The 60,993-nt window shown below is 37.4% G+C and overlaps 1 protein-coding gene across 3 annotated transcripts; it reads left to right on the top strand.

The window, feature by feature from the left end:
* The first annotated feature begins 17,525 nt into the window (after window positions 1-17,525).
* On the top strand, window positions 17,526-36,889 carry LOC121386275. 3 transcript variants are annotated; one of them, XM_041517121.1, is made up of 3 exons: window positions 17,526-18,052; window positions 34,180-34,282; window positions 35,728-36,889. In XM_041517121.1, the coding sequence occupies exons 1-3, from the start codon at window positions 17,870-17,872 to the stop codon at window positions 35,910-35,912; spliced, it is 471 nt and encodes a 156-aa protein (XP_041373055.1). In that variant the 5' UTR covers window positions 17,526-17,869; the 3' UTR covers window positions 35,913-36,889. The 3 variants fall into 3 exon arrangements, 2 of the variants coding, with proteins under 2 accessions (XP_041373055.1, XP_041373056.1); XR_005959621.1 differs by lacking the exon at window positions 17,526-18,052 and adding an exon at window positions 20,918-21,056; XM_041517122.1 differs by lacking the exon at window positions 17,526-18,052 and adding an exon at window positions 23,466-23,754.
* Window positions 36,890-60,993: the final 24,104 nt, after the last annotated feature.

Raw genomic sequence — 60,993 nt, 5'->3', positions numbered from 1 at the left:
GTTTTCTCTTTATGACTGTATCAAAATGACCATATGTTTGACATCCAATAAATCGGTGGGCAGTATAGTAACAACACGAGAATCAACAATCTGTAAATATTTTTGTATCAGAGTTTGTTTTATTTAACGACGCCACTAGAGCACACTGATTTTTTATCTCATCATCGGCTATTGGACGTCAAACATATGGTCATTTTGACACTGTTTTTTTTTAGAGGAAACCCACTGTCGCCACATAGGCTACTCTTTTACGACAGGCAGACACATTTTGTTTACGGTTATATGGCGTCAGACATATGGTTAAGGACCACACAGATTTTGAGAGGAAACCCGCTATCGCCACTTCATGGGCTACTCTTTCCAATTAGCAGCAAGGGATCTTTTATTTGCGCTTCCCATAGGCAGGATAGCACAAACCATGGCCTTTGTTGAACCAGTTATGGATCACTGGTCGGTGCAAGTGGTTTTGCACCTACCCATTGAGCCTTGTGGAGCACTCACTCAGGGTTTGGAGTCGGTATCTGGATTAATATTCCATGTCTCGACTGGGATCCGAACCCAGTACCTACCAGCCTGTAGACCGATGGCCTTACCACGACGTTACCGAGGCCGGTATTTTTGTATCATGTTTTCAAAGATAATCAGTTGATTCTGTCTCAATAAGTTTTCATAATGTCAGTGAAATATTTCTTTTTCTTTTTTCTCTTTAAACTTGACTTACAAAGTTTTGAAACAACACAATGGCTGAATGAACAAATTGAACTCTAAGTATAGTCCATTTGTCTACTATAAAAAAAAAAAAAATCAGACGTGTTTTTTTATTTCTCCGGAGAAGCTGATTAAATGGTATGAATATTTACGTCCTCGTCTTGAGACTTCTAGCTGGACCTTCTCTTCTTGACAATCAACAAAACCTCAATGCAGATGACAAGCAGCAGGATGATATGGCAATATGGCAACGCCAGCCACAATCGGCGTTGTGACGTCATTCACAGAAACAGATTTGTTCTTTGAAGTGTCAGACGTTCCTGTAAAACGATTAAATTATTTTATCCTATAACTTTCCCATGCTAGCCATGCAATAAACCCATGTACAGAAGTTCACACACGTTGTTTTCGCTTCCTATTTACTGCACGAGTTTATTTTGCGCAAGAATATATACTTTAGTCCATGGGCCAGGAATCTAATTACATGTGGATCTAACACCAGCCAGTTGGAGCTCATGTCCACCAATAAAAACCTTACTTGCAGAATCCTGCCAGTGATTTAAAAATAATTTGAAAACATTCCGAATTATCCTGAGGGTATACGATATGTTTCATGTGAATTACGAATGCCTTATTTAGACAAGTAGAACTAATTTTAATCGGATTGCTAACAACACTGCGTAGTCCCCAAAGTCCAGGTAACATTTCGTCTGTAAATAATAATTTAAATATTGAGCAATCACACTTCGCCTTTTATAACGTTATTTGGGAGCATACAAATTCTAAAAATATCGGGCGAGTCTATTTTAGTGGCCGCAGTACAGCGAACCATACCAATACGTACGGGGTGGGTTATCAGTCTTCAATTTTACATTAACAATTATGTATTTATTTATTAAAAAAAAAAAAAAAAACTAAATCAGTCTTCAGTTTTACATTACAAATTATTTATTTTATGAAATAAAACATGTTTTAAGGCATTCATAATTCACACGAAACATGTCGTATACCCTCAGGATAATTCGGAATGTTATCAAATTATTTTAAATCACTGGCAGGATTCTGCAAGTAAGGTTTTGATTGGTGGACATGAGCTCCAACTGGCTGGTGTTAGATCCACATGTAATAGTGGAGCTAATTTTAATTAGATTGATGGGCCAGATACCGAACCCCCCCCCCCCCCCCCCCCCCCCGGAATTTTTGGAGACAATTATTTTTAAATACCTCATTATATATGAATTTAATATCTGCTTGTCTGCAGCAAAAATGTTGGTGGATTAAAAAAAATATCGCCTTTTGAATAGGGGTACCGTTGCACATTTTGTGTCCCAAAAACACTATATGGAAAAATTAAATAGTGATAAAGTTGTCATCCATATATATTTTTAACAGATATAAGCCAAACATTAATGATATTCATCCTGTACTAGATGTTAATATTAACAAACCAAATAACAATGCAATATGTGATATGAAAAATGATATACTCATCGGCAAAAGTTAAGCAATGCCTGAAATGCATTATTTTCTATATTTACACATATGTTGGGCTGCTTGAACCTTTTATTATTAAAAATTGCACTGTATTTAATATATTGAAGCAGCATCATTCAAATATGGTTCAGTATATCTACCTATACTATACTCAACAAAATTAATTAAGGACCAATAGATATTTTAGCATTTTCCTAATAATATGGGGGAAAATACAACTTCGTCCGTTGAAAGTTGTCAGCATTGTGGCATGTTCTTAAACTTAATGACTAAAATATCAATTTAGAGGGAACACAATGACAAAAACATTCTGAACAAATGTGTAACAAATACATGCCTAATGCTCATTTCAATATTTTTCATAAGTGTGTGAAATACCCAGTGTTTGTTGTGTGTATCAGCAGTAAAATGTTACTGAAACAATGTGTAGAAGCCATATATATGACCAAAACATGCTAAAATAATATGACAGTAACAAAGATTTATATTATAATATAAGAAAGTTTACTAGCCCTTAATTAATTGTGTTGAGTATACATGTATGTGCATCAATATTATGAAGATGTCCCTCTTTACTAAACACCAGTGTTAAACATTTAAAACATCAGTTTTGTGTACCTACCATAATTTCTCTTGCATTACATGTACAAGTCATCTATCTCACAGACGTTCATCTTATACTAGTCTGTGTTTGTAATATTTTTAGATTTGCCTTTATATTTACATTGTGCTTAACTTATGCTCAGGTGTATATAATTAGTTTCTACATCAAATATTGTTTAGGAAAGTTTTGACTTCCTTTCATATTCCTTTGTATTTTCATGCAATTAAAATGCGTCTGTCATGTTCACACATTCTGGTATTCTCTTTCTTCAGGCTCTGCCCTGGTTCCTCCATCAGTATGCCCATTAGCTATCATGGTATAATATCACTATTTCATCACTAGTGTTCCTTCTGAAATCTCTCAGCCATATGACCATTTGGTTGGGGAATAGCATGGACTGCCTGGTATGACTAATACCAAATGACAACTTGGTAATTTGTTCTCTTTATGTGCATTCTCAGAGCATTCTCATTGAATACATATATGTAGAGTGGAGAAGGCTGATTCATACTCTACTGTAATTCAATATTATCATCCTTGGTTTGGCAAGAAACATTTCCAGATATTTCTCAAGTCATGATGTTGTTGTTGTTTGTGTGTGTTATTCGCACCTGCACTCCCACAGAGAGGGTATATGAAATGATCTACTTCTTAAATATATGAACATCAATTTTTGCTGAACTTCCATGAGCTAACAACATTTCAAGGACGTCTTGGTGTTACTTGAGAATATTCAAAACCACCAGTTTTTCATTCTGCATAAAAGCACTGTTGGTATCATAACCAGTAATAGCAAGCATAGCTGGAATTGCTAGTTGGTGTCTTCTTTGCATCCTTAATGATGTTGTGCACATCTATAAGATAATTCTTGTTGCCAAGTTGAGTCTATAAAAATGTTCTTATCTATGATGGTAAACTGGCAGCAATGTACAAACATTGAAGTATAATCTTTGTTTCTGCAGCTTATTGTGTACTTTACAACACCCTCAGACATGGTTTGTGTTTGAAACATGTACTTTGTCTCACAAATAGAACCTTCTTCCCAAGAAGCAGAGGGCAGAGATATTCCCTGAAAATATGCTGTACCAATAGAGCAAATTGCAAGAGAGCAAATTTCCATGGTCTCATTTGGTATTAGTCATATCACAAAGTCCAGGTTATTCCTCAACCACATGGACATGGCTGAGGAATGTTCAAGGAAATACTGAAGCTGAAGTGGATGGTTTGTGAACTGATGATACAAGAGCTGTTGACATACTGAGGGAGGAACAAGAGCAAAAATAAGAAATTACAGATATTGTGAACATGATAGACATTATATTTGAGTCAGATGGTAAGACTGAAATAGAAAAGAAAGCCCAAGTGCTAGATATGCCTGATGACTATATCTGGTGTCAATTATATACACCTAAGCATAAATTAAGCACAATTAAAATACAAATATGTTTTTAACAAGCTTCTGTGAGATAGATGAATTCTAAATGTTTTAACACACATGCCGAGGAAAGGTACTTATAATTGGCTGGTACTAAGAACAGAGGGACATCAATCATAAATTTGTGAACATAGTATATAAACTCCATATACTGAATAACATTTGAATAATGAAGCCTCAATATGTTATAGAAAAAACCCAGGTGAATTTGTTTTTTTAATAGCAAAAGCTTCAGGCAGTCCAAAGTATGTGTATATATAGAAATTAATACATCTCTGGCATTGCTTAGCTTAATTTGAGAAATACATGTATATAATTATTTATACCTCATATTATATTGTCTTGTAGTTGTTATTAACATCTACTTTATAGAATAAAAGGAAGGATGTAGAAATAGAAAATTGTAAACGTCACATACATCATACTTGGGTCACATACAATGATTGAGAATTGGGAATGAAAGTAGATTTTTATAGTGCTAGATATTTGCCTGACGACAATATCCTACCTATGTAAATGTCAATTATATACACCAAAACATAAGTTAAGCATAATATAAATAGAACTGCAATTCTAAAATATTACAAAAATCAACAACAAAACTGACTATTGTAAGATGAACTGTTGTGAGATAGGTGAATTGTATATGTAATGCAGACTTGCATAGAATGGTATGTAAATTAACTTTTTACGTTTGTAAGACTTGTGTTTAATATAAAAGTATTCAAAATATCCATGTAAATGGTTTAGACAACATGTACTGCCCCATATGTTAATAATGCTGCCTTCTTGATATTAAATACAATACAATAATAAAAGTTTCAGAATGTTTTAAGTACGGTATGTATATATACACATGTGCATTACATATACCGGGAACTGTGTAACTTTTGCTGGTGAGTATACCCCCAGTACTATATCCATGCCACATATATTGCATTGCTTTGTTGTTATTAGCATGAATAGAATTCATAATTTGGTCTTAAACCTGTTCAAAATAATTCTGAATGTTAACTTCAACATTGCCATGCAGTTTTTTTTTTTTTCATATGATGTGTTTGTAATACTTAGGGCATTTCAAACTCATTGACTCACTATACTTAGTCAGATGCCAAAAATTTATTATTTTTTGGTGGCATACATTCACCAGTAAAAGCAGTGATATAGTCCAGAATTATTTTCAAATATTTTTGAAAATTATGTGGAATATTCACCTTGATTAGAAATATGCCCTGTTAGAAATAAATAGGATGTCTACACTCAAAGATGCCCTACAGGCACACCCACCAACAGCTATCCTGCAGACAAGCTGATTTGAATATCTCTATAGATAGGCTTCAAAGATATACTCGTCTTGAAAACAATTCCTATGTGTGTGTGTATGTGTGTGCGGGGGTGGGGGGGGGGGGGGGGGGGCAGGGGAGGTTATAGTGGGCCCATGGTCTACTTATGTTCTTGTTCAAAATAAACGAGTGCAATAAATAGGAAGTGACTACTACTACTACTACTACTACTACTACTACTACTGCTACTACAACAACTGCTACTACTACTACTACTACTACTACTACTACTACTACTACTGCTACTACTACTAATACTAATACCTATAACACCTAATAGAATAGGATTTTAGTTACATATTCTCGTTCTATAAGGCAATAGTTATATAACGCATGGAAACTGACATTTTCACTACATCAAAGAATATCATTTCAATCATTTCAACTTTATTTTCGTGTTATATCCAATTGAGGTTCAAGCACGCTATCCTAGGCAAACACCACATCAATCTGGGATTTATGTGATGAGTAGTGGTTAATATTAGTGATTAATGAGAATATTAGATTCGAGGGTGTATTGGCTTTAGATCTACCCGCTGAGCCCTTACAACCAGTGGGTGGGAGCTGGTAGAAGGCTTTGAAACGTGTATTACTAGCCTTGAGTCTGATGCCACTGCGTCATCGAGGTCAGTAACAGACATAAGAAGAAGAAGAAGAATATGATGATGATGATGAAAACATTGAAGAAGTATTTTGTTTCTCATTTCTCACTTTATTTACGGTTTTATTGGCGTTATACACATTGTTAAGGACAACAAAGATTTGAAAGAGACTCCCATGGCCACGCCTAGCAATAAAGCAGCAAGGGATGTTTTGCATGCACTTTTCATAGGACAGTATATATCACGGCATTTGATATACCAATTGTGGGGCACTGGTTGGAATGTGAAAACCCAAATGACCCACATAGATTATTCAACCATTTGATGTAACCTCCAACCCCTCCAAGAAGAAGTAATGTTTCATTTGACTATGCACACGACTCGTTTATTTACGGTTTCGTTGGCGTCAACCGTGTGGTTAAGAATCACAAAAAACAATAAGAGATGAAATGGGCCCCTCCTACCGGTAAAGGACCAAGGCGATTAACTAAGTTAAATATGTTGTATGCATTATTCAAGCATGGTAGCATAGTGTAGGCGTTGGTTGAACAAACCTGTTTTTAAAGTACATAAGTAAGCTTATCTCAATCTATCAGTTCCCTCTGGTTTATGGACACTTATAGTTTAGCTATGAACTTTAGAAGTGAGCCAGCCAAAATATCCCTCACACGATCAATTCACTACAGTTAGTGGTATAATATACCATGGGTGTAACTGCATGGACGAGGCGATTAGTTCACTACAGTTAGTGGTATAATAAACCATGGGTGTAACTGCATGGACGAGGCGATCAGTTCACTACAGTTAGTAGTATAATAAACAATGTGTGTAACTGCATGAACGAGGTGATTAATTCACTACAGTTAGTAGTATAATAAACCATGGGTGTAACTGCATGGACGAGGCGATCAGTTCACTACAGTTAGTAGTATAATAAACCATGGGTGTAACTGCATGGACGAGGCGATCAGTTCACTACAGTTAGTAGTATAATAAAACATGGGTGTAACTGCATGGACGAGGCGATCACTTCACTACAGTTAGTAGTATAATAAACCATGGGTGTAACTGCATGGACGAGGCGATCAGTTCACTACAGTTAGTAGTATAATAAACCATGGGTGTAACTGCATGGACGAGGCGTTCAGTTCACTACAGTTAGTAGTATACTAGACCATGGGTGTAACTGCATGGACGAGGCGATCAATTCACTACAGTTAGTAGTATAATAAACCATGGGTGTAACTGCATGGACGAGGCGATCAGTTCACTACAGTTAGTAGTATAATAAACCATGGGTGTAACTGCATGGACGAGGCGATCAGTTCACTACAGTTAGTAGTATAATAAACCATGGGTGTAACTGCATGGACGAGGCGATCAGTTCACTACAGTTAGTAGTATAATAAACCATAGGTGTAACTGCATGGACGAGGCGATCAGTTCACTACAGTTAGTAGTATAATAAACCATGGGTGTAACTGCATGGACGAGGCGATCAGTTCACTAGAGTTAGTAGTATAATAAAGCATGGGTGTAACTGCATGGACGAGGCGACCAGTTCACTAGAGTTAGTAGTATAATAAAACATGGGTGTAACTGCATGGACGAGGCGACCAGTTCACTACAGTTAGTAGTATAACAAAAACATGGGTGTAACTGCATGGACGAGGCGATCAGTCCACTACAGTTAGTAGTATAATAAAATATGGCATTATATAAAACAACAGAAAAGTATTTTGGATAATTATGTTCATTTATATTGTGTATATAGTGTTCACATACGTGTCTTTAATATACTATATATCATACAGGTACTACTTGCATTACTTGTATATTATCACTATTTTGTCAAAATAATACGAGTATGTAATTAGCAAATTACCATATTATCTCCTGTAAACCCCATCTTGTCACTGTATTATATTGTGTATTGCATGAACCTCATATGCCGTTGTGTAACGGACGAGTCGTAATAAAGTTTCTGTTTCTGTTTCTGTTTCTGTTTCCGTAGTAGCTTCGTTTAGTGCGGTATGTTTTATTATTACCGATTAATTATTACTGGTGTAAGGCGATCAGCACGCGCGGAAAGTAACAGCCGGGAAAGCTACGATTGTAATTCCGCTGAACGATATGTGATATTATCTGCATCCTGACCAGCTTCGAATTTTCAGAAGATGGGATTCGTTCTTTTGCTTAAGTCAACACGGTCACCGTTTGTGCTATAATTCCAGCTTTCACAGAGTTATAAGTTTTTAGTGTAGCTTTTTGCTCAGTGTTGGAGTCTGCTTTGAACTTTGATGGTCTGGCGATCGTTTATGTTTAATAAAGACATCTTTTTTAGGATTATCATCAGATTTTCCTTGGGTGGAACGATTTTATTTTTTAGTTGCAGTACACAGCTTGCACTTCAAAAGATTGTTTTAATGAACAAGCCAGTTAAATTCAAGTACGATAATCAAAATTATAGCTGAACATGTGTTTGGGCATTCGTTAAAATCCCTGAAAGGAAATGTATATCTCAAGTTTATAATTTAGTCCTCAGCAAATCTTGAATAATACACACACACACGCACACACACACATACACACACGCACCCACGCACACACGCGCGCGCACACACACGCGCGCGCACACACACAAACACACACACACACACATGCACACGCGCGCACACACACACACATGCACACGCACACGCACCATCAACATCAAAATCAAGGGGTCTTTATATGCAAGTTGCCATAGAAAGGACAGTACATATAATGGTTTTTGATATACATGTAGCAGTGGTAGAGCACTGTTTGGGACAAAAAGAAAAAAGAAGAAAGATCAGACAACTGGTCCACCAAAGGCGTTCCATTCTATGACCAAATCACCTCAGGCAAGCACTGTACCGAATGAGGTAGACATCCCCCCACCCGAGTAGAAAGACAATGTTTGGAACTGAAAAATGATTTTTTTTAAAAATAAAAATTAATAATAATACAGACAATAACTCCTCCCTCCCAAAAAAAAACAACAACAAAAAAACCCAAGAAAAAACAACAACAAACAAACAAACACAAATCCAAAACCACACACGCGAAACAATAGCACACATACAGAGAGAGAGAGAGAGAGAGAGAGAGAGAGAGAGAGAGAGAGAGAGAGAGAGAGAGAGAGAGAGAGAGAGAGAGAGAGAGAGAGAGAGAGAGAAGAGAGAGGGGGGGGGGGTGGAGGGACGTAAAAGAAGAAGAAGCAGGATAATAACAAAACAAAACAAAAAACATGATACAGGCATGCCATGTTTTTTAACTTATGTAGCAAGTGATTGTTAGATTATTGTTAATCGATGTGCATTGCAATGAATTGAATAGTTTATTTGTTCCAGTAAGACATTGTTTGTATTACTACTCGTATTTCAAATAGTACATATCATGTTTTAATTGCACCGCATCACTCGCGTTTGCTTTGATATACGATAGGGAACCCAGTCGTAATAGGCATGGTCTCTCATAGGAACTCATTTAGTATTCTCTAAACATAGTATTTTAAATGTATATCTAATTTATTTGTGTTTTACTTTGTTTTGTTTTGTTGTCCGTTTCAGATTCAAAGATAGAGTGCCACACCTTGTTTTACACACTATATGGCTCATAGACTAATGCTTGTGAGTGAGAAGTCTGCCAACTCCGTGCCACTTGTGCAGAAGTAGATTGGTGTATTTAAACAGTTTGCCAAAACACCAAAATATTTCCCAAAACTGCAGAGAATTATCAATAAAAGCAAAGGTTTACATGATGAAAAGGCTATCAAAATCAAACATGTTTTCTGCATACGATGGTTAACATTTAGTGTGCAAGCTCTAGCTGGCAGTATCGGTGGTGTGATTTCTGCTCTATAGGCTGCAGCCATGGAGAGAGATGTTGAGGGCAGGGCAGTTCCACAAGGAATATGTATGTCAAATTCCTTTTGATGAAACATTTCCTTGCAGATGTCATTGGTATCTTACGGATTTTATCAAAGTTCCTACAGACAGAAAATCTTACGTACACAAATGCCAAAACACAAATTGATGTCGCTGTATTGGCTATGCAGAAACTTGTGACAAACTCTGGTCCATACACATAATCCCCTTATACATCAGATTATATAAAATATAGAAGCCATGATTTTAAAGATTCGGAAGCACAGAGGAGAAGTCTCACAAGGCATCTGATGATTGTATTGCCCAAGTGGCGATGCGTCTGGGAATTGCATTCCCTGATACAACAATCATGGATGCATTGCTTCCATTCAACCCAAACCTGAATGACTTTTGTTCCGATGAAGATGCAATATGCCATCTTGCCAATCATCTAAACCATTATCAGTCGATGATTGCCAAGATGGATGCTCTTACAGAGTAGACCCTTCTGAAGGTGGCACTGAAAGCAACAAGTCTAGCAAGCTGGACTCAATGGGCGTTATGGAGTACAACTTGCACCCAAATCAAACTCTTTACCCAACGTGAAGTCAATGTGAACGTGGCGTTTCTGGATACAATGTTATTAACACTGATAGCCGAAACATGCTGTCAGTCAGTCACGTTGACAATCTCATGTTCCTGTATCTGGAGTCGCCTGCTATAGAGGAATTTGTATTTGATACTGCATTCCATCTTTTGATTAATGAAAAGGAAAGGAAGGGGGTGACACAAATGATATCCGCAAAGTAAACTGACTGTCACTTGAATAAGGAATACTACAGCGTTTTATACTTTGTAATCAATCAATCTTCACAACTATTTTCTGTGATGTTTTAATGTTTAAAGGCACACCAGGACCAAGAATATATTGGTTAATAGTCTTATTAGGTGTCACAGAAGGTAGATTAATGACACCCAACATCAATACAAATATTGTAAAATGATCTGTAAAACAGTGCACACAGCTGTGGAAGAACCATGTTTATGAAAGGCACACTGACTAATATCAACACAACATACAAAAAATAAAAGATTCTCGTATACAAAAATATACTGTGACCTTCCCGATCCACAATAACCACTAACTGGATTAAAAACTTTAATAGACCGCAGAAGTCACGTGTACCAAGATTGATAAATCCGAATTATCCAATCATGGTACTAAACAATTGCCATGTGTACAAGTTATCACATGCAATTAAATACAATTATTAGATATAGACTGTGTGATATTTAATATCACATTATTCAATGCAATAAACTAATTGCCCGATTAATAAATTGACTAAATAGCTAAAACATTGAGCACACACTTTCTTGACAAAATTACATAACAAGTAGCAAGTGTTTAAATGTTTTTATATAAAAAATATATGTTTAAATAAATAAAGTTTTCCCACAGAATTCTGGCATTTAAGTTATTAACTAATAGTCACCAAACGAAAATCAGTCCATCACGAAAAGTTTCAATGCACGACTGCCAAGGGCTGCTAAACAAGATGACCGGTCGCCGCTCCTTCATGCCTTGTTGACGTGGTAACTTCTGACGGTGCTGGACAGGAGATACTCTAACTTCGAGTTCTGAAGATTGTGCGTTGATTCCCAGTTTATATAGGCATCTGAAGACGTGTGCAACAGAATGCACTCCACAAGAACATCGTGCAGAACTCATAACTTACGATGTAAATTAATTCGCCGACCAATCAAATCATTCCAAAAACGAAAAGCCACCAGACAGGTGCTCCACGGATCACGGTCTGGCTATACGAACAGACAAAAACAAAATGTCAGCCACCTTGCCGAACACATGTCTGCTCTCCAGGTAAGTCATTATTTTATTATTTCAGCACGCCGTCGTTGTTTAAACACATGATAGGACATAATGAGATATGTCCGCCACAGTTATATTTTATTCTCTCCAGCCAGCGAAACACATAGTCTTCCATATTTTTACTTGAATTTTCACCCGACGATAAAAACGTCCATATTACATAACCCAAAGCCAGATTTAACTTAAAACCAGATTATCATAACATCTCCCCCCAATTTTTCAAAAATATTGTTTTAATAAAACAATATTTTTTATTCATTATACACACTTGGGAACACATTCATATGGTCAGTATTATAAATACCATATCATAAAATAACTATATATAATTTTTTTTTTTTTTTTTTTTTTTACATACACATTCCTACAGTAATTCTTATCAATATACAAAACCTTACACACTATAGGAATTGCATAACACTAATCTTCTTAATGCTTATATTTTCCACTAACCTAACAATTATCTCAATTATTTATTCCATTCTAGATAAAGCATCTGCTACCACATTTTCCTTTCCCTTTATATGGCATATCTGAAGATCGTATTCCTGTAACTGCAAAGACCACCTTAACAATCTTTGATTTTTATTTTTCATTTTATGTAAAAACACAAGGGGATTATGATCAGTCCAAACGATAATTGATTCAATTGGGTTACACACGTAAACCTCAAAATGATCCAAGGCCAACAACAGTGATAATGTTTCCTTTTCAACAGTTGAATATTTATTTTGATGACTATTGAACTTTCTAGGAAAGTAAGCGACAGGATGAAATACTCCTTGTTCATTGCATTGTGACAAAACTGCACCAGCTCCAATATCGCTAGCATATACAGTCAATTGAAAAGGTTTCCTAAAATCGGGTGCCATAAGCACAGGTTTACTTTTCAATATGTTTTTCACACTATTGAACGCATCTTGACATTCTTTGGTCCAAATGTATTTAACATTTTGTTTGAGTAAATTTGTTAAAGGGAAAGTAATTATACTGAAATTTTTACAAAATTTCCTATAATACCCAGCCATTCCTAAAAATCTCATCAACTGTTTTCTTGTTTTAGGTACGCCGAATGCATCAATGCTTTCAACTTTGGCCTCAAGTGGCCTTACTTGCCCTTGACCAACCACATGTCCAAGAAAAACAACAGTAGCTTTAGCAAAATCACTTTTACCCAAGTTCACAGTCAACCGGGTTTAGAAAGTCTACCAAACAGTTCCTTGATTTGACTAATATGCTGATCCCAACTATGACTATAAACAACAATATCATCAACATAAGCCTGACATTGTTCTAATCCAGAAATGACCTGATTAATCATTCTTTGGAATGTAGCCTGAGAATTTTTCATTCCAAATGGACAAACCAGATATTCGAATAACCCATCAGCGGTTACAAACGCAGAGATTTCTCTGGCCCGTTTAGTTAATGGTATTTGCCAGTAACCTTTCAAAAGGTCAAACTTGCTAATATACTTAGCAGTTCCTAATTTATCAATGCAGTCATCAATTCGTGGGATAGGAAACGAATCTGATTTGGTCACAGCATTAACTTTGCGAAAATCTGTACAGAACCGTACACTACCATCAGGTTTAGGAACAAGTAAACAAGGAGAACTCCAGTTACTAAAACTAGGTTGAATAATGCCGTTCTCAAGCATATAATCTATTTCTTTTCGGATAAGTTCCTGTTTTTGTGGATTAACTCGATAAGCATGTTGCTTAATTGACTTGGAATCACCAACATCAACATCATGTTTAATAACATTTGTTCGACTAGGAACATCTGGGAAAATTTGGCTAAATTCAGAAATGATTTGTTGAACATCACTTTGTTGTTTTTCACTTAAATGGCTGATTTTTAAATGAAGATTCAACAATATCCTTGAATTTACCAATTTCGGCTCAACTGGATTAAAATTATCATCTTTCATCTTAACATCAGAATCTATCCCTGAAAGAATTATTGTATTAGCCAAGACGTTTTCCCGATTATAATATTTTTTAAGCATATTAACATGGCAAAGCTGAGTTTTCTTTTTACGATCAGGAGTACGGATGACATAATCAACCGCACTGATTTTTTTTTCAACAATATACGGTCCTTGAAATTTTGCACTTAATGGTTGATTAACCAAAGGAAACAAAACTAACACTTCTTCCCCGGCATCGAAAGATCTATCTCTAGCTCTTTTATCAAACCATGTTTTCATTTTATCTTGACTATCGGATAACACATTTCGGGATATTTCTCTAACTGTTTGCAATTTTTCCCGCAAATCAATCGCATATTTCAACACACTAGTTTCACTTTTTACCTCCGAGTTTGTCCAAAACTCGTGTAACATTTGTAATGGACCACGAACTGAATGTCCATATAACATTTCAAAAGGAGTGAATCCCATGGATTCGTGATAAGTATCTCTAATCGCAAACATCAGCAAATGAATACCTTCATCCCAGTCTTTACCCTTTTCCAGGCAAAACTTTCGAATCATGGATTTCAAAGTTCCATGAAATCGTTCCAACGCACCTTGGGTTTCAGGATGATAAGCAGAAGAAAAATGATGTTTAATGGCCAATTCATCCATTACTTGCTGAAACAATTTCGAAGTGAAATTGCTACCTTGATCAGTTTGAATGAATTTCGGAAATCCATATCGAGTAAAGATTTTAATCAATTCCTCAACAACTGTTTTAGCCCTAATATTGCTCAGAGGTATGGCTTCAGGAAACCGTGTATTTTTACAAAGAACGGTCAATAAGTATTCTTTACCATGAACAGTGCGAGGTAAAGGACCAACGCAATCAACTATAACCTCACTGAAAGCTTCATTAACTGCGGGAATGGGTATCAAACTAGCTGGTTTAATACTTTGATTGGGTTTACCAACAATCTGACATGTTTTACAGGTTAAACAATACCTAACAACATCACGATGTAAATGCGGCCAATGAAATTGTTTCAAAATCCTTTGATACGTTTTACGTACCCCTGAATGACCTGCTAATGGACCATCATGAGCTAAACTCAACACAGTTTTCCGACAACTTTTAGGAACAACGATTTGATGCATCACCTGCCAATCATTATTCTGTGAATGTTTATCTCGAAACTTTCTCATTAAAACACCATTTTCGAAATAATAGCCAACTGGTTCTTCATCCAACTCGGATTTTTCTAACACTTCCTTTGAAAGGATTTGTAATTCACTATCAGCTTGTTGCTCAAGAATAAACTGATCATGGTTAAGATTTAAAATTAACCTATCATTGTCATCTGGTAACTGTTGCAATATTTTTTCTTCTTCTGGGTTACCTACTTCATGGTCAAAACATTTTTCCCGATCTGAACCATTTTCCAGATTTGAACCTAATTCGGGCGCAGAATCATGACCAATAAAAGTATCACCTAAATCAGAAATATCCCAATTTTTATTGGCAACCTCATTCTCAACCCTAATTTTCCTGTGCAACTCTTTGTTTTGAGAACGGGAACAATTTTATCAATCACATCAGATAACTTTTCTGTTTCAACATCAGTTTCAGGAATTTCAGTCATAATGGGTACAGGAATAACCCTTTCCTGAGCTACATCATTCCCTAACAATAATGATACACCCGCAATTGGTATATGGCTAACCGCTGCTACCACAATACTGCCTTTAACCAAATCACTATCCAACTCGACAGTATGTAACGGACTAGATATAGTACCTTCAACTGTGGACAAAGTAATATACTCGCCCAAAAATGTGTTGTCCTTATCTAACAATTCTTTTTCAAGTAAGATTGTTCGTTCAGCACCAGTATCTCGCAAAATCACTATAGATTGTTTCACATCACCATCGTGTGATGTAACCACATGACCAGAAGTCAGAAATGGTTCAAACCTTGGATTTCTTTTCTTAACCCTAGTTAACGCATCTTTAATTTGACATTTTGAATTCAAAGGCTCAGACAACTGAGATACAAAATTTGTGTGCCCAGAACGATTGCCACTTCCAAGATCATATTTCAATTTCCGGCAATCACGTCTAATGTGACCCATTCTTTTACAATAAAAACACTGGAGTGATCCCGAATTTTTCTGATCTTGAGATTTACCCATATCTCGCGGTGTATTATTATTCCTAACTGAACCATCTCTACTGCTTCCACTTTGTTTGAAAGTATAACTTTGTGACTTCGGTTTATTACTGAAATCAGGTTTACGGTTTGCTAAAACAAATTTATCAGCCATTATAGCTGCCTCAGCTAATGTACTTGGTTCAAGCACCTGTAAGTGAATTACCACTTCTGATGGCAAACCTCTCATAAACTCTTCTATAAGAATGAGTTCTTCTAATTTCCCACAATCATTATTCACAGACTTTGAACTACACCATTTCCGAAATAACCTTTCTTTTTCTTTGGCAAACTCTAAATAAGATTGTCCACCTGAAATCCTAAGATTTCGAAAATCTTGTTGGTACACCTCAGGCACCTTTTCATAAGCTCTTAAAATAGCAGCTTTAACTAAGTCATATGACGAAGAATCATCAACAGAAAGCGCTGCATAAGCCATTTGTGCTTTACCTTTCAAAGCAGATTGCAACAATAAACACCAATACCGTTTTGGCCATTCAGCTCCAAGAGCTATCTTTTCAAAACAATCAAAAAATTCATCAACTTGATTTTCATTAAAAATAGGAACCATCCTAATATATCTTTGCGGATCAAACTTGCTATAGTTATCCAACTCTCTACTTTTAATATCCCTATCGAGAGATCTTTGTGTTGTCTCCCATTCTCTATGTTTTTCTCTATCTTCTCTCTCCAAATTTCTTTGTTCCCTCTCATACATTAATTGTTCTCTCTGAAAGTCCAACTTAAGTTTCAACATAGCTAAACTATCTTCTTTATCAAATTCAACACTACCAATTTCCCTACCAGTATACACCTTTGAATCTAACTGAATTTTACGTTCTGCCATATTTCTTAAGAAATCTATCACCAACGATTTTATTTCAGCTTTCTTCAAACCAATGTCCAACTCTAATCCTACGTGTTCAGCAATTTCTTTCAACCGTGCTACAGTTAAATAATTTATCTCAGTTTCATCTAAACTAGATATAAAATTATCAACTACTTGTTCTACTGACCATATGTTATCCATATGAACTTGATTATGTAATTGTCAAAACGTGTGCTCAAAATAAAACTCTAACTAGTCAACTATTATCCTCTATTCTAATAATCAAAATAGATCAATTTGTAATCTCCTAATACCATCCAATGATATATATTACAAGAAAGATCCCGGACGAGCCCCCATTTGTGACCTTCCCGATCCACAATAACCACTAACTGGATTAAAAACTTTAATAGACCGCAGAAGTCACGTGTACCAAGATTGATAAATCCGAATTATCCAATCATGGTACTAAACAATTGCCATGTGTACAAGTTATCACATGCAATTAAATACAATTATTAGATATAGACTGTGTGATATTTAATATCACATTATTCAATGCAATAAACTAATTGCCCGATTAATAAATTGATTAAATAGCTAAAACATTGAGCACACACTTTCTTGACAAAATTACATAACAAGTAGCAAGTGTTTAAATGTTTTTATATAAAAAATATATGTTTAAATAAATAAAGTTTTCCCACAGAATTCTGGCATTTAAGTTATTAACTAATAGTCACCAAACGAAAATCAGTCCATCACGAAAAGTTTCAATGCACGACTGCCAAGGGCTGCTAAACAAGATGACCGGTCGCCGCTCCTTCATGCCTTGTTGACGTGGTAACTTCTGACGGTGCTGGACAGGAGATACTCTAACTTCGAGTTCTGAAGATTGTGCGTTGATTCCCAGTTTATATAGGCATCTGAAGACGTGTGCAACAGAATGCACTCCACAAGAACATCGTGCAGAACTCATAACTTACGATGTAAATTAATTCGCCGACCAATCAAATCATTCCAAAAACGAAAAGCCACCAAACAGGTGCTCCACGGATCACGGTCTGGCTATACGAACAGACAAAAACAAAATGTCAGCCACCTTGCCGAACACATGTCTGCTCTCCAGGTAAGTCATTATTTTATTATTTCAGCACGCCGTCGTTGTTTAAACACATGATAGGACATAATGAGATGTGTCCGCCACAGTTATATTTTATTCTCTCCAGCCAGCGAAACACATAGTCTTCCATATTTTTACTTGAATTTTCACCCGACGATAAAAACGTCCATATTACATAACCCAAAGCCAGATTTAACTTAAAACCAGATTATCATAACAATACTTTATACTGAAACTTTAGAAACAATGTACACAGCTGTGGAAGAACCATGTTTGTGAAAGGCACACTGACTAATATCAACACAGCATACCAAAGATAAAAGATTATCGTATACAAAAATATACTTTATACTAAAACTTTTGAAACAGTGCACACAGCTGTGGAAGAACCATGTTTATGAAAGGCACACTGACTAATATCAGCACAGCATACCAAAGATAAAAGATTCTCGTATACAAAAATATACTTTATACTAAAACTTTAGAAACAGTCCACACAGCTGTGGAAGAACCATGTTTATGAAAGGCACACTGACTAATATCAACACAACATACCAAAGATAAAAGATTCTCGTATACTTTATACTAAAACTTTAGAAACACTGTCTTATAATGCACCAAATTAGGAACTCAATGGAAAATGTATTAATTTGAAACATTTATAACAGACGCTAAAAAGAAGTAATCATAAAATGTACTGGACAATGTGTGCTACATGTAGGTATGATAAAATCCACGCTTTTGAAATTTCAAGAGTTTCCTTTTTTGAAAGCGACTCCTGACATGATATGTAAATATGCAGTAAGATTATTGACACATTGTTACCAAGACAATAAATAATAAAAATCAAAAATCCAACTTTCACACATGGAAAGAAAATCTACCCTGATCAGCTAAATAATAGATTAAGCCATCACATTCATAATGCATTGTCATGTCTACATTAGAAGGTGTTTACGTAGCTAAAATACACATTAGCCAACATACATGTATATTAGTCATTATTGAGGACAACCATGACAGGGTTGTCACCTAGATGCCCCACAATCAAAACCTCGCTCTCTATCAGGATGAAAAGAAGCAGTGACAGAGAAGGAGTTTTATTGACAACAGGTGTGGCCAGCCTATACTCCCGTTAACACCCCACAATTCATGTTAACCAGTTTTCTCTGATTTTGTTTAGGTATTTGAATATTCCCCGACCGTGTTTAAATAATTTTGTCATTCCGTATTTCTGGAAAGCATTATGTCTAAAACAATTCAAATGTGGCTAAAAGAAATTTGAACTCTTAGTCAAACTGGATAATAATAATAATAACGCTAGAGTGAGCCCAGACATAAATATAAAAGGTGTTCCATGCTCCTTAGTTTGGACAACACAAATGTCAACATTAAAAAGAGAATAAAAAAAAAATGTAGATAACTATTCAACAAAAGCTGTCTGTTATTAACTGTGTAAATGAGCACAACTAGTGTCCGTTAGACATATAGGATAATCAATGGTAATTATGAATCAGACTATAGATAAAACTAGGCCATTCCGTAAGTACAAGCTTCAAAATCTGAGCAGCCATATTGCGTTACGTCACGTGGAGGGAAATTCAAAATATGCTTGGATGTTTACGTTAACAGATAAAATAAAACATGTATTTCATTTATGGATTCATATATTACAGTAAGGTAATGTATTGAAGCTGCTATGTAAACTTGTGTAGGTTGATATACAAGGTTAATCATTACAGCGGTGACAGGCAGGTTGATAGGTGATACAAAAACACGTTGATCGAGGCTGGCAAAAGTATACTTTTAGTGCATTAATTCAGAGTTTTTCAATCAAATTGTTATCTATCAGTTTTATACATATATTCACAATCAAGATGTGTTGTTTTATAAATTAAATTAACGTTGTTTGTTTGTTTACAAACATACTCCAACACTTGTTTCAAGACGTAATGTAACGCCATTAACATGAGCAGACTTTTGTGCCGCTACCATGTCAAATTTGAGATTTGCTTTATGATTAGCCAGAGTTCGAGAGCGAATGGGTAGAATATGAACAGTATGTCCTGCTTCATTGCCCCATATATAAAAATTTGATGGAGATTTTATTTGTTAACTGCATTGAATTATGGGATGATTTTGTAACCGCTACAGACCCAGAGAAATGTGATATATCAGCCTTTCAATTCACTGATATTAGTCGTATAAAAAACACGGGTGTGTATTTCGTTAGCAGAATACTGCTGTGATGGACTCGTGAAAAACATTTATAAATGCGTGCGCTTGAACTGGTGCTGGCGTAGGATTACTGATCAAACGTTACCCATGTTGCCTGGCGATATGTCACCCCGACACAATTCGCTACCATGTCAAATTTGAGATTTGCTTTATGATTAGCCAGAGTTCGAGAACAAATGCGTAGAAGATGAACAGTATGTCCTGCTTCATTGCCCCATATATATATAGATTTGACGGAGATTGTATTTATTAAATGCATTGAATTATGGGAATGTTTTATAACTGCTACAGACCCAGAAAAATGTCATATATCTTATCCGGTCATATTTTGTATAGATTAAGTGTCAATACCTGCACATTAATTTTAGAAAAGCGTCATGGTGTTTTATACGTTCACTGATTTGTTTTATATTTTGAGATTTTAGTTATATATATATATATATATATATATATATATATATATATATATATATATATATATATATATATATCATTATTGTTTAGTCTCTCTTAACTCCATATGGAGTGACTCAGTGCTATTTTAGATTTGGGTGGGTTTTTTTAGTAATCATTTATGTTTTAACTGAGGTGAGATTTTAATAAACACTTTTTCTTTTCTGTCTTTAGACTGTTATGATCGCTCTTGTAGTCAGAGATCACAATCCCTACAGTAGTCTGTGTCATCAGAAGGCTTAAATAGTGCAGCTTTAATACAGTATTTATACATCCATGTATCTAAGGTGTGGCTATTGAACTATGGAGACACAACCAAGTAAGCATTGTAAGATGGATAATTATTGCAAATACACAAAGTAGCTAAAAAGTGGGGGGTACGCAATTGAACGTGTGCGTGCGAGTGTGTGTGTGTACGTATGTGCGAGCGTGTGTGTTCATGAATGTGTGCCTGTGTGTGTGTGTGTGTGTGTGTGTGTGTGTGTGTGCTCATCTCCATAACCGTTACTTCTCAGAGGTACGTACGTTTATAGAATTATCAAAAATGCATTTTGCGGAATAACAACCTCCAAGATGACCGGACACACTCGGATGTACGAAAATCGATGATCTAAACAATAAAATCTTATTAATGTATGATGCATTTAACTAAAAGAGAAAAATTACACTGTGTTGTTTAAAAACTAGGGTATGTCACTACAGGGTGTATACCACCAAATCAAACCCCATAGACAATAGTAACAATAGTAACATAAGTGGATAAACTACTTACCTGCAGAGTATCAATCGATATATACACCACAGATATAAATACTACCGACCGTCACCCTTAAAGTAAATCAGAAATAACTGGGGGTCAGGCTGCTCATTTCAGAAATAACGGGTGGCGTCTATGACTAACCTAGTTCCGCACAAAACATATCATGATATGTTTTACTAGAAACCCGTAAAGGTTTCAAGGACAGTGGTACTTGGTATATTGACACTAGTAACAGTTCAACTAAAATTACAGGAATTTACAGGCCAAATGAACCAACATATTATCGTAACACACACTGTCACCTTTATCACCAATGGCAGAACCCATGACTATGAACTGCTCCATCAAAAGTTAAGTGACCTCGATATTTGAGCCATCATGATGTTAATTTAGTTTAGTACTACCTTTAGAAGTCATTTATCAAACGTGTCCTGTTGTAACAGGATATTTGAGCCAGCATGATGTTAATTTAGTTTAGTTCTACCTTTAGAAGTCATTTAGCAAACGTGTCCTGTTGTAACAGGATATTTGAGCCAGCATGATGTTAATTTAGTTTAGTACTACCTTTAGAAGTCATTTAGCAAACGTGTCCTGTTGTAACAGGATATTTGAGCCAGCATGATGTTAATTTAGTTTAGTTCTACCTTTAGAAGTCATTTAGCAAACGTGTCCTGTTGTAACAGGATATTTGAGCCAGCATGATGTTAATTTAGTTTAGTACTACCTTTAGAAGTCATTTATCAAACGTGTCCTGTTGTAACAGGATATTTGAGCCAGCATGATGTTAATTTAGTTTAGTACTACCTTTAGAAGTCATTTAGCAAACGTGTCCTGTTGTAACAGGATATTTGAGCCAGCATGATGTTAATTTAGTTTAGTACTACCTTTAGAAGTCATTTATCAAACGTGTCCTGGTGTAACAGGATATTTGCCCATCTCTGAACATCAAGCAGTATAAAGACACAGTTATTTGTTCACCGATTCAGAGATGAATTTGTGAAAATGATGAGTAAATGCTTGGCTCAGTATTTGTTCAAAAGGCAAGGTAGTAGTAATAGTTTATTTACGTTAAGCCGTGCGGATCGTAAGTATACAAGTATATACAATATTATAAAACATATCTAAACAATCATCAGCATAAACATAAACACGTGGATGTGTATTTAGATGATGGACAATTATACATGTTGCGTCTTAAATGTAACACGGAATACGGCTAATTTTAGTATGCTCATATACCACTAAGGTTTGGAGCATGTCCATCCCGGTCTCTGAATAGCCAGGGGCATGGCTCGGGACAGAACATTTACCGTGCAATTTTGAACTTACAGCCGAAATGAAATATGGGGACCTTTAATTATTTAAAAGCGCATTCCTGAAAATTTAATAAAGAAAATAATTAATTAAAAGTTTGGCGCAAATTATGACCGGGCTATCAAAAAATAAAACTATTTAAATTTACTGTGAGAAAGAGGAGGTTAGGTGGAAAAGAGGTTCGACCCACGTACCAGGAAGTTTTTATTGGCTGGGAGAGTTTAGGGGCATCCCTCCTATTGGAAATACCCCCCCCCCCCCCCCCCAATCCAGGCGCAGTGACCTCCATTCTCGATGCCCCTCAAAATAGAGGTTATAGTCCAACGTTGGTGCCGCAGGGATAGCAGCACTTTTAATGTTAATCCATCGCTGGTAGAGCTGTATAGAGGAGGTTGTTTAGAAAGGAACGTTTAGCGTCTGGTGAGTCGTCAAGAGTGAAACGTATCCAGGTGATCCCAAAAGAGAAGAGGCGCGTCTCTGTCAACCTAGAGAACAATAGCAATACGTCATTCATCGAACGCTGACACGACTTTAATATATAAAAATCGAACGGTGAGCGGGGAGTATATTATTGCCAGATAGCATTACCCCCCCCCCCCTCCTCCGCCCCCCAAACACTAAAACACATTCACGCAACACCCACACCAACAGAAAACGAAAAACATTAAAATCAAATTTAAGATATAATATATAGTAATAAAAAGGACTTAATATATATTATTCAAAATATATATGTATATACAATTATTAAAAGTGATTTAAAAACCGGTCAACAATTTATTATGAAATTTAATTGCCACTCCTATGAACCTACCAGGCGCGACGGTGCATAATAAAAGGGTGGAAAGGCTGTCAAGCAATAACTCGAAGCTAGACAAAATGACCGACCTGTCTAGACAGGTTCGGCAGGCGCGTTAAAAAGGAGATGAATAATACCAGTAAGGTAGGTTTTTGTTGTTTATTTGGGACATCCTTACAAAAAAAACAAAAAAAAAACAAAAAAACACACACCGACAGCCTCAACGCCATAAAAGCTATAGAATAAATACAAGCTGCAAACGTAATTACCTCGTAGTAAACGATCGCAATACGTTGCAGTTTTTAATAAACAATACTAAATTATTATATTCGATTGGTACACAAAAGCGATTAACAACCTGTATATTACCTTCTCATGTGTTTTTGATGGGTTTAATAAATTAACAGGATTAAATTTAATATTATTATTAATAAAATATTTTTTCCAATTTCAGTCGAATTTGATTATGTTCAGTGCATTCAAATAAAGAATGATTTACGTCTTCCAATTTGTGACACACTAAACAGTTGGGTGTATTTGATTTTTTGATAATAAATTTAATATTATATAAAGCTGCTGATACACCCACATATTAAACGAGCTATAATTTTAGTAGCTGTAACATTAAAAGAAAATGACCCAGGTGTGATCGCCTTCGGTTTTATATTTGCATGCCACACTCTGGTCTTGTGGTCCCATTCGGTTTGCCACAAGTTACCAACGTGTGTCACGGCTATTGAATTAATTTAATTAAAATTATAATTAACAGTAATCCCAATATTGGTATTGCTTTTTTTTAGCATTTACATCGGTCTGCTCATTGCCGCTGATACCAAAATGTGCCGGGACCCACTCAGAAATGACTCTCACCTTTGTTAACTAATTTATTATAAAATGTATCCAAATTAAAAAAAAAAATAATTCGGGTCTGACAGTATTGGAGCCCTCAATTCCTTGCAAAGCACTGAGACTATCAGAGAAAATGACATATCTGTCGGGGCTATTTTTAGAAGTCTTACACCTACCCACTGAGTCGTTAAAATTAGCTCTGGGTAGAAGCCGACACCGAGTTGTGAAGCCTGTACCAACCAGCCGACTGAATACAGTACCGATTCGAGCTTGGTTGTTAATACATAAAAAGAAGTTACCGGAGCGTGGACTTACCACTCATTGAAATGACAAACATGTATTTCTAGAAGTTAGACAGCGTTACTTCTGTGCTCAGTAATATACTCTGTCAAAAACGAAACGCATAGGTGATAGGGAAAGAAGAAGAGTGTTTGATTTTACAAAATATGTTGCTGAATGACCATGTTTGTTAATGTTCCTGGAATGGGACAGCATGCCCAAATGCACCCTAAAACAAATTTAACGCACTTTGTGGCACGTTGTGCGACAATTGCAGGAGACTCGGGGAAAATAGTGGGGTAGTGATGGGTATTTAAAGCTGCAATGCTCGCAATGATGCTTCGTTTCCGTTTCGACGTAGATAAGTTACAAGATGCCAAGACTAAGCCTGCTGAATCGAAAGATTGCAATAGGCCGCCTCCAGTTAGGTGAATCGCAGTCAGCTGTCTCACGCCTCATGGACGTCCATCAGAGCACCATTTCACGTCTCTGGGACACGTACCAGCAGTTTCAATCAGCTGAAGACCAGCCCAGAAGTGGAAGACCTCGAATGTCAACTGCAGCATAATATCGCTACACCAGGGTTATGCACTAGCGTCACCGAAATGCCACAGCTCGTAGCTCACTGACAGCGCTTGCTTTGTGTACACCATAGACAATACGTAGCTCAGTGACAGCGCTTGCTTTGTCTACACCAGAGACAATACGTAGCTCAGTAACAGAGCTTGTTTTCTGTACACCAGAGACAATACGTAGCTCACTGACCACCCTTGCTTTGTCTACACCAGAGACAATACGTAGCTCAGTGGCAGCGCTTGCTTTGTCTACACCAGAGACAATACGTAGCTCAGTGACAGCTCTTGCTTTGTCTACACCAGAGACAATACGTAGCTCCTTGACCACACTTCCTTTGTCTACACCAGAGACAATACGTAGCTCAGTGACAGCGTAGCTCAGTGACTACGCTTGCTTTGTCTACACCAGAGACAATACGTAGCTCAGTGGCAGCGCTTGGTTTGTCTACACCAGAGACAATACGTAGTTGAGTGACAGCGTAGCTCTGTGACAGTGCTTGCTTTGTGTACACCAGACAATACGTAGCTCAGTGACAGCTCTTGCTTTGTCTACACCAGAGACAATACGTAGCTCAGTGACAGCGCTTGCTTTGTCTACACCAGAGACAATATGTAGCTCAGTGACAGCGTTTGTTTTGTCTACACCAGAGACAATACGTAGCTCAATGACAGCGCTTGCTTTGTGTACACCAGAGACAATACCTAGCTCAGTGGCCACGCTTGCTTTGTCTACACCAGAGACAATACGTAGCTCAGTGTCAGCGCTTGCTTTGTCTACAGCAGAGACAATACGTAGCTCAGTGACAGCGATTGCTATGTGTACACCAGAGACAATACGTAGCTCAGTAACAGAGCTTGTTTTCTGTACACCAGAGACAATACGTAGCTCACTGACCACCCTTGCTTTGTCTACACCAGAGACAATACGTAGCTCAGTGGCAGCGCTTGCTTTGTCTACACCAGAGACAATACGTAGCTCAGTGACAGCTCTTGCTTTGTCTACACCAGAGACAATACGTAGCTCCTTGACCACACTTCCTTTGTCTACACCAGAGACAATATGTAGCTCAGTGACAGCGTAGCTCAGTGACTACGCTTGCTTTGTCTACACCAGAGACAATACGTAGCTCAGTGGCAGCGCTTGGTTTGTCTACACCAGAGACAATACGTAGTTGAGTGACAGCGTAGCTCTGTGACAGTGCTTGCTTTGTGTACACCAGACAATACGTAGCTCAGTGACAGCTCTTGCTTTGTCTACACCAGAGACAATACGTAGCTCAGTGACAGCGCTTGCTTTGTCTACACCAGAGACAATATGTAGCTCAGTGACAGCGTTTGTTTTGTCTACACCAGAGACAATACGTAGCTCAATGACAGCGCTTGCTTTGTGTACACCAGAGACAATACCTAGCTCAGTGGCCACGCTTGCTTTGTCTACACCAGAGACAATACGTAGCTCAGTGTCAGCGCTTGCTTTGTCTACAGCAGAGACAATACGTAGCTCAGTGACAGCGATTGCTATGTGTACACCAGAGACAATACGTAGCTCAGTGACCACGCTTCCTTTGTCTACACCAGAGACAATACGTAGCTCAGTGGCAGCGCTTGCTTTATCTACACCAGAGACAATACGTAGCTCAGTGACAGCTCTTGCTTTGTCTACACCAGAGACAATACGTAGCTCCTTGAACACGCTTGCTTTGTCTACACCAGAGACAATACGTAGCTCAGTGACAGCTCTTGCTTTGTCTACACCAGAGACAATACGTAGCTCCTTGAACACGCTTGCTTTGTCTACACCAGAGACAATACGTAGCTCAGTGACAGCGCTTGGTTTGTCTACACCAGAGACAATACGTAGTTGAGTGACAGCGTAGCTCAGTGACAGCGCTTGCTTTGTGTACACCAGACAATACGTAGCTCAGTCACAGCTCTTGCTTTATCTACATCAGAGACAATACGTAGCTCAGTGACAGCGCTTGCTTTGTCTACACCAGAGACAATACGTAGCTCAGTGACAGCGCTTGCTTTGTGTACACCAGAGACAATACTTAGCTCAGTGACAGCGTTTGCTTTGTCTACACCAGATACAATACGTAGCTCAGTGACAGCGATTGCTTTGTCTACACCAGAGACAATACGTAGCTCAGTGACAGTGCTTGCTTTGTCTACAGCTGAGACAATACGTAGCTCAGTGACAGCGCTTGCTTTGTCTACAGCTGAGACAATACGTAGCTCAGTGACAGCGCTTGCTTTGTCTACACCAGAGACAATACGTAGCTCAGTGACAGCGCTTGCTTTGTGTACACCAGAGACAATACTTAGCTCAGTGACAGCGTTTGCTTTGTCTACACCAGATACAATACGTAGCTCAGTGACAGCGATTGCTTTGTCTACACCAGAGACGATACGTAGCTGAGTGACAGCGATTGCTTTGTCTACACCAGAGACGATACGTAGCTGAGTGACAGTGCTTGCTTTGTCTACACCAGAGAATACGTAGCTCAGTGACAGCGCTTGCTTTGTCTACACCAGAGAGAATACGTAGCTCAGTGACGGCGCTTGCTTTGTCTACACCAGAGACCATACGTAGCTCAGTGACAGCGCTTCCTTTGTCTACACTAGAGACAATACATACCTCAGTGACAGCGCTTGCTTTGTCTACACTCGAGACAATACGTAGCTCAGTTACAGCGCTTGCTTTGTCTACACCAGAGACAATACGTAGATCAGTGACAGCGCTCTCTTTGTGTACGCTCGAAACAATACGTAGCTCAGTGACAGTGCTTGCTTTGTCTACACCAGAGACAATACTTAGCTCAGTGACAGTGCTTGCTTTGTTTACATCAGAGACAATACATTGCTGAGTGACAACGCTTGCTTTGTCTACACCAGACAATACGTAGATCAGTGACAGCGCTAACTTTGTCTACACCAGAGACAATACTTTGCTCAGTGAAAGCGCTTCCTTTGTTTACACCAGAGACAATACATTGCTCAGTGACAGCGCTAACTTTGTCTACACCAGAGACAATACTTAGCTCAGTGACAGCGCTTGCTTTGTCTACACCAGTGATAGCGCTTGCTTGGCATACCATTTGCCGTTTGGTGTCTCCGGACCACCAACACATACTCACACTTTAACAGATGAAAAACTGGTAATTTTAGAGTTAATAAAAACACAAACAAACAAACAAACAAAACAAAAAACATGATTATTCCAGCTAAATGGGAGCAGCCATTTTGTTTCGTTTTTGTGACTTCTGGTGGTATAGCTTGGGGCGAAGAGACGTCAGTTCCGTCTATCCACTCTATGCACAGTATAAACAAACGCTTTAATTTACGATAAGGCGCTTCGCTTTCATCAACCCGACTTGTAAAACAACATAAATGACTTGATAGTATAATAAACTATTTAACTAAATATATTTCAATTTGCATCAACAGAACCAAATGAAGTTATAGTATATATATTTTTTTTAAATCCAAAGAAAAAGTGCATATTATTAGGCCTATTGGTAGGGTACGAGCAAAAACGACCACTCACGATACTTTCTTTTCTTTGTGACGACGTAATTTGTAAGTTTTGTGATTTTAGATGGAAAAGTCTACTTAATCAAGGGTTTTACAGAATTACGTACAGTAATAAAGCAGGACAGCTGATAATGTCCATTACGATTTGAGGGGTATCCGTGCGGTTATCACACAATACCCTGTGATCTTATTAAAATAGGCACGCATTTTTGGTGTGTCTAAATACAATGTCTGGGGACCGCACTGGACAATATTTCGAAATCTGAGGGAACTGGAAGTCTGTTCACTTGATTTTTACCTAGGTAACCAATTGTTCGGTTACGTGAATTATATTTACGTAACCCGTGGGTTACCTGATTAGTTACCTCAAACTTATGTTGAAATTATATTTTAAATACATAGTTTTTAGCTCAAACATAAAGTAAAACAAAATACAAAAGAAAACATTTTACAAAAAACTTTCTTTAATGCTTGCTAATGTTAACCATATTGTAAAAGAACTGAATATCATCCCCAGTACTGAAACAAAATAAAGGGGCATAGCCAGAAATGCTTTTAGCATTACGCGGGGGGATTCGGGGGCGTCCAGGACGCCTGTAGATGCATGCTGAGCCTTTTCTGGGGCCTTTTTTTTCTATCTTTTTTTCGAGTCAATTTTAAAAGGATATTTTATAGAACAATTACAAACAGCCTCGACGTATTCCCGTACTGTGCGTATTGGGCGCTACCGCGTTGAAATAGATAAATAATCATTTGGAGGGATTCCTTCTTCTTTTTTTTCGTTTTGCGGTGGCTACGCCACTTTCATTTTATCGACGGTACTTCTATACTGCAGTTACGTTCCAAATGTGTTTTTTTTTTTTTTTTTTTATTTTATTATGCGATGTTAGTATTTTTCAATGTTTGTGACACTTTTGGATTCCTGTTTACGTTAAAACTGTTTTTAACATATGTAAAATTATAGCCAATCCAATATTATGTCTACATATATTCCTTTAGAAATAAAATAGCAGCAGATAAGTTAGCCATCCCAAGCAGTCCGAGCACATTTCTTTAAAATTTTTAAAAAGTTTAGACTGGTCGCAAGTTACAACTGTTGCAATATAACGTTGTTTACTGGTTTGCTGCGCATCAAGAATTAAAAAATCAGTCTAAAACATTTGTCGGATTACTAGGAGTATGTCTGCATGAATAAACTTCCTGTAATCGTGAAGTTTGCAAGTTTTAATTTCTGAACGTTTACAGGTCATGGCGTAACCAATTTGCGGTTCGCGTAAATTTTATTTTGCGTAACCGACACGCGAACAGAACGGCGGTTCGCGTGAAATATTGTGCCCTGGGACTGTCTAAATATGCAGCTGCCAATCAGGAACCACAGGTGCAGGCCACGGAAAGAAAATACCAATTAACCCAGAAACACTCCGAATATTATTTCAGTACATGGGATAACTTATGCACACAACGTAATATAGTTATTTCAACACTTTGATAATGGTGGTTTATTTCGTATTGAAAAATAATATATAATTGTTGCTGGCTTACTGTGATGGCTATTATTACAGCACATTGCGATGCATCCACAAAAATCAGGTATGTTTTGTTTCTTCAGTTCAAAGACTAATTCCTGACGTGACACGTTAGGTATTACGTAACCACCAGCTCGCCAGAGGCAGGGGTCGAATTTTATGCTATTCCGCAAATAGTAAATTTCGAAACGGAATAGTAAAACAATTCTTCCAATATACCGTCATGAAAGTGAAAATAAAGCACGGGATACCGAAGCTACATTTTTCTGCAGAACAAATCCTCGCGCTACTAAGACCTTTCTCATGTTTGGAGTGAGTTTGTTTGTAATTCCAGCTAGTACGCAGTAATGCATAGACTGGTATATAAACAATTGTTCGTTACGCAATGCTGTACAGGGCGACGTAGCACAGTCAAGAAAACTAGTGGTACGTTAATAATTGAAGGGATAGTAATTTTTAGATGGAATAGTGTGGGGTTTTTTAATTCACTGTTCCTTTGGGATAGTGGTAAACAAAATTAATTTTAACCCCTGCAGAGGGCGTATTCACTGGGATGGTACAAAATGGCTGCGCCCGTTATATATAATAGCCGTCACATTTAACCGTTTTATTAATTAACTATACGATTATACTTGTTGATATTAAGCAATAATGTGCATTATATATCGTTGACTATGCATACCACACAAAATGCCTTAATTGTACCTTCCTCTAACAAGAGTTGTTTCCGTTTAGAGTCAGCACAATTTTCTCGAGAAATTTAGGAAGACCGATCGCGTCTTGAGAATGTTTTTAACGTTAGTCTTGTGCATGTCGTCTAGACAGTTGAGAATGGAAGGGAAAACTAGAGTTAACAAGAGTTATTTCCCTTTATAGTCGGCTCAACTTTCTCGAGAGATTTAAGAAGACCCTCCTTTAAGCAAACCTTGTTTTCCTCTCGCTGCCTAAATGATGCATCTTAATAACAGTATTTTCGACAACAAATACTAAAATGTGCCGAGGTGTCGTTAAACACACATTCCTTTCTTTTATTTTCTGTCCGTTATAAAACTACCAGCATGTAGACGAGTTGCCTTACTATTATAACATAATATGTAGGTGTCCTAATTACCCTACATAATGAGTACCCATGTGGTACTATCGACACATCTTTAAGTTAGTCACCAAGATATCTTAGGGAGTAATGTGCGTGGGCACTGGGTATTCTTACTATTATAACATAATATCTAGGTGTCCTAATTACCCTGCATAATACGTACCCATGTGGTACTATCGACACATCTTTAAGTTAGTCACCAAGATATCTTAGGGAGTAATGTGCGTGGGCACTGGGTATTCTTACTATTATAACATAATATGTAGGTGTCCTAATTACCCTACATAATGAGTACCCATGTGGTACTATCGACACATCTTTAAGTTAGTCACCAAGATATCTTAGGGAGTAATGTGCGTGGGCCCTGGGTATTCTTACTATTATAACATGGTATGTAGGTGTCCTAATTACCCTACATAATGAGTACCCATGTGGTACTATCGACACATCTTTAAGTTAGTCACCAAGATATCTTAGGAAGTAATGTGCGTGGGTACTGGGTATTCTTACTATTATAACATAATATGTAGGTGTCCTATTACCCTACATAATGAGTACCCATGTGGTACTATCGACACATCTTTAAGTTAGTCACCAAGATATCTTAGGGAGTAATGTGCGTGGGTACTGGGTATTCTTACTATTATAACATAATATGTAGGTGTCCTAATTACCCTGTATAATGAGTACCCATGTGGTACTATCAACACATCTTTAAGTTAGTCACCAAGATATCTTAGGAAGTAATGTGCGTGGGTACTGGGTATTCTTACTATTATAACATAATATGTAGGTGTCCTAATTATCCTGCATAATACGTACCCATGTGGTACTATCGACACATCCTTAAGTTAGTCACCAAGATATCTTAGGGAGTAATGTGCGTGGGCACTGGGTATTCTTACTATTATAACATAATATGTAGGTGTCCTAATTACCCTGTATAATGAGTACCCATGTGGTACTATCGACACATCTTTAAGTTAGTCACCAAGATATCTTAGGGAGTAATGTGCGTGGGCACTGGGTATTCTTACTATTATAACATAATATCTAGGTGTCCTAATTACCCTGCATAATACGTACCCATGTGGTACTATCGACACATCTTTAAGTTAGTCACCAAGATATCTTAGGGAGTAATGTGCGTGGGCACTGGGTATTCTTACTATTATAACATGGTATGTAGGTGTCCTAATTACCCTACATAATGAGTACCCATGTGGTACTATCGACACATCTTTAAGTTAGTCACCAAGATATCTTAGGGAGTAATGTGCGTGGGCACTGGGTATTCTTACTATTATAACATAATATGTAGGTGTCCTAATTACCCTACATAATGAGTACCCATGTGGTACTATCGACACATCTTTAAGTTAGTCACCAAGATATCTTAGGGAGTAATGTGCGTGGGCCCTGGGTATTCTTACTATTATAACATGGTATGTAGGTGTCCTAATTACCCTACATAATGAGTACCCATGTGGTACTATCGACACATCTTTAAGTTAGTCACCAAGATATCTTAGGGAGTAATGTGCGTGGGCACTGGGTATTCTTACTAACCTACCATAACTCTTTTCTCAAAGATCAAGGTATACTTACTTTACGACTGGTGAATTTATAACTTTAGATATGATACTGTATGAAGGATAATAATTCAACAGGTTAATTCAACACTACAATAAAACATCAGCAGACAGGGTACGAACTGTCCTCTGTCTCCGCGTCAAACATAAACACCGTGGTAACCCAGCACCCAGGCGCCTCTTTTGTTTCTATCTTTGTTGTTCTATTTATCGACGTTATTGGCCCGCGGTTAATGCAGTACTATACCATATAACTTCCGGCTAGATGAACGTTCGAGGTGCCCCCAACTTTTGATGGAGCAATTAACAGAAGTCCTGTGATTGGTGATATATGTGAGTGTGTTGGTTGTAAAAAAAAACACAACCCAAAACAGTTTCATCTGGGCAAACAATGTATGCACTTTTATTTTTTTTGGTATCACTGTCTCAAGAAGCCTGTGAAATAAAGTATTAAACTTTTGTGCGAAACAAGGGGTGTTGTAAAATCATCTGGTTATACCGAAAATGAACAATAAAAGGTACCATTTTCTTCAGCTAATACTTTGACGTATGGATTGTAGTACTGATATTTATGGGTCATAGTTTGGTTCATATATTGCATATATTGCATATAGGATATGAGATTTTATTTGGTATAGCACAACCTTAATATCTGCTAGATATGTGGGTAAAGCTAATGTAAGGTGTTGGACAAAATGTCAACGGTGTAAAATGCCAATGGTCAATATGTCAACGGATAAAATGTCAATGGAAAAAAATGTCAACAGTCAAAATGTCAACTATTAAAGTGGTACCCAATAAAGAAAGAAAGAAATGTTTTATTTAACGACATGTGCACAGCATGTGCACAACAAGTGGTCAAAGGTCGTGGTATGTGTTTTCCTGTTTGTGTGAAAGTACATCTATTTCTTGTCCCAGCTAGTGCACCATGACTGGTATATCAAAGGCCGTGGCATGTTTTATCGTGTATGTGGGATGGTACATATAAAGGATTGATTGCTACTAATTGAAACACATTGCGGGTTTATTCTCTAAGACTATATGTCAGAATGACAAAATGTTTTACATCCAATAGCCGATGATTAAATAATCAATGTGCTACAAACGTCTTCTTGCAGCCTGCCTGCAGTGGAGAGAACCGGAAACGACGATCAGCAGAAATCTCTGATGAAAGACTGAGAAGGACGATCCTCATCCTGGACCCAGAATTCAAATCGACAAGTGAGCAGTAACAGTAGCTTGATTTCCATTTAGAATGTTCCTCTAGAAATCAGGCCCCGTGCATTTAGAGGCTAGACCTAAGACTAATAGAATATGATACTCTAACGTTTGTGTAACACTATACAAACCGTATGCGTCATTTTATCGGAGCGACAAAACCGTAATGTATTCTCAAAATCATATCTCTGTATAATGCAGATTACAAAAGGTGTAAGGCGTCCGTGATCCACCATCAGGTGTTCGTCCTTAGGAGGAACGCCACTCCCTTAGGAGATACGTGACACGGTGTTGCATACGTCCTGCACCAACCGTATGAGGACTGCTTCCCCCAAGACTAGCTTAGAAAACCTAAACTTACACAGGATAGAGCTCAGTGGAATATATACAGATTTGAGTATAGACTCTTAACTGATTTTAAGCACGGGTCCATATGCTAGTTCGACAAGTAAATTCATATATATAGATCTTCAAACAGGCGAGTATTAATGGAATATATACAGATTTAAACAGTTTTATAAGCACGGGTCCATATGCTAGTTCGACAAGTGAGTTCATATATATAGATCTTCAAACAGGCGAGTATTAATCTAGTTTGTGTTTTTCTCTACAAATAGATTATCTTGAGATCAATATATTTTATCTTGTCCCTCTAAAGGTAGTATTAAGCCAAATAACTTCCGGCTGGGTCAAAGTTCGAGGTGCACCGAACTTTTGATAGAAAAGTGAACACCACAAGTCCTGTGATAAATGCGAGTGTGTTGGTTGTAAAAAAAATAGTTTCATCTTGGCGAAAAATGTATGCAATTTTATTTCATCTGGTACCACTGTGTCACGTAGCCTTGTGTTTGAACCATGTGTGGGGTGCCTGTAAAAAAGTACAACATTTTGTGCGGATCTAGGGTAGCCATAAACGCTACCCGTTATCTCAGAAATGAGCAGCTTGACCCCCAATTTTTCTGATTCACTTTAAGAGTGAGGGGTTGTAGTATTTATATTCGTGGCGTTTGTGTCGATTGATACTCATTTGGCAATAAGTGAGTAGCTTAAGATTAATATATTTTATAATATCCATCCACAAATATGTTAGTTGGTTGATATTATTTTTTAGAACAACTTTAAGAATATATAGATGATTCGTCACGAGTATTTTAAATATCAAAGGAGTTAGAAAATCACAGTACTAAAATGGCCGCTATCGGTAATACGGCGCCATCACGATTAGCACAAATCAGTTTGACGTCACGCACTTTAACTAAATCTTTTAAAAGGTTACGCTCAGGTATACAGGTCATGTTGCTTTCTAAACAAAAGACCCATTCACAGCAACACATTACCTATATTTGCATACCATTATTAACTGGGATAGTACACTGAATTATGACATGGCTTTATGGCATGGATATCATGGGTAAGTTATAGTTCAAAACACTTTTACTGTTTTACAGGAACGTCTGACTCTTCGAAGAACAAAACCGTTTCTGTGAATGACGTCACAACCCCGATTGTGGCTTCCGTTGCCATAGTGATCATCATGCTGCTTGTCATCTGCATTGTGGTTTTGTTGGTTGTCAAGAAGAGAAGGTCCAACCAGAAGTCTCAAGACAAGGGCGTGAATAATCACGCCATTTAATCAGCTTCTCCGGTTAAATAAAAAACACGTCTGATTTTATTTAATTTTTTGTAGCAGACAAATGATGGAACAATGCTAGCTTCACCACTGTGACTTGGAATTTAGACGACTTTATTAAATATTTCGTTGAATTTATTCATTCAGTCATTATGTTCTTTCAAAATCTTGTAAGTCAAATATATCTAAGTTTAAAGAAGAAAAACAAAAGACGAAACATTTCACTGACATTCTAAACAATTCACGAGTCAGAATCAAGTGATTAATTTTGAAAACATGATACCAGAACATTTACAGACGACTGCGGCTGTTGATTCTCGTGTTTATGTTAATATAGAGCACATTGATTTATTGGATGTCAAACATTTGGCCATTGAGATGCAGTCATAAAGAGGAAACCCTGTACATTATTCCATTTGTAACAAGGCATATTTTATATGCACGATCCCACATACAGGATAGCACATTCCTTTGATATACTAGTCGTGGTGTACTGGGCAGAACGAGAAATGGCCTAATAGGCCCACCGACAGAGACCACTATCTAGTACCTCGTCTATAGGAGGACAGCCATTTCAACCCGCTTGCACGAACAGAAAGAGGACTACCACTCTCAGACTAGTTTACTGAATCACCATTGGATTAAATTTTGATAAATTACGCAAGCCATTAAGTCCGTTTTCCACGAACACTGTAGGATAATACATACGCATGTATGGTTCACACGCGATGTTTGAATAAACAACTGGTACAGCAGTCGACAAATGAAGGCTTGTAATCGTGGATGTTTCCTTCTCATCTTTCTCACCAACTGCACGAGACAGATAACATCACCTACATCATGGCCCCATGAACCTGCTAGGTATTTTATTTCGGTTTCCTGAACATTTTGACTTACGGGGTTTTCAAAAAACAGTAATATGTTTTAGTCCAGAATTATAAACCCTGCTTTTAAACTGAATCGTAATAAACAGATGAGCAATACAACTTTCAGAATTTGTTATTCTGTTCACTCTGAACTTAAAGTTTGTTTTGTTTAACAACACCACTAGAACACGCTTGCACGAACATTCGGTGATTTTAGAGAGGAAACACGCTACATTTTAGAATTGTTTGCATTAGTAGCAAGAGATCTTTCATATGCACCATCCTATAGACAGTATATCACATACCACGGCCTTTTATATACCAGTCGTGGTGGACTGGCTGGAACGAGAAATAGCCCAATGGGCCCACTGACGGAGGTCGATCCCAAACCGACCTCGCATCAAGCGAGCGCTGTACCACTGGACTAGGTCCCGCCCCCTCTTGTGTGTTGTTTCGTTCACTGTTATCTATGAGGTACTACATTACTTTCAGAATGTGTGTTGTTTCGTTCACTGTTATCTATGAGGTACTACGTTACTTTCAGAATGTGTGTTGTTTCGTTCACTGTTATCTATGAGGTACTACATTACTTTCAGAATGTGTGTTATTTAATTCACTGTTATCTATGAGGTACTACATTACTTTCAGAATGTGTGTTGTTTCGTTCACTGTTATCTATGAGGTACTACATTACTTTCAGAATGTGTGTTGTTTCGTTCACTGTTATCTATGAGGTACTACATTACTTTCAGAATGTGTGTTGTTTAATTCACTGTTATCTATGAGGTACTACGTTACTTTCAGAATGTGTGTTGTTTCGTTCACTGTTATCTATGAGGTACTACATTACTTTCAGAATGTGTGTTGTTTAATTCACTGTTATCTATGAGGTACTACATTACTTTCAGAATGTGTGTTGTTTCGTTCACTGTTATCTATGAGGTACTACATTACTTTCAGAATGTGTGTTGTTTCGTTCACTGTTATCTATGAGGTACTACATTACTTTCAGAATGTGTGTTGTTTCGTTCACTGTTATCTATGAGGTACTACATTACTTTCAGAATGTGTGTTGTTTCGTTCACTGTTATCTATGAGGTACTACATTACTTTCAGAATGTGTGTTGTTTCGTTCACTGTTATCTATGAGGTACTACATTACTTTCAGAATGTGTGTTGTTTCGTTCACTGTTATCTATGAGGTACTACATTACTTTCAGAATGTGTGTTGTTTCGTTCACTGTTATCTATGAGGTACTACATTACTTTCAGAATGTGTGTTGTTTCGTTCACTGTTATCTATGAGGTACTACATTACTTTCAGAATGTGTGTTGTTTCGTTCACTGTTATCTATGAGGTACTACATTACTTTCAGAATGTGTGTTGTTTCGTTCACTGTTATCTATGAGGTACTACATTACTTTCAGAATGTGTGTTGTTTCGTTCTACTGTGTATCTATGAGGTACTACATTACTTTCAGAATGTGTGTTGTTTCGTTCACTGTTATCTATGAGGTACTACATTACTTTCAGAATGTGTGTTGTTTCGTTCACTCGTTCACTGTTATCTATGAGGTACTACATTACTTTCAGAATGTGTGTTGTTTCGTTCACTGTTATCTATGAGGTACTACATTACTTTCAGAATGTGTGTTGTTTCGTTCACTGTTATCTATGAGGTACTACATTACTTTCAGAATGTGTGTTGTTTCGTTCACTGTTATCTATGAGGTACTACGTTACTTTCAGAATGTGTGTTGTTTCGTTCACTGTTATCTATGAGGTACTAGAATGTGTGTTGTTTCGTTCACTGTTGATCTATGAGGTCTATGAGGTACTACATTACTTTCAGAATGTGTGTTGTTTCGTTCACTGTTATCTATGAGGTACTACGTTACTTTCAGAATGTGTGTTGTTTCGTTCACTGTTATCTATGAGGTACTACATTACTTTCAGAATGTGTGTTGTTTCGTTCACTGTTATCTATGAGGTACTACATTACTTTCAGAATGTGTGTTGTTTCGTTCACTGTTATCTATGAGGTACTACATTACTTTCAGAATGTGTGTTGTTTCGTTCACTGTTCGTTACACTTTCAGAATGTGTGTTGTTTCGTTCACTGTTATCTATGAGGTACTACATTACTTTCAGAATGTGTGTTGTTTCGTTCACTGTTATCTATGAGGTACTACATTACTTTCAGAATGTGTGTTATTTCGTTCACTGTTATCTATGAGGTACTACATTACTTTCAGAATGTGTGTTGTTTCGTTCACTGTTATCTATGAGGTACTACATTACTTTCAGAATGTGTGTTGTTTCGTTCACTGTTATCTATGAGGTACTACATTACTTTCAGAATGTGTGTTGTTTCGTTCACTGTTATCTATGAGGTACTACATTACTTTCAGAATGTGTGTTGTTTCGTTCACTGTTATCTATGAGGTACTACACTTTCAGAATGTGTGTTGTTTCGTTCACTGTTATCTATGAGGTACTACATTACTTTCAGAATGTGTGTTGTTTCGTTCACTGTTATCTATGAGGTACTACATTACTTTCAGAATGTGTGTTGTTTCGTTCACTGTTATCTATGAGGTACTACATTACTTTCAGAATGTGTGTTGTTTCGTTCACTGTTATCTATGAGGTACTACATTACTTTCAGAATGTGTGTTATTTCGTTCACTTTCGTTCACTGTGTATCTATGAGGTACTACATTACTTTCAGAATGTGTGTTGTTTCGTTCACTGTTATCTATGAGGTACTACATTACTTTCAGAATGTGTGTTGTTTCGTTCACTGTTATCTATGAGGTACTACATTACTTTCAGAATGTGTGTTGTTTCGTTCACTGTTATCTATGAGGTACTACATTACTTTCAGAATGTGTGTTGTTTCGTTCACTGTTATCTATGAGGTACTACATTACTTTCAGAATGTGTGTTGTTTCGTTCACTGTTATCTATGAGGTACTACATTACTTTCAGAATGTGTGTTGTTTCGTTCACTGTTATCTATGAGGTACTACATTACTTTCAGAATGTGTGTTGTTTCGTTCACTGTTATCTATGAGGTACTACATTACTTTCAGAATGTGTGTTGTTTCGTTCACTGTTATCTATGAGGTACTACATTACTTTCAGAATGTGTGTTGTTTCGTTCACTGTTATCTATGAGGTACTACATTACTTTCAGAATGTGTGTTGTTTCGTTCACTGTTATCTATGAGGTACTACATTACTTTCAGAATGTGTGTTGTTTCGTTCACTGTTATCTATGAGGTACTACATTACTTTCAGAATGTGTGTTGTTTCGTTCACTGTTATCTATGAGGTACTACATTACTTTCAGAATGTGTGTTGTTTCGTTCACTGTTATCTATGAGGTACTACATTACTTTCAGAATGTGTGTTGTTTCGTTCACTGTTATCTATGAGGTACTACATTACTTTCAGAATGTGTGTTGTTTCGTTCACTGTTATCTATGAGGTACTACATTACTTTCAGAATGTGTGTTGTTTCGTTCACTGTTATCTATGAGGTACTACATTACTTTCAGAATGTGTGTTGTTTCGTTCACTGTTATCTATGAGGTACTACATTACTTTCAGAATGTGTGTTGTTTCGTTCACTGTTATCTATGAGGTACTACATTACTTTCAGAATGTGTGTTGTTTCGTTCACTGTTATCTATGAGGTACTACATTACTTTCAGAATGTGTGTTGTTTCGTTCACTGTTATCTATGAGGTACTACAGAATGTGTGTTGTTTCGTTCACTGTTATCTATGAGGTACTACATTACTTTCAGAATGTGTGTTGTTTCGTTCACTGTTATCTATGAGGTACTACGTTACTTTCAGAATGTGTGTTGTTTCGTTCACTGTTATCTATGAGGTACTACGTTACTTTCAGAATGTGTGTTGTTTCGTTCACTGTTATCTATGAGGTACTACGTTACTTTCAGAATGTGTGTTGTTTCGTTCACTGTTATCTATGAGGTACTACGTTACTTTCAGAATGTGTGTTGTTTCGTTCACTGTTATCTATGAGGTACTACATTACTTTCAGAATGTGTGTTGTTTCGTTCACTGTTATCTATGAGGTACTACATTACTTTCAGAATGTGTGTTGTTTCGTTCACTGTTATCTATGAGGTACTACATTACTTTCAGAATGTGTGTTGTTTCGTTCACTGTTATCTATGAGGTACTACATTACTTTCAGAATGTGTGTTGTTTCGTTCACTGTTATCTATGAGGTACTACATTACTTTCAGAATGTGTGTTGTTTCGTTCACTGTTATCTATGAGGTACTACATTACTTTCAGAATGTGTGTTGTTTCGTTCACTGTTATCTATGAGGTACTACATTACTTTCAGAATGTGTGTTGTTTCGTTCACTGTTATCTATGAGGTACTACATTACTTTCAGAATGCGTGTTGTTTCGTTCACTGTTATCTATGAGGTACTACATTACTTTCAGAATGTGTGTTGTTTCGTTCACTGTTATCTATGAGGTACTACATTACTTTCAGAATGCGTGTTGTTTCGTTCACTGTTATCTATGAGGTACTACATTACTTTCAGAATGCGTGTTGTTTCGTTCACTGTTATCTATGAGGTACTACATTACTTTCAGAATGCGTGTTGTTTCGTTCACTGTGATCTATGAGGTACTACATTACTTTCAGAATGTGTGTTGTTTCGTTCACTGTGATCTATGAGGTACTACATTACTTTCAGAAAGTGTGTTGTTTCGTTCACTGTGATCTATGAGGTACTACATTACTTTCAGAAAGTGTGTTGTTTCGTTCACTGTGATCTATGAGGTACTACATTACTTTCAGAAAGTGTGTTGTTTCGTTCACTGTGATCTATGAGGTACTACATTACTTTCAGAAAGTGTGTTGTTTCGTTCACTGTGATCTATGAGGTACTACATTACTTTCAGAATGTGTGTTGTTTCGTTCACTGTGATCTATGAGGTACTACATTACTTTCAGAATGTGTGTTGTTTCGTTCACTGTTATCTATGAGGTACTACATTACTTTCAGAATGTGTGTTGTTTCGTTCACTGTGATCTATGAGGTACTACATTACTTTCAGAAAGTGTGTTGTTTCGTTCACTGTGATCTATGAGGTACTACATTACTTTCAGAATGTGTGTTGTTTCGTTCACTGTGATCTATGAGGTACTACATTACTTTCAGAATGTGTGTTGTTTCGTTCACTGTGATCTATGAGGTACTACATTACTTTCAGAAAGTGTGTTGTTTCGTTCACTGTGATCTATGAGGTACTACATTACTTTCAGAAAGTGTGTTGTTTCGTTCACTGTGATCTATGAGGTACTACATTACTTTCAGAAAGTGTGTTGTTTCGTTCACTGTGATCTATGAGGTACTACATTACTTTCAGAATGTGTGTTGTTTCGTTCACTGTGATCTATGAGGTACTACATTACTTTCAGAATGTGTGTTGTTTCGTTCACTGTGATCTATGAGGTACTACATTACTTTCAGAAAGTGTGTTGTTTCGTTCACTGTGATCTATGAGGTACTACATTACTTTCAGAAAGTGTGTTGTTTCGTTCACTGTGATCTATGAGGTACTACATTACTTTCAGAAAGTGTGTTGTTTCGTTCACTGTGATCTATGAGGTACTACATTACTTTCAGAAAGTGTGTTGTTTCGTTCACTGTGATCTATGAGGTACTACATTACTTTCAGAAAGTGTGTTGTTTCGTTCACTGTGATCTATGAGGTACTACATTACTTTCAGAAAGTGTGTTGTTTCGTTCACTGTGATCTATGAGGTACTACATTACTTTCAGAAAGTGTGTTGTTTCGTTCACTGTTATCTATGATGTACTACATTACTTTCAGAATGTGTGTTGTTTCGTTCACTGTGATCTATGAGGTACTACATTACTTTCAGAAAGTGTGTTGTTTCGTTCACTGTTATCTATGAGGTACTACATTACTTTCAGAAAGTGTGTTGTTTCGTTCACTGTGATCTATGAGGTACTGCATTACTTTCAGAATGTGTGTTGTTTCGTTCACTGTTATCTATGAGGTACTGCATTACTTTCAGAATGTGTGTTGTTTCGTTCACTGTTATCTATGAGGTACTACATTACTTTCAGAATGTGTGTTGTTCTGTTTACTCTGAACTATCAGGAACTATGTTTCGTTTATTATTTTGTCGTAATGTAGCATATCAGTTGTAGAGCGCCTGTCCGACTAGTATATCAAAGATTATTGTATATAAAAGACTCCTTGTTACTTATGGATCAATGTAGCGGGATTCTTAGAAAAAACTATATGTCAAAATTACAAAAATTTTGACATCCAATAGCCGATGATGAATAAAAAAAAATCAAAACATTGTTTAACGACACCACTAGAACACATTGATTAATTAATCATCGGCTATTGAATGTCAAGCATTTGGTAATTTTGACACATAGTCACAATAGGAAATCCGCTACATTTCTCCTAATGCAGCAAGGGATCTTTTCTATGCACTATCCCACAAACAGAAAAGCACATACTACGACCTTTGGTTGGAACGTGAAGAAAAAAAACCAATCAGTTGAATGGATCGACCGAGGTGGTTCGATCCTGCGACGCACGCACCTCAGGTGAGCACTCAACCGACTGCGCTAAATCCCCCCCCCCCCCCTTTAGACGCCATTGGGACATAGCAGTTTATCATGACTGAAAAAGTACAATCGTTTTGTACTGATATGGAGACAAAAGATAGTTTGGTTTAACGACACCACTAGAGCACATCGATTTATGAATCATTGGCTATTTGACGTTGTTTAGTTAACATAGAGTCTCAGAGAGGAAACCCGCTCCATTTTCCCATTAGTAGCAAGGGATATTGTATATGCACCGTGCCACAGACAGGGTAGCGCATACCACGTCCTTTGCTATACCAGTTGTGGCGCACTGGCTGGAACGAGAAATAAGTCAATGGGCTCACCAATGGGGGATATGGGAATATCGAGACAATGTAAAAGTTTGTTTCGTTTAACGACACCACTAGAGCACATTGATTTATAAATCCTGTAGTCTTTGGACTGTCATCTCACATACAGAATAGCACATACCCTGGCCTTTGGCATTACTAGTCGTGCAAAGTACACAACTGGAGTTAGCGCTGTAGGGGTATCAACTACCCCTAATCCAGTAAATTCCCCAAACTTACAAACAAAATCATTATTATTTTTTTTTTTTTTTTTTTTTTTAAAGTAGTGTCGGAAATAAAATAAAACTGATTTTCGTCCATTATGTCTTTCATATTAAACTGACATGTAAATATTTGTAAATATCTATTTTATGATACTGTACCTAATTTAGCATTTACTTGTTTGGGTTCTCGTTGATTTTTTATTTTTAATAGTCTGTTCCAATGTTTACTGACAACTTTCTTTTAATTTCAAGAGTAAACACCACCTTGTACATCAATGACAACCCAAACAAGTACATGCTAAATTAGGTAGCATATAATTAAATAGGTATTAACAAAATATGTTTTATTCTATTTCCGACACTACCTTTTTTTTTAGTTCTACATATCATAAAATGCTTTTTAAGCGATCTAAATAAATAAAACAAATGTTCTCGAAAATGACGTTGTACTACTAAATTATCCACAATGTTCCGAGAAAATATAACTACGTCCTTGAGTTTTAATATACTGCGATACCAGTACAGCCCTAAAACACACAGTGTTACTGCACAAGAGCATCCGCTCCTGGATCGTCCGTCCGTGGCTGAGTGCGTCCATCCTCCGTTTGTTTTATCACCCATCTGTCCGCCCGTTATGCCACCCGTCTCTCCATTTCATTAATTAATTAATTTGTCATACAAAATCAATGTCGCCTTTCACCATTAAAGGGACATTCCTGAGTTTGCTGCATCGTAGGAATATTTTATTAGTCGGGAACATCTTACATGTTCCCGACTTATAAAATATTCCTACGATTAAACTTACATATTAAATATATTTTCTTGTTTAGAATATCAGTGTCTGTATATTCAATATGTTTCTGGTCGTCTTATTTGTAAGAAGCCCAAACAGGATTTTGTCTTCAAATAATTTCGTACGCACGAAAAAACTATATTTTAGGAAATAAAATGAAGTTCAACCTAGTACAAATATTAGAAAGATCAGAAACACGTTTAATATACAGCGAATAATATTTTATGTAAGGACTCGTAAGAAAAATCCGTATATGTGAAGGGGGCATTAAAGTTAAAAAAAATACCAATTTAGTAAAAAAAAATTGTGGAACCGTTTTTTAAATATTTGTTTGTTATTATTATTATTATTATTATTATTATTATTATTATTATTATTATATATATTATATATATATATATATATATATATATATATTTTTTTTTTTTTTTTTTTTTTTTTACAATTTACATTCAATAAATCAAATATAATAAAACAATAAACACTCACATACAAGAACCGTTCACTGAGATACCCTGTTATATCACCGATATATATAGAACCGGTCACTGAGATACCCTGTTATATCACCGATATATATATAGAACCGTTCACTGAGATACCCTGTTATATCACCGATATATATATAGAACCGTTCACTGAGCTACCCTGTTCTATCACTCTGATATATATAGAACCGTTCACTGAGCTACCCTGTTCTATCACTGATATATATAGAACCGTTCACTGAGCTACCCTGTTCTATCACTGATATATATAGAACCGTTCACTGAGCTACCCTGTTCTATCACTCTGATATATATAGAACCGTTCACTGAGCTACCCTGTTCTATCACTGATATATATAGAACCGTTCACTGAGCTACCCTGTTCTATCACTGATATATATAGAACCGTTCAGTGAGCTACCCTGTTCTATCACTGATATATATAGAACCGTTCACTGAGCTACCCTGTTCTATCACTCTGATATATATAGAACCGTTCACTGAGCTACCCTGTTCTATCACTCTGATATATATAGAACCGTTCACTGAGCTACCCTGTTTATCACTGATATATATAGAACCGTTCACTGAGCTACCCTGTTCTATCACTCTGATATATATAGAACCGTTCACTGAGCTACCCTGTTCTATCACTCTGATATATATAGAACCGTTCACTGAGCTACCCTGTTCTATCACTCTGATATATATAGAACCGTTCACTGAGCTACCCTGTTCTATCACTGATATATATAGAACCGTTCACTGAGCTACCCTGTTCTATCACTCTGATATATATAGAACCGTTCACTGAGCTACCCTGTTCTATCACTCTGATATATATAGAACCGTTCACTGAGCTACCCTGTTCTATCACTGATATATATAGAACCGTTCACTGAGCTACCCTGTTCTATCACTCTGATATATATAGAACCGTTCACTGAGCTACCCTGTTCTATCACTGATATATATAGAACCGTTCACTGAGCTACCCTGTTCTATCACTCTGATATATATAGAACCGTTCATTGAGCTACCCTGTTATATCACTGATATATATAGAACCGTTCACTGAGCTACCCTGTTCTATCACTGATATATAGACTCGTATTTCATTAAAGATACAAGTTAAAAGTAAACATGTCGATTAACGACACCAGAAGAGGACATTGATTTATTAAGTATCGGCTATTGGATGTCAATCATATGGTATCTAGTTATGATGAAAAACATATCGCTTGTCTGTCTCTGTATGTCTGTCCGTCTGTCGGTCGGTCTGTCTTTCTCTGAATGTATCTCTCTGTCTCTCTCTCTCTGTCTGACTCTCTCTCTCTCTCTCTCTGTCGCTCTCTGTCTGTGCGGGTTTCCTCTCAAATTCTGTGTGGTCCATAACCATATGTCTGACGCCAAATAACCGTAAATAAAATGTGTTGAGTGCGTCATTAAATAAAACATTTCTCTCTGTTTTGCTATAGTAATGATGGCTATGCACACACACACAAGAACACAGATACGCACGCACACACAAATAACACACATACGCACGCACGCACACATGCAAACATAATTTGGTAGCACGTTAAATGTAGTTAGTAAATTATGCTTTCTGGGGCATACATATCACACGATTGCAGAGTTGTAAACGTTAAAGTTAAAAAAATACCAATTTAGTAAAAAAATTGTGACATGACAGGTTAAATTGTGCAACCGGTTTTTTATAAAAAAAAAAATTATTATTAGTGTAGGCAGTAGTAGTAGTAGTAGTAGTAGTAGTAGTAGTAGTAGTAGTATATTATTGTTATATTTATTTTTTTTTTTTTTTTTGTTACAATTTACATTCGAAAAATCACATATATTAAAACAATAAACTCTCACACATAAGAACCGTTCACTGAGCTACCTTGTTCTATCACTCTGATATATAGAACCGTTCACTGAGCTACCCTGTTCTATCACACTGATATATATAGAACCGTTCACTGAGCTACCCTGTTCTATCACTCTGATATATATAGAACCGTTCACTGAGATACCCTGTTCTATCACTGATATATATATAGAACCATTCACTGAGCTACCCTGTTCTATCACACTGATATATATATATATAGAACCGTTCACTGAAATACCCTGTTATATCACTGATATATATAGAACCGTTCACTGAGCTACCCTGTTATATCACTGATATATATAGAACCGTTCACTGAGCTACCCTGTTATATCACTGATATATATAGAACCGTTCACTGAGATACCCTGTTATATCACTGATATATATATAGAACCGTTCACTGAGATACCCTGGTATATCACTGATATATATATATATATATATATATATATATAACCGTTCACTAAGGTACCCTGTTGTATCACTGATATATATAGAACCGTTCACTGAGCTACCCTGTTCTATCACTGATATATATAGAACCGTTCACTGAGCTACCCTGTTATATCACTGATATATATAGAACCGGTCACTGAGATACCCTGTTATATCACTGATATATAGAACCGTTCACTGAGATACCCTCTTCTATCACTCTGATATATATATAGAACCGTTCACTGAGCTACCCTGTTATATCACTGATATATATAGAACCGTTCACTGAGTTACCCTGTTCTATCACTCTGATATATATAGAACCGTTCACTAAGATACCCTGTTCTATCGCTGATATATATAGAACCGTTGACTGAGGTACCCTTTTATATCACTTATATATATAGAACCGTTCACTGAGCTACCCTGTTCTATCACTGATATATATATAACCGTTCACTGAGCTACCCTGTTATATCACTGACATATATAGAACCATTCACTGAGCTACCCTGTTATATCACTGATATATATAGAACCGTTCAGTGAGCTACCCTGTTATATCACTGATATATATAGAACCGTTCACTGAGATACCCTGTTATATCACTCTGATATATATAGAACCGTCCACTGAGATACCCTGTCATATCACTGATATATATATATATATATATATATATATATATATATAGAACCGTTCACTGAGCTACCCTGTTCTATCACTCTGATATATATAGAACCGTTCAGTGAGCTACCCTGTTCTATCACGCTGATATATATAGAACCGTTCACTAAGCTACCCTGTTCTATTACTCTGATATATATATATATATATATATATATATATATAATATATATATATATATATATATATATATATATATATATATATATATATATATATATATAGAACCGTTCACTGAGCTACACTGTTCTATCACTGATATATATATATATATATATATATATATATATATATATATATATATCTCTTCAAAAAAAGTAACGCAAAAATGAAATTTTCCTAATAAATATGTATGTGTGGAAACATTGTGTTCCGAACGCTAAGTATGTTGTGTAATGGAGCGTACCAAATGCATTTTCACCAGCAAAGTTGTTCGGAATTTGATGACCTTGAAGACAGGTGTGAAAAAGTTAACAATCGGAAAACCGCACCTGCGGTCAATTCAGCGATTTGAACGGTCGGCATGGTGTACACGTGCAAGAGGCACAAGAAGCCTATAAACGTGCAGGGTTCAGGACTTAGCTGTACTCAGTTTAAAACTGTCAGCGTAGCTTTCACAATGCCAAGACTGATTGTAGCACAGAGGAACAATGCCGTCGGACAACTGGAAGCAGGCGAATCCCAATCAGAGGTTGCGAGGCTTTTCAATGTGTGCCCTAGCACCATTTCAAGATTATGGATCCGCTACCAGGCGCATGGATCAACACGTGACCTTCGCAGATCCGGTAGACCACATGTCACCACTCCTGCCCAGGATCGCTACATCCGGTTGCGCCACCTACGCCAAAGGACGACCACGGCTACTTCCACTCAATCTGCAATACCGGGACTGCGTAGGATCTCTGACCAGACTGTCCGGAACCGTCTACGAGAGGCAGGATTGCGACCCAGACGTCCTGTTAGAGGCGTGATTTTAACCCAGCAGCATCGACAGCTTCGACTACAATGGTGTCAAGCACACAGGGTATGGCCTGTGGTTCAGCGACGAATCGCGATTCATGCTCCGCAGACAGGATGGAAGGGCACGTGTCTACCGCCGAAGAGGTGAACGTTTTGCACGCAATTGCATACAGGAAGTGGATAGATTTGGTGGAGGAAGTGTAATGATGTGGGCAGCCATCTCTTACAACGCCAGGACAGACTTGGTGCACATCAGGGGGAACTTGACAGCACAGCGCTATGTGGACGAGATCTTGCGCCCGTACGTCGTCCCCAACATGGCCAACGGCAACACTGTTTTCCAGCAGGACAATGCCCGTCCTAATACAGCGCGCATCACCACAGCCTTCCTAGCAAACAACAACATCAATGTTCTTCCATGGCCCTCCAAATCCCCAGATTAAAACCCAATCGAGCATTTGTGGGATGAACTGGATAGACGTTTGCGACGACGACAACCCCAACCTCAGACACTACAACAGCTGGATGCCGCTTTGGAGGCCGAGTGGGCTACAATTCCGCAGGATGTCATCCGTCATCTGATTGCTTCGATGGGCAGGAGGTGCCAGGCAGTACTTGACTCTCATGGGGGTCACACTCGTTACTGACTGTACGTGACGTCAAACGGGACCTTGGGAACTTGGATGGCTGTTACAACAGCCTCTGTCAATGTTGTTTATCTGTGTCAAATTGCAAGTTTCTGCCATGTTTCTTTCATGTATTAAACGATTTAGAAACATACAATGAAAATCTGACTTTGCGTTACTTTTTTTGAAGAGTATATATATATATATATATATATATATATATACAGAACCGTTCACTGAGCTACCCTGTTCTATCACTGATATATATATGTAGAACTGTTCACTGAGCTACCCTGTTATATCACTGATATATATATATATATATAGAACCGTTCACTGAGCTACCCTGTTCTATCACTGATATATATATAGAACTGTTCACTGAACTACCCTGTTATATTGCTCTGATATATATATATATATAGAACCGTTCACTGAGCTACCCTGTTCTATCACTGATATATATAGAACCGTTCACTGAGCTACCCTGTTCTATCACTGATATATATATATATATATATATATATATATATATATATATATATATATATATATAGAGAACCGTTCACTGTGCTACCCTGTTCTATCACTGATATATATATATATAGAACCGTTCACTGAGCTACCCTGTTATATCACTGATATATATAGAACCGTTCACTGAGCTACCCTGTTCTATCACACTGATATATATAGAACCGTTCATTGAGCTACCCTGTTATATCACTGATATATATAGAACCGTTCACTGAGCTACCCTGTTCTATCACTGATATATAGACTCGTATTTCATTAAAGATACAAGTTAAAAGTAAACATGTCGATTAATGACACCACGAGAGGGCATTGATTTATTAATTATCGGCTATTGGATGTCAATCATTTGGTATCTAATTATGATGAAACACATATCGCTTGTAGAACTGTTCACTGAGCTACCCTGTTATATCACTGAAATATATATATATATAGAACCGTTCACTGAGCTACCCTGTTCTATCACTGATATATATATAGAACTGTTCACTGAACTACCCTGTTATATTGCTCTGATATATATATATATAGAACCGTTCACTGAGCTACCCTGTTCTATCACTGATATATATAGAACCGTTCACTGAGCTACCCTGTTCTATCACTGATATATATATATATATATATATATATATATATATATATATATATATATATATATATATATATATATATATATATATATATATATAGAACCGTTCACTGTGCTACCCTGTTCTATCACTGATATATATATATATAGAACCGTTCACTGAGCTACCCTGTTATATCACTGATATATATAGAACCGTTCACTGAGCTACCCTGTTCTATCACACTGATATATATAGAACCGTTCACTGAGCTACCCTGTTATATCACTGATATATATAGAACCGTTCACTGAGCTACCCTGTTCTATCACTGATATATAGACTCGTATTTCATTAAAGATACAAGTTAAAAGTAAACATGTCGATTAATGACACCACGAGAGGGCATTGATTTATTAATTATCGGCTATTGGATGTCAATCATTTGGTATCTAATTATGATGAAACACATATCGCTTGTCTGTCTCTGCCTGTCCGTCTGTCGGTCGCTCTGTATTTCTCTGAATGTATCTCTCTCTCTCTCTCTCTCTCTCTCTCTCTCTCTCTCTCTCTCTCTCTCTCTCTCTCTCTATGTCGCTCTCTGTCTGTGTTTGTCTCTCTCTCTCTTTCTCTCTTCATCTCGTTCCAGCCAGAGTACCACGACTGGTATATCAAAGGCCGTGGTATGTATTATCATGTCTATGGGGTGGTGCATATAAAATATGACTTGTAGCTAATCAAAAAGAATAGCCCATGAAATGGCGATAGCGGGTTTTCTCCCTCAATATCTGTGGGGTCCTTAACCATATGTCCGACGCCATATAACCGTAAATAAAATGTGTTGAGTGCGTCGTTAAATAAAGCATTTCCATTTCTTTATCTGGATTTTGGCAAAACAGTTCATCCCTCCATATCTCTCTGTATCTGTTTATCCCACCCTCCCTCCATGTCTCCCTCTTTCTCCTCTCGTGTTTCTCCATATATCCATGTCTGTTTTTTGTCCTTCCATCCATTTCCCTCTCTCTTTTTCTCCATCCATCCATCTCCATGTTTCTCCTACCATCCATCTCTCTGTCTCTCTTTCACCATCCAACCATCTCCCTTTTTGTCAATCCATCCATATGTCTCTTTTCTCAGTCCATCCATCTGTTCATATGTCTCTTTTTGTCCATCCATCCATCTCTCCATGTGTCTCTCTAGTTCCATCCACGTCGCTCGCTCTCCATCCTCCCTCCCTCCATCTCTCTCTCTCTCTCTCTCTCTCTCTCTCTCTCTCTCTCTCTCTCTCTCTCTCTCTCTCTCTCTCTCTCTCTCTCTCTCTCTCTCTCTCTCTCTCTCTCTCTCTCTCTCTCTCTCTCTCTCTCTCTCTCTCTCTCTTCTCTTAATATTAATTGATTAAATTGTAAAGTTAAACCCATTCCATCTGAAATAACTTTTTCTTAGTGTAAATAATAATTAAAAAATATTTATCAAACTGCATAGGTTAAATCTTTTCTGGTACAGGTTTTAAGGCAATTAATGGAACATTCAAGGTAATCTGAACGACAAAACCGTAATACGAGATCAGGGCCGTATCTCTGCACAGTACAGAGTCGAATGGGTATTTGGCGAAATAGTGGATGATTCTATCAGTCTTTATCTAGTGACTTGTCTATAGGACAGCCACTCCCGAAGAATTGGAATTTGGCGAAATAGTGGATGATTCTATCAGTCTTTATCTAGTGTCTTGTCTATAGGACAGCCACTCCCGAGGAATTGGTATTTGGCGAAATAGTGGATGATTCTATCAGTCTTTATCTAGTGTCTTGTCTATAGGACAGCCACTCCCGAGGAATTGGTATTTGGCGAAATAGTGGATGATTCTATCAGTCTTTATCTAGTGTCTTGTCTATAGGACAGCCACTCCCGAGGAATTGGTATTTGGCGAAATAGTGGATGATTCTATCAGTCTTTATCTAGTGTCTTGTCTATAGGACAGCCACTCCCGAGGAATTGGTATTTGGCGAAATAGTGGATGATTCTATCAGTCTTTATCTAGTGTCTTGTCTATAGGACAGCCACTCCCGAGGAATTGGTATCTGGCGAAATAGTGGATGATTCTATCAGTCTTTATCTAGTGTCTTGTCTATAGGACAGCCACTCCCGAGGAATTGGTATTTGGCGAAATAGTGGATGATTCTATCAGTCTTTATCTAGTGCCTTGTCTATAGGACAGCCATTCCCGAGGAATTGGTATTTGGCGAAATAGTGGATGATTCTATCAGTCTTTATCTAGTGTCTTGTCTCTAGGACAGCCACTCCCGAGGAATTGATATTTGGCGAAATAGTGGATGATTCTATCAGTCTTTATCTAGTGCCTTGTCTATAGGACAGCCACTCCCGAGGAAATCTTTTACTGGAGAGTTCATCCATATTGCATCGTCATAAAGAGGACTGCCACTCTCATACTAATTTACTAACACGCGCAGTTCTACCTTTTAAGGCTTTGGTATCTGTGTACTGCATTATCGATTACTTCAGAGACAATGCAAGTGAAGCTGCATAAATTGGCTGTTCTAGCATTTTTTTTACCCCTGTATTAAAAATTATATTTAATGTGTATCATTTAATGGTAATTTGTAAAGAAACATTTTTATTTATAATGGATTTCTTTTTTCATAAATGTTATTTGGGTTGGTATGGGTTTAAAACGTAATAATATATTTTTATATGAATTTTAACTTTATTCATTATGCAGTTACATGCTAGTTCATCGTTTTCCTTTTGACGCAAACGGACTACATACATGGTTATTATTATACATGGTTGTTATTCAACAAAGAAAAGTTGTTTTGATTTTCTCTCTGCAATTAAATTGTAGGGCTAGCTGAATTTGAGAAGGGCCAGTACGATTTTTCTTCAACTGGCCCTGCTGGCGACCATGGTTTTCGTGTTAGTTTTAAACCCTGGTCACCAAATGTTAAAACAATGTTACTGTTGTCCTTTATTATGCATGTACTGCTACATATACTAGTAGGCCCTACGTACAAGTTTACACGATGCAGTGAATCTCCTCTAAACAGTAGTCTATACACAATTGACACATTGGGCCGAAGTCAGTTCGATGGGTATCCAGTTTACAGGGGGATTGACGAACAACATGTTGTTGTATTCTGTTCACTATTAAATATGGAAAAAGTAATAAAACTGTCAAATAAACACTTAGGACTTAGCTGGGGAGGTGGGGATGCATTTTCATCATCAAACAAGTTAAAAATTAAATACAGTCGACATCTTTCGACGAATCCAAGCCGAAGAATGTACTTTGTTAAAGACACGTTAAAAACTTAATAACTAAAACATAACATGTATGATTGTCCGGGCACTGCAGAAAGGCCTACGAGATGAAAACGCATTTCGATCACGCTTACAACTCAAATAACTTTATAATAGCAAAGTTAGTGATAAATATAATGAATACGGTGTACTTTACTTACTTTGAAATAAAGGTTTCCATTTAACTTTGGTTGCTTAATTAACATTTGTCAAAAACGCAACACAAGCTGAAGTGAAGGTACCTTGGTGACAACTATTGAACTAACCTGGAGACTCGTCCAAGGTAATATTCTGCAATAAATGAGGACTGCTACCTGCGGAACCATGTGATTTCAGACGTACAATCGACATTAAAGGGACATACTTGAGTTCGCTGCATTTTTTATGATGTAATCGATTAACAGAGACTTTTTGACGACTGTAATTACATATCAAATATATTTTTCTGCATAAAATATTACTGGCTGTATATTAAACGTGTTTCTGATCGTTCTAATATTTGTATTAGGTTAAATTTTATTTTATTTCCTAAAACATATTTTTTCGTGCGTACGAAATTATTTGAAGACAAAATCCATTTTGGGCTTCTTACAAATATTAAGATGACGAGAAACACATTGAATATACAGACACTGATATTCTAAACAAGAAAATATATTTTAATTTGTATGTTTAATCGTAGAAATATTTTATTAGTCGTAAACATCTTACAATGCAGCAGACTCGGGAATGTCCCTTTAAATAAACACAATAGAACTAGATGATTCGTATACTGTTCAGTTTATAAATATGAACCAAATCATTCATTTTTAATGATGTGTTGGTCGTTGAGGCATTCGCAAGTTGTAACGCATAGGGCTTCCTCGGTTCTATCAATAGACACGGGAAACTCTTTTCTACGTGCATGATATGGTAAAAATCACAAAAAAACACAAAACAACAACAACAACAACAACAACAAAACAAACAACAACAACAAACTTCAACTATGCATTTTAAAACGTACTACATCGCACTGCTTCAAAACAGAAATACTCACCTTTAATATTAGTTAAGTTTTTATTTATCAAAGCTTGGCATGTGACACATTTTTTTCCGAACAACGTCCATGAATAGAAGCTTATTTAGGCCCGTAGTAACGATATCTGGAGTGCGAGAGGGTAACAACATATACTGAACAAACAAAAAAAAGAAACTTCCGATTTGTACATATAGTATTTGTTGTCTTAAAGAATTCATTGTGTAGTGAAATTATATAGGTAGCATTAGCCTTGAGCTGTATTATCAGGATTTATGAATTTTATCGATTATTTTTGCACTGTTAATCGTCGACAACGTGAAATTCAATTTTTGCACGTGCATGCATGGTTCGAAATGTCCCGTGTAGTATTCGGTCAATTTGTTTCACTTGTCTTACTGACATTGTTATCAAGTGAACGAAAACGCTTCAAAATTTGTAAAACAAATAACGTTTTTTACATTGTAGCGTTTTTAGTTTGCCAAGAATACCCAATAATTTACGCGAACGGGCGATTGGCATGCTTGATGCTGGCATGTCGACAGAAGACGTTGCAAGGCATGTTGGGAGTTGTAGTCGAACGATACGAAATCTTCGCGTAAGCACCAACGTCTTTCCACTTCGTGGACGTCCGCGTGTTACAACGCGTGGTCAAGACCGCTATATTATGAACACGAATTTGCGCAATCGATTCCAAACTGCCACTGCTACTGCAGCTAACACACCTGGGCTTCATAATAACCGAATCAGTGGGCAAACTGTTCGTAATCATCTGCGTGAGAACGGTTTACAGCGTGATAATGCCACCTCTCATACAACTAGAGACACTGTAAATTTTCTTAGGACAATAACATTGATTTCATTGATGACTGGCCCGCTAAAAGTCCTGATCTCAACCCCATCGAGCATGTCTGGGATAGTCTGGACAGACGATAGAGGCGTCGTCCCAACCCACCCGCTAACGTAAACGAACTTCGTCAAGCGCTCATTCAGGAATGGAACAATATTCCACAGGCAGAAATCAACATTTTAGTCAAATCTATGCGCCTGCGGTGCACTGCAGTTGTCAATTCAAGAGGTGGTCATACCCGTTATTAAGTGGGTGGTTTTTTTTTTTACCCCTACCACACTTGGTCAAAATTTCTCCCAGTTTCTTTTAACCTATGGCCATGATTTTTGCACCAGACGATGCATCATGGAACACTCTTTAAACGCATATATAACAATTATTCCCACGGTTTGTTTTCATCAAGTTATGTTCAAGCAAAGTTAGCGGAAATTTCTTATTTGTTCAGTATATGGTGGGGAGACAAGCTGTAACGGATTTCATCTCAATATGACGGATCCCACCGCTTTAACGGTTGGGATTTTTGAAGTGTACCCGGGTCCAGCTACCCCTTTCGGTTGTAGACTTACGAACTAAAAATTCCGCCTAGCGGAAATAGGTGACCTTGGTATACCTCGACCATATACTAAATGTAAACAGATTAAATAACAACATGATAGGTTATATATTTATTTCTAGTAGGTAGCATAGGACATTCAACATATAAAATAATTATGAACTCTTCAATGGTCAAATCCCAACATTTAGCTGTGTCTAAATAAATTCCTCACCCCTTTCTGTTGAAGCGTTCGAACACCAAAACACGTACCCCCGCACTAACTAGGCTGGAATAGGCGTATCTGCTAGCTTCCCACTTCTAACCAGAGGCCGAACACTCCCTATTATAGACTAGCGGCACCCTTTTCATTAGCTCCGATTTGCTAATTCGGCAAGTGCCCCCTCACACTATCTGTGACAAACCCATGACCCTTACTCTCTATTATAGACTAACGGCACCCTTTTCATTAGTTCCGGTTCGCTAATTAGGCAAGTCGGTCCAATATCACTATAACTCAAGCAGACATCCCCCAACCCACCTGAAATAACGAGGCAACACGACTTGGTAAGCGAACCTCCCCGCAACCCTGTCAACAATTAACCAAACATAAAAATTCAACTACCTAGGTTTAACCCTCACCCTTGTATAAACACTTATTGGATTCTAACCATTTGGAAGCAAGCACAGGTAACAAGAAATACAGACATAAAACTACGACCAACCTGACAATAGGAGCCAAACCTCACAAGTGTTTGCTCGAGGGGAAAATTATTGTATTTTCCACGGACTGATCTGAGCCCTTTTCCCATTGGTCAGCTAATCATAGTCCTAAAACATGATTGGTTAGACAATAGGATCATACCGACAAAAGCCGTAAAGTCCTGGAAAGACACGAGTAACTTTCCATAGACATGTAAAAATAAATACGGTCTCATACCACACTTTAACCCATTTATTACAGTCACGTAACGTTCCTGACATTCCAATATAAGTAAGGTTAGTATTAGTGATTAATATAATTAGTAAGAAGAATAATCAGAAGAAGAAGTACATAAAAATAATAAGGTTGGGGTATTCAATTGAGCCCAGAGACCATGCTAGAGTAAGTTGGAATGGGAAGTTATTATTATGTTTTTATTATTGCAATTCGGCACTTTATTGCAAAACGACACTGAACAAAATGCATTAGCGTGTCATTTTGCAATAAACTCAAATAATGTTTGATATTTTATTATTGATAAACGTTGGAATGGAAAATTGATCGCCACTTCCAATTAAAGGCATACAGTGATTCATTGCGTTAACACTGTCTTGCTCTGCGTTTCTAGCGTTAGCACTGCGTTGTTATGCATTCCTTGTGTTAACACTGCGTTGTTATGCGTTCCTTGCGTTAACACTTCGTTGTTTTGCGTTCCTTGTGTTACCACTGCGTTTGCGCTGCGTCCCTTGCGTTAACACTGCGTTGTTTTGCGTCCCTTGCATTAATACAGTGTCACTTGCGTTTACACTGCCTTGTGCTGCGTTCCTTGCGTGAACACTGCGTTGTTCTGCATTCCGTGCGTTAACACTGCGTTGCTCTGCGTTCCTTGCGTTAACACTGCGTTAACACTGCGTTGTACTGCGTCCCTTGAATCAACACTGTGTTGTTCTTGCGTCCCGTGTGTTAAGCCTGTGTTGTTGCTGCGTCCCTTGCGTCAACACTGTGTTGTTCCTGCGTCCCGTGTGTTAAGACTGTGTTGTTGCTGCGTCCCTTGCGTCAACACTGTGTTGTTCCTGCGTCCCGTGTGTTAAGACTGTGTTGTTGCTGCGTCCCTTGCGTCAACATTGTGTTGTCCCTGCGTCCCTTGCGTTAACATTGTGTTGTTGCTGCGTCCCTTGCGTTAAGACTGTGTTGTTGCTGCGCCCCTTGCATTAGCCCTGCTTTCCTTGCGTTAAGACTGTATTGTTGCTGCGTCCCTTGCGTTAAGACTGTGTTGTTGCTGTGTCCCTTGCATTAACACTGTCTTGTTGCTGCGTCCCTTGCGTTAACATTGTGTTGTTGCTGCGTCCCTTGAATTAACATTGCGTTGTTCTGCGTTCCTTGTGTTAACACTGCGTTGTTATGCGTTCCTTGCGTTAACACTTCGTTGTTTTGCGTTCCTTGTGTTAACACTGCGTGTGCGCTGCGTCCCTTGCGTTAGCACTGCGTTGTGATGCGTCCTTTGCGTTTACACTGCCTTGTGCTGCGTTCCTTCCGTGAACACTGCGTTATTCTGCGTTGCGTGCGTTAACACTGTGTTGCTCTGCGTTCCTTGCGTTAACACTGCGTTGTGCTGCGTCCCTTGCGTTATCACTGCGTTGTGCTATCACTGCGTTGTGCTGCGTCCCTTGCGTTAACACCGCTTTGTGCTGCACCCCTTACGTTAACACTACATTGTACTGTGTCCCTTGCGTCAACACTGTGTTGTTCCTGCGTCCCGTGTGTTAAGACTGTGTTGTTGCTGCGTCCCTTGCGTCAACACTGTTTTGTTCCTGCGTCCCGTGTGTTAAGACTGTGTTGTTGCTGCATCCCTTGCGTTAGCCCTGCTTTCCTTGCGTTAAGACTGTGTTGTTGCTGCGTCCCTTGTGTTAACATTGTGTTGTTGCTGCGTTCCTTGCGTTAACTTTGTGTTGTTGCTGCGTTCCTTGCATTAACACTGCGTTGTTGATGCGTCCTTTGCGTTAACACTGAGTTGTTGCGGCGTCCCTTGCGTTAACACTCCGTTGTGCTGCGTCCCTTGCGTCAATATTGCGTTGTGCTGCGTCCCTTGCGTTAACAATGCGTTGTTACTGCGTTCTTTATGTTAGCACTGTGTTGTGTCCCCTCTCCTCCAATTTTAAAATGAAACAACCCTTTTATTTTTCTAAACATATTTAATGAGTAACACTGAACGAGACAAACATAGATCACGAACTAAGACACAACAAGAATTACCTTACCACTTCCGACAGATTGAATTTTAAATGAAGTAATGTCTACCAACAGGTAACCAAATGAGAGAAAGCCTAGATGAATATCACATCTGTATGTGGCAAGACATGTAACAGGGTATTCAGTTTTAGAATTAGGAATAAGTTCTTTCATTCGACCCCTGGGAAATATATGCTATTTTTCATTATAGTAATAGTCGGAACAAGGTGATATTTTCTTATACTGATTGCATGTGAATTTTTATTTAGTGGTATATACTTTAATTGTAAATAATGTTAGGAGTATATTTAAGACTGAACTGTTGAAATGTATCAGTATGACACGTTTATTTCCTGAGGGTTGGATTTAGCTCAGTCGGTTAAACCTGAGGTGCTAGATCGCAGGATCTATCTGATGACTAAAAGTCAGAATTATCAAATGTTCAACATCCAATAGCCAGTGATTAATTAATCGATGTGCCCAAGTGGTGTCGTTAAATAAAACAAATTTTAACTTTGTTTATGTAGTAGTGTTGATATAAAGTGCTCCTACTGGCAGTAGCTAGTGGGAATTTCCCTATTAGCTCATACAGTTTGTGGTTCGAATAAACCTCCACTGAGGGGATTCGAAAGCCAAACTCTTAGTGTGAGAGTCCAGTACTCTAGTACTGAACTAATAGAGAAATTCCCAGTAGGCACACTTTAAACCAACACAACCACATTGTCCCCAATCAAGTGAAGCTTCTTACACATATTAGGACGATCAGAAAAACACTGAATATACAGACACTGATATTCTAAACAGAAACGTATATTTAATATGTAAGTTTAACCATATAAATATCTTATTAGTCTGAAATATCTTATAATGCAGCAAACTCAAGAATGTCCCTTTAAGAACACACCCAGTCCCAGTGACAGAAAAGTCAGTGCTCCCAATCAACATTGGGCCAACATCAGTTTTGATCATTATTTGTTTCCGATTCGGATAATGACTCCGCATATGTTGCCGTCGCAGCTACAGGAGATAAATATAAGAGATAAAAATCAACCTCCACTGTGGGGATTCGAGCCACAGACTCCCAGTGTGAGAGTTCAGTGTTCTACCAACTGAACTAATCCCCTATTATCTCAGTTGGGATAACTTGGTATGAACATGTTCGCACAACGTTGAGCCAACTATATAACTTGGTATGAACATGTTCGCACAACGTCGGGCCAACTATACAACTTGGTATGAACATGTTCGCACAACGTCGGGCCAACTATATAACTTGGTATGAACATGTTGGCACAACATCGGGCCAACTATATAACTTGGTTTGAACATTTTCGCACAACGTCGGGTCAACTATATAACTTGG

The sequence above is a fragment of the Gigantopelta aegis genome, chromosome 12 (genome assembly GCF_016097555.1).
Source record: "Gigantopelta aegis isolate Gae_Host chromosome 12, Gae_host_genome, whole genome shotgun sequence".
Taxonomy (NCBI): Eukaryota; Metazoa; Mollusca; class Gastropoda; order Neomphalida; family Peltospiridae; genus Gigantopelta; species Gigantopelta aegis.
The sequence above is the reverse complement of the archived record's forward strand: the minus strand, read 5'-3'. Positions and strand labels throughout refer to the sequence as shown.

Coding starts and splice junctions, on each gene's coding strand:
- LOC121386275 (XM_041517121.1), top strand. CDS start 17,870: ATGCACTCCACAAGAACATCGTGCAGAACTCATAACTTACGATGTAAA. Junction 18,053..34,179: donor AACACATGTCTGCTCTCCAG/GTAAGTCATTAT, acceptor GTCTTCTTGCAG/CCTGCCTGCAGTGGAGAGAA. Junction 34,283..35,727: donor CCCAGAATTCAAATCGACAA/GTGAGCAGTAAC, acceptor ACTGTTTTACAG/GAACGTCTGACTCTTCGAAG.